Source organism: Pocillopora verrucosa, chromosome 1, assembly GCF_036669915.1.
Source record: "Pocillopora verrucosa isolate sample1 chromosome 1, ASM3666991v2, whole genome shotgun sequence".
Taxonomy (NCBI): domain Eukaryota; kingdom Metazoa; phylum Cnidaria; class Anthozoa; order Scleractinia; family Pocilloporidae; genus Pocillopora; species Pocillopora verrucosa.
This window is the reverse complement of record NC_089312.1, coordinates 24,490,926-24,561,789: the sequence shown is the minus strand read 5'-3', so window position 1 is coordinate 24,561,789 and position 70,864 is coordinate 24,490,926. Positions and strand designations below refer to the sequence as shown.

Below are 70,864 nucleotides of genomic sequence, written 5' to 3'. Positions count from 1 at the left end.
CCTGTGTAGTCACATATGATCAGCTTTTAGACTATCTCGGCCTTTCGTACGACAGTTGAAAGATCAAGGCTTCACCATGTGCTGGCAGAGAAAAGACTGGGCAGAATAAATTTTCGCACTTGACATGCGTGTTGCAATTGCGTTCAACATGTCAACATGGCGGACCCACTGTTCGGTTTCAGTTCTGAGATTCCGGTACACTTTTAATTGTCATTTTTTTTTTACCGTAAAATTTTGTTGCCTATAATAGAGGAGTACGTAGTAATTTGAAGTCAGTATTGTACTTTACTAGGAATATATTTTCATTTTAAAGGCGTTTGAAGACGAAGCATTGTCTGAATTGGACCCATCGCTGACGAATCTCGCAGAAGGAGATGAATATGATCAACTAAACGACGACACATTTGGTGACGGAGCATTGGGTAAATTCTCTTGTTAAGCGTTTTAGTGTTAATTTTAAATGGAACTATTTAAAAAGTGACTTGAAAAGTGATTTCCAGATAGAACCACGTGGTAAATTAAATCCACTCAAAAGTGCAGTGCGTACGTTGAATTGAACAAAATTGTTTGTACTATACACTGTAATGAAATGAAATCCTGTTCTGATCAAGAGGCAGTTTTACGCTGTCTTTTTCCTTTTAAGTTTTCTTGCGTCATGGAAGAAACATTTAGTTATATTTTTAGCATATGTTGTTTTCGTTTGGGTTTTTAAAGGAGGTTCGTTTCAGGAAGCTCTCAGCATGGGCCTCCTGGCCATCGGAAACTTGCGTGCACAACTATCCTACGATTTAATTCTGTCTTTTAGTTAAATTCTGAAAGGAGATTCAATTTAGTTTTGAGTGAACGCTAGAGAAGGCAGTGAGACGCAACGAAGAGGCAACCATAATTGAATATTATCAACTGTCGTGGTTTGCATGGTTTTCAAGTCAGTTCATGATAAAATTGTATGAATCAAAATCTCACTCGGTAAAGATGCTACCTCACACTAAACCTAAATTTTAAATAACTCCTAGGATAATTTTACATCCTTTTTAGTGTTTTTAAAAAGCTAAAATGACTGGTACATGTAGCTATGTTGCCTGTTTTGCAGAAGATGATTGGGAATTTGGTCACAGAAAACTAGCAGGTTTGCCAGTAGAAGATGAAGCTTCAGAAAGAGCCCAATTTGATGAATGGCTTAAGAAAAAGGGGCTTGGATCAACAGGTGACGGTCCTGAGGCAAAGTTTGTAGGAAGAAACATAGAGGAAGATTTTGAGGATGAGCTGGATCGAGAGGAGGTAAGCTTGCATTTCTGGTTGAGGGTGGTAATACAGCTAGATGTTTGTATACACATGAACAACTTGCTTTTTGTTTTGCATATTTTCCTAGTTACATGTAAGAACTTTTCAAGCCCGTCTGATTTTTACTTTCCTTTTCTTGGATAGATTATATTTTGTATATTTTGAGTACGTTTTTTGTTATATTACCGTTTGTATTATTAATTTTTTTTATAATTTTTTATACAGCAGATTGCATTTTCTTGCAGAGCACATTTTTTTTGAACTAGCTTATTCTTCTTTGTTCAAGATCACAAAACGACAAAAAAAAAATTAACTTGGTTTGGTTTTTTTAACCAAGCAACAATCAGGAACTCAGCACATTTATGAGTATACAATATGCAATTCTCTTTCCACTACTACATCTAGCAACCACTAGCACAACAAGTGTTTGTTGACAGGTCAATTTTGTGCGTGCTAAGACAAAACATGTTTTTGAGGTCAACCAAAGATTTGCAAAACTTCACTGATAAGTAGCCAATCCTTATTAGGCAATTATTTGTTGAATTTGACAAATCATTTTTCCTTATTGCAACCTTTCAAATACATGTACAATACTTACAAAATACAAGAGTGGTTGATGTGATAATGTGCCAGTATGGTAGTGGCATAGTCTTCCAAGGTTTTTAAAGGCTAATATTAAATATAAACAAGCCCTCTGAGCCAAGCTGGCCAGATAAGCAATTTCCTGTGATTTTGTTACAATGATGTGCTGATAAGGAATACATTTTAAAACATCTGTAAACAGGAAATTCTTGAGCAGAACTTGACAAAACTGGTAGATGATGATGATGGTGACTCTATCCCTGTACCTAAAACTTCTTCCAAGTATAAGGTAACTTGTATCTATTTCTTTTAAACCACCTCTTGTTAATTTAATTTACATGATTCCTGACTCTATAGGCATATGGTACAGCTCAGAGGTACATGGCCCAGAATGCACCTGAAAAGCATGCTTAAAGTTTAAAACACACTCAAAAAATGCATGCACATTACACTGTAGCCAACTTCAGTGTAGTATCCAATAGTGCTCATTGCTCTGCTTACATCATTGTTGTATTCACTTAAATTGATGCTGCTACTTTTATTAGATTTTTAGTCTCTAGCATCAATAATGCAGCATTCACTCTGTGTGTGTGTGGTAAGAAGGATGTGGCAGGTTACTAAACTGTATGGTAACCATACTTATAATATTTTCTTATTATCATCCTGGAATGCAAACCATGCTCTTGTAATTTGACTAAGTGTCTTTTCAATTGTAGCTTTTATGGTAATTTTACTCTTTTCTGTGGCAGTTAGAGGAGAGTAGTGTTAAAGTGAGTAAATCCAATACTTAAACAAAATAGCCTTAAGATTGTTTTCTTTTTGTACAGGACATCAAGTACCCATCAGGCACGAATCCAGCTTGGGATGGCACATCACCTCTCTCAAGTCCAACTTCAACTACTTCCTTACATGATCTGGTAAACTTTTAAGTCTTGAGCAGTTGTTTGTGAGCAATGAAGATATTATAATTACAAAGTCTCATTCATAGTGAAAACATAATTTATGGATTCCATTACCAAATACATACAAGTATCTTGCGACTAAATTAAACCCATTTTTATTCTGAATAGTGTCCAATGTGTCGACACTTGAATCTTTAATTTGTTGGTTCTATTTTTTTTTAAGATCTCTCCATCTTCAAATATTTGGGGATCACCTAAACTTGACAAGGAAAACACCAACAAAGGACCAGTTAATACTCAGTCACCATTGACAGAGCTGCTTAAGGCAGAGGGCAAAAAGAAACATGTGCAGAGAAGGCCTTTTTCACCAGCCTTTGAGGTATGTGCAAAGCCTGTAGAAAACATGAATTTTTTTAAAATCAATAATCCTTTCTTGTAGCATGAAAAGTTTGGCCTTAATGTCAATAGTCCCCATTTTACAACAAGGTTTCACAAGTATTTACTTCCAAGTTTTACAAGTAGTAACCATTTCATGGCCTACATGAAAAGTGGCCAAATAATGATTGTGAAAAAACATTTGCGCAGTAATGTTGTAAGTAGAAGTGTTAATTAGTTTGTAGATTTTACTTGTAACATGTTAAACCAAGGATCCATAATAGTTTTTTCAGAGACACATGATTTGTTATATGAACATGTACATGTGCTACTTAGTATTGTGCTGATCCTCAGCTTTCATTGCCTTAATAGGATGACTCGATTGTCCAGGCTGTGCCTCGCCAAACTCTTGTACCACCAAGTCGTTTCACAACAAAGCCTCATCCAGTTAATGCTATCAAATTAGAAGATCTGGAAAAGGAACTCACAACAGGTCGTGAAGGTGCCCCTCAGCAAGTTCCAGACGCAGTTTGGCAAACACCTCATAATTCCATGATAGGACGACCACCTCCTGGCATTCCTAGGCCAATGATGACACCCCCAGGTTTCTCTTCTCCAGCACCAAGGATGGTTAGTTTATAATACTTTGTCGAATTTCTACCTGAACAAAATATATGGCCTTTTGCAGTTAATGATTCTGTATTTAAAAATTGAAAAAAATTTATTGAGGGAGAAGATGCCCTTTGGACATCCAAAACAAAGCAACTTCACTTGAATGAACATTTAGATGCCACAGCACAATTTACTTTCCAGCTAGGTGTTTTTTTGTATCATGTGACTGCCTTCTACTGTTGGTCTATCACACTAACATATGGTCTAGCCCAAAAGTGTCCTTTACTACTGCAAAAGGACACTTTGTTGGGCTAGAGCAATCTGTCTTCCAAAGTACGTTTTATACCCAGTTACCATCTTGCCTGAAAATTGCAAGATAATGTGGAACCATGAATTATACATTGTAGTGCAGAGAAAGCATGGTATTGCACTTTTCTAAACATATATTGAGGGAGAAAAATGTGTGTGGGTTTCTAGATAATCTCCTCAGGTTCCTTACTGTAGCACTGAGGCTAGTCTGTTAGTCTTGCTAAGGATGATGCCAGGTATCCATGTGGCACATGGCATTTTGTAGAACTCAGTTTGGTGATCTTAGAATTTTCTGGTCACTAAAGAGAATTTTGTGGCTCATAAACAGATTTCTCAGTTCAGACCTCAGCACATAATGAAGAGGCCATTAAAGAGAATACTTTCAGGTTACTGCACAAAATTCTGAGGCTACTATATAGTTAGACCTCTTAAGCTAGTCCACAGGATTCTCTGGCCACCACATTCCCAAGCTGCATGTGCTATTCACAATTTTCTGGCTACTAAGTTTAATTCTCATGCTACTGCACAGAATTTTCACGTTACCACATAAAATTATTAGGCTTTTAGGAAGAATTTTGTGGCTACAACTGTACTTCACCAAATTTTTTGGCTACAACACAAAGTTCTCTGGCTAGAACTTGCAATTATCAGGCTTTGTAGTACTATGCAGAATTCTCAGGGTTGAACACAGAATTCTTGGGTTACTACTCTGAATTTTCTGACCAATTTTCAATTGTGTTCATGAGCTGTTATTTTGTGCACCCTTATATAGTAAATTTTCCCCCATTACTTTTCATTATTTTCTTGCTACCTCATTTCTTAGCAAAAACTAAAGTCGTGTTACTTAGCACTTCTATGGGTACACTATTCTGAGGCTATTAATACTGCTGTGCAGTAGACTAAGGCATTGGAAAAACTTGAGAATAATGCATCTTATCATGTTTACAGAGTACCCCACGGATGCCTCCCCAGATGTTCCAACAAAGACCTAGTCCATCAAAGCATCCAATGCCAAGTATGTCTGGAATGACTGGAATGCCTAGAATGCCTGGCATGCCCAGTATGCCTGGTATGCCAGGCGCAAGCCCTCACTTGATGAGGACACCAAGAACACCACATTATCCAAGACATCCATTTCCCATAGTCCACTCAGATCCTGGTAAGTTCTATTGCAGTAAGCTACAGTAAATGAGCCACGTTGATTAAATACCGTAGCACTTTTTATGAACTTTTGTGGGTACAAGATGTACATGTACTATATGCAGTATCCTTACAGTTTGTTTTGTCTTCAGCCCAAACTGTATGTGCTACCTGGTATAGACAGTCAAAAAGGTTGCATTTTGCATTTAAGGTCACCTGATGATGAGGGGAGGTATGATGAATTTCCCAATGAGTCCACATCACCAAAGGTTCAGTAGCCCTCAGTTTCCAAACAGAAGATTTCAGGACCCAAGACAGAACTATCAAAGGCACCAGTATGATGGCAGAATGTCAAATGATAATCGCTCACCCAGACAGCAGGACAGAGGGGAACACCAGTTTACTGATTTAGAGAAGAAAATTCACAGTATTTTGACAGCAGCTGAAAGCGGCCCAAACCGATTTGATCCCTACGCTGGTCTAATGACAAGACGAGAGAAAGAGTGGTTGATCAAGATTCAGCTTCTTCAGCTCACTAGCAATGAACCAGAACTAGATGATTACTATTTTCAGGTTAGATATGTGTCATGATTGAGTTAAACCTTTTTACTTCAGTGTAAACCAAATGACTATAGGTTCAGTGCATCAGTCGCCTTGAATTATCAAGCAATTAGGGTTCGGCACGTGTTTTTTGTTATGCTGGAATCAATGAACAATGGGGTTACTGAGGTACCTTTTTAGGAATACAAGGTGTTTCGTAGAGGCTGAGGTGTGACAACCTTGAATGTCTTAAGTTGGTCCCAACTTGATAGCGAATATTTGGGAATTTAAAAATTTTAAAGAAACAAATCTAAAAGTACGGTTGTAGCGATATATTTTTAAAACAATTTTTAACCACCTTTAAGTGAAGAGAACCTGTTACTTGAACAAGTCCCTCTGAAGAGGTGCTTGACAATTACGTGTCCCAATTCAACATATATATACAGTAGTTACATATAGCATACTATTTATAACTTTATATACTGTAGTTCTTGTTCCTGGTTAAGAATTGGTCACAGACGTGTACATGTATGAAGTTGTACAATCCAACTGTGGCATGTGAAAAATGATTTGTTTTGCTGTTTCTGCTGGATCATCTCTAGACATACACCAGACGGAAGGCTGCAAAGGAACGAGCAAAGCAAAGTGAGGGTGTACAGCATGATGTTGAAGATAACAGGGCAAGTAGAGCGCCAAGAAATATGGCCTTACCTCAGTTTGAACGAGAGAAAAAGAGCTACACCCCATGTAAGTACTTTTTTTTTTCCTAAAGCTACAGGGATAAGGCAGAATAACTTAATTTTATCATACAGATACTCTACTTGCGTATTGAGAAAATGGAGTCAAGGCTAAGTGGTGAAGTCGTTGGACCCAAGATGCAAATAAACTTTCCGTTCGTGTTTTGTTTGTTTGTTCAGAAAAGCAACCGCTACAACAGATAAGTTAGTCGTTTTACAATATTTTTCCCGGGAAGTTTACCTGTAAGCCTCTGCTCAAGCCAGTTTATCGGGCTCGTACCCAACAAATCGAACGTGGCGCATTCATGAAGTGGGTAGTTAGATTTCTGCCTTTTTTATTTATCTTTTTTCCATTTTTGTAGTGGACTTTCAAGGTTCTTTAGGGAAGGTTTCTTCATCATCTGTGCAGCATCCAAGACAAATGGTGGATCTAATGCACCTCAGTAAAGCATATGAACAGGTTAGGACCATACCCTTCCAACTGAGGAAGGTTCCCAGAATGAATAGAAAAACTAGTGTGTTTTGAAATTATTCCACTATTGTCGGATTTACTCGTTGTTTTGGGAAAAGTTAGCCTCGTACCCTCATGCCCTCATGCCTTCGTGCATTCAATAATTAACTGAGACCAAAGAGAAGCATTTTACCTTGAAACTTTTAAATTGCATTTATTAGCAATTCAACTCGTTACTTGAGTTAAGAGTGTGTTGTGTGTCGTTGTATGTATCAGTTTTCCTCTCACAAAGTATGATTTTCCTCTGGATTTTTGGATTTCTTTTCATCTGCTCACCTTAATGAATTTTTACTTGATGATGATGTAGTTTCATGCGCTTTTGCCTATGGTCGACACTTAACGCTTGTAAATGCTCTTGTTGACGACATTCACGTGTTAAATGCGCTTTTGCCCACCGTCGACACTCAATGCTAGTAGATGCCCTTGTTGACGACATTCACTTGTCGCTGTTCTTGAAGGCTTTCGTTTCAACCATTTAATACTGTAATTGGAGCGTATTCATAATGCCTACCGTTGGAAATCTATTTCAAAAGTCTCCGTTTGCTTAGCATTTTCAGCGTTTTAAAGAATGTGATCAGCGAAAACGCGTCAAGAAGTATGCAGTTTCGAAAGAAGTAGCACTGGTGAGGACAAAGCTCAAGACTGTCAAAAACTTTTTTCGAGAGATTTTTGAGCTTTCTCTAATCGGGTTCCTATGAACAATGCTTAGTATTGATACATGTAACTTATGCACCAAAGATTAATGGAACTAAAAAAATTTCATTCAACCAGGAAAAGCAAGGAAGTTCAGCTCCTTTGAAGGACACGAAGCGACGCAGCCAGCTCTTACTTAATATTGAAAAGGTTTTTATTTTGTCTTATTTTCCACTTTCGAAGTACACGTTTTATCTACACTTTGTCTCATTCAGTTATCTTTGTAGCCCATGTTACTCCTGTGAGTGATTTTTTCCTTCTCTGTTTCTAGAGTTATGATTACCTTTTGAACATTGAAAGCTTAGAAAAAAGGTTAATTCATGTGGAAGAAAAAGAAAGGTAATAGCATTTTAGGTGTTCTGTTCAGTTTTAAGTAATAATGTGGTGTACAAAATGGTGAATTAGCATCCTGCAGGATTCCAAACTTAAATTTTTTTTCAAATCGCCATTCGGCGACCTAAACTCGTGAATTGGTTTCCGTTAATAAATTTAAACGCGCGCCTCTTCCCCCCACACCCCCCCCCCCCAAAAAAAACAAAAAAAACAAAAAAAAACATACAATCAAACAAACTAACAACAAAAAACTAACAAAACGAAAACAATAAAAAAAAAGTGAAGAGAAAAGAAAAGAAAACCAAAGTGCTCTGTGAGCAAACTCGTGAATTGACAGATGACTATGTGTTTTAAACATGTATCATTTTTGTCTCTGGTTGCTTTGTACTTTTTATTTTTTGACGTTGTTTGGCTCCTTACTGTGTTGAAATGCTGTCACATTTTTTCTGATGTTGTTCTATCCTTTTTTCAGGAATGAACTCTATGAAGCCAGGCAAAGCAATGTGAAGAAGCTGTTCGATCTCTTAAACCTTTCTACGGAAGGTTCCTCAAAGTATGTTACGATATGTAGTCTATGCACCTGTTAGCTATTCTCAAAAATACATGTACAGCCTTTGTCCTGAATTTTTCCCTCTCCTTGCTTATAAAGTGTTGCAGCATTTGCATGTGGCTGAAATACCATTAAGATTCATGAACACAAGCAAGTAAAAAGTTAATCTTTGCCACATAGCTTTGATGTTAAACTTTTAAGAAACATAATGCTTACGTTATTTTGCCTCCACTACTTAATTTGGCACACAAAGTGATGATATCTGGGTGCGAAGGCTGGCCAATTAATGACCTCAAATTACAAACTACAGTCCCATAACGTTCCCCGCGCCTCGCACCCATCTCCAGCCCTCCGATACGTGACGGCGAAATAGCAATTTATGCTAATTAGAAGTAACACAAATTGCATTTTACAATATGTGGATCTAATTATGAATTGAGTTAATTGATTTTGCTTTCCATGTTTCCCTCAGGGATGATGACGAACTCTTTGTGCAGTTCATATCAGTCCATAAAGGAAAACGTCTTCTCAGTAGAGCTCTACCCTTATTTAGCACGGTGAGGCGTGAGGTCGCGGTTTTTGGCCCGCTGTAGCTCTGTTCTCTGTTAATTCTTTTGATAATCTTTGCCCAAACTCCTTGTGTGGTTTTCATGACAGGTTCAAATGGAAGCTGTGTTGATGGCAATTGCTAGGAATATTTTGGCACTAATAAAAAGAGACAACACTGAACCGGTGAGTAAAGAATCAGCTAATCAACTATTACAAAATGTCAACTTCAAAAGATTAAATTAAGTCAGTGGTCAGTGGTCTTAAGGAGATTTGAGATTGGCGGCTGCTTTGGTACCGAATCTATCCCTAGAAACACCGTCATTCTCTTGCATAGAGGAAGAATTGAATTCTTCAATTGAATAATTGGCAGTTCGGAATGGAACACCCGCTTGAGCTTTGGTGGAGGGTGGTTGTTAGTGAAAGAGCGCATATCATCTCCTTTCCCTAAAATTATATTAATGGTTAGGAACTTTGAGTATGATCGCTTTCACATTTTCTCGTTTTAATACCTGCAGAGCTTGCAACATTTAATGGTTCCTCTTAATCGAGCTTCTGAACTGGCAACTCCTACAGTGGTAATTCAGTGTCTTAAGGACATAGTGTCTACACCTGGTATCTCCGTCTCACAAGGGTCATCACTTAGTGCAGTTCTTCTCAATCAGGTCAGTGTGAAAGTGACATACCGTGTATCATCGTAATAGTTTATTTTGTATCGCTGCCTTGTTTGGTCAGTTGGTAGAGCGTCGGATTGGGTTCGTTCCTTCGACCTTAACAATGCTTAGGTCTTAAAAAAACGTAGTAGAATGTGTTGCCTTGGCAATTTACTTGCAAATTGTTAGACTTTGTTGTGTTGTCGTATATTGATAATAAATCGTTGCCCCGTAGCCAGCATCTTCACTGCTATGGTTGGTTGTAGATATTAAAGAACCTTGACACCTCCACAATGTATAGTTGGACACGGCACTGTTGGTGTTGTGGTCTGGTCTTTGTCCGTGTCCAATAAGGTTCTTAAATAAATACTTGTAACGATCTAGTAAGCAAACTAACAAAGGTACATGTAAGTGAACAGCTCGGGCAGCGTTAACGTTTGGGGGTCAGGCTCAAGAGCAAGTTGCCGCAAACTTGTTTGTTATAAGGTCCCGAACTTTATTAATGTAGAAACTTCACCCATGTTACTATGTGCTTCTTTCTGCGGAATGTATCACTTGAAACCAGGAACTATTGCATGATAGTTGTCATTATAAAAGTGATATGCAACCAATCTTCGAACAAACGATTTTATTTGTGGCGATAATTTTGGTGAAGAGGATATCAAGCTGGCGTCACCTGTTTGTTTTCAGTTTGGCGTAGGACTTCTGAGCATACTGCTAGGGAGAGCAATTGTGATTTCGAACAGTCTCACTGAATCAGATGATGAGATGCGGAAATCTTGGTACAGTACAATATTTTCTATTTTATTCATTCAACTTGCTCTTAGAGATACTAAGAGACATGTCCAGACAAAGCATTGTATCTTTGTAAAATTTAATTTCTCCGAAACCGATTTATTAATTATGGTAAAATATGAAGTGTAGGGAAACTCACATAATCTGAAGCTCTGTGAAGTGTGCATCAGTGATACTTGCTTTATGAGTGGACACTAAATTAACTTGCTGAGTTTTCCAATTCTCAAATACATGAAACTTACTTACTTTAATTTTTGTTTGGAAGGTATTCATCAAACTTGGGGTTTCCTCTGAATCTAGGAAAAATACCAAGGTTTCGCTTTATCATGGCATAGCAAGAGATAAACAGTCGGTTTTGGAAAAGCAAGAAATATTTTATCGTTATTTCAAACAAATTCACTTTTAATATGTAGTTCCTTGATTTTTTGGTAAGGTTGAACATTGTTTCTCAAGTTGCAAGCAAGTTTCAGGACATACCAGTAAAACAGCTGGGAAGAAACCTTGAAGCCGCCGACAGATTAGTCGCGCTATTGTCAACCTGTACTGATGTACAGACTAAAGCTTTATTACAGGAACACTTAAGGTCTGGTACAAAACATTAATTCATTTTTTGAGTGAATTTTTGGTACATGTATTCCATGTGGTGTAGTTTTTCACAAGGCTGTGCTTCAGCATTACGGTGCCATAGGCAACTAGCTTAAGGCACTCGGCAGCTCTTTTTAAGGCTCAGCCTTGTTTTGCATCCAAAAAAGTTTGTTACTGATGGTAGTGCCAATTTTGTTGCTTTTTTCTAACTGATGTCTGTGTTTTCCCTTAGATTGGCGGCTTCAGCTTAGTCAGAAATCTCAGCTTAGGATGTGACACTGCTGTTTTGGAATAGACAGCAAATAAACTCAAGCTAATTGAATTGAGAATGGTTTTTCGCGCGAGCTGTGACTCGCCATATTATGCTTTTTGTTTGTTATTATTGTATAAACTTTGCTCTGTGAAATGTTGTAAATACTGTATCACCTATTCTAGCCAAATTTCTATGTAAAAGGAAGTATACACTCCCTAAAAGTATAAGTGGGTTATCATGACAAAGAAGTTATCCGCTTAAGCAAATTATTAATGTAACTGTTGTCGGACTACGGAACGCACCAAGGTAAAAAGTTACCCCTGTGGGTAGTGTCAAGATTTCAGCAACGTTTGACAATATTCATTATTTTGATAGTACAATGCTGTACTAGGACACACTGGGGGAGGGATTTTTTTTTTGGGGGGGGGGGGTGAGGAATACTTACCTTTTGTCAACTTTTAACTGATGTCTGAGAAGAATCATCAGGGTTATACTTCATGAACAACTCCATTAAATAACCCCATCCATAATTTTCAGTTCCTTAATGAAAAAGTTCTGTGGGCAACAAAACTGAAAAGCTGCGTATTTCCTTTGCAGTCTTTCGTTTTGACCATTTAGAAACAAGAACACCGTAAATTTGGTAGTGAAAAAAAAGGAAAGAGGAAAGAAACAATAACCGACAGTCTTTTGACCCCGATGAAATTAGACTTGTTTTTTCATATTCAGGAAATTGTTGTGCAGAAATCAATAGGACCATACCTTTTACTCTGACGCACTATTTTTGATACCCTATCTGTTTTGTATTGTGGTTGGCTGCAGATATTATGCCACATATGCAATGCTGGCCACTTGTTGTTTTTGACTCAAACCCCTAAAAACATGGCTCAGATGGTCGAGTTTCGCTAAAATTTATGGTTTAGTGGAAACGTGGAGGTATAATATTTTCCGTATCTCCTATCGATTTTCATTACATTTATTTGGAGGTAAAGTTACTGTATTGGCAAAATAGCCAACCGTGATCGATATATGCTTACTGATATTGAAAAGAAAAGATGCATATGAATCAGTTGTGGTAGTGAGAAATATGAGAGTCAGAGAGCCATTAAGGGATGCACGTTGGTAATTTTTTCCCTAGGACAGATTTCTTCATTACTATCTCATTGAAACAATCATTTTTTTATTGTGAAAAATTCCCTGGATGTACGAGCTCAAATTTAATTACTTGGCGTGAGTGGAAGCAGTTACCTGTTGGAGATTATGTAGAAGTCATTTATGAGGTCCTTCTAGAAGATGCAAGGAAATTTCGCCAATTTTCGACGAAGGCCTGAACGGCAATTAGATAAGGCTGGGTTGGGAGGGTTATTACATCATTTTTTTGCGTGCTGCATGCTTGCTTTCTTGTTAAATGTGCGTGTTGTGATTAATGCAAGTGAATTTCTCTGTGAAGTGGAAATCGTCGATTTATCCATAGTTATTAAATTACACTAATTATTAAAATTTATAAAAACCCGAAGTGTACTCGGAGTCTATGCACCAATGAATTACTGGGATGAACATGTTTACTTAAATATGACACCTACACATTGAAAAAGAAAACATTGTAAATAAACTATTAACGTGAATGGTTTGTGTATTTCTGGCAATTAAGTGAAACTGGTAAATCGATCCAGTCGCACAATCATGCACACTGGATCATTTTCTAAGAAGATGAAACTGATATTTGCTTCTGGTGTTAGTAGTTCTTCAGAAACTCGGGCTTTTAGTTTGACACAGTAAACCTGGAATTACAGTAGTTCAATGGTCTGTAGGCCAGATACTCTATGTTGACTTGATAAAGTACATTGATGGAAAAGGTTTAAAAAAATTTATAGTTGAGTTATTGTTTGAAACGACAACACCTAGTCAACAGAAATAATCGGTAGGCGACATGTACCTGAGGCAGTTGTTACGAAGCCAGACTATACCAAAAGAGATCTTTGCTCTTTTATTCATCTAACAAACAATTACAAACTCAAAGCGAAAAACAACATGAATGTTGTTTTTTCAACACGTTCAGAAAGCTTGTCATTCGTACACTTGTTCTGTAGGTATTTTCTTTACTTGTAGCGATGGCGATTCTTCTTAAAGCATTTAGCGGCACGTACATTGCACTCGCACAAGTGGAAGCGGCATTTTGAGGTTCTGAAGCAAAAGGAGAGAATTTAATTAACATACCGGTGTCTAATATTTTTAAGAGAAGTTTTTGCAAGAAATTTTAGATCAGAGGACCTATTCCAATAGCTGTTTCAAGTTCTATTGTGCCACATCTAATGAAATTTCTGAAATATGCTAGTAAGTTCAGACATATGCTAGCGAATTATCTTTAAAAAAAAAAAAAAAACGAAACTGGAAAAAGAAAACCGAGTAGAATAAAAACAGTGCAACTGAATATTGACCTATAAAAAAGCAAAAGCACACAAAACAAAAACAGCTGAATTACATAGCAAAGGCGTTAACTCAAAGCATCGGGTTACGTAAGTCAGTTTCTTTGACTTACCGCATTCGGTAGGGTGATTCAGTTTTGTTGAGTAGTGGATAAGATGGTAGAGCATTGTTCAGAAAAAGGAAGATGTCAAAAATTGCCAAAACAGCCGTGAATGTTAAGTTATTAGGTTCCATGGGTCCATTTCCATTCCTTTTCGGTTTTGTTGACTATTCCACCGAAATATTTAAATGAATTAATTTCAACATTGGATTTAATCCTATGGTGTACAAAATGGAATGAATGGAGTGTTTTTCTCTCCTTTCAACTTCTTAATTTAATCATCACGCATCACGCAGAGTACTAGGAAAATCAGTAATGATGATCTAAAGAAAGCTTTGTTAGATCACCTGTCCAAATCATCCACGGGTTTGCCTTACCCACCAATTAAATATGAAAGCGATCTTCACTACTGCTCAAGTAGTGTTCATTACTGCGAATATCGCTTCCATATTCACGTCTTTATTCACAGCTCACATATAAGACTTTCACCTAATTTTTTCTCAGAGGGCACGGTAACGAATCTTGCAATCTGATTGGTTAAGGTTGTTAGCGCGGTCCGTATTTTCCTCTCTGCCCACGGGCACGGTAAGTTAAAACGCTTTCGTGAATCGCCGAGTACATCCTTATCTTTGTTGCCATTTTTCATAAATATATCTCGCTTTTCCGGCTGGGCAGTGTTTTTCAGCAAAGACGTTGGTTACTACCTCAAGCTGATAAATAACTTATTATTAATCCTCTTTTTTCTTTCTCTCAAATCACTTTAGTTGACAGAAAAATATTGGTTTCGAAATGAATTTGTATAAGCAATAGTATCAGTAAATTGGTTGACAAGCGGCCTAAAAAACCGTCTGCAATTAATTCAATCCTTCATAAAAAGTACCAAGAAAGTTAAAACGTGAGGTATTTGGTTCCAATTGAATTAATCGATGGAACTTTCATTCATTTAATGTCTGAATTCTCTCAAACAATTTGCTCGTAGTGAAAGGGCGAGCTTCGTTTTCAGTTCTACTATAAATACCCTTTCGGTGAGTCTTTCCGATTTGTACCGTAAATTGCACAACAAAAACTGAAGGAATTCATCGAGGAAAAAGCTGCATTAAATCCCCTTGTGTCTAGTTAAATTGTCTCATTCGAATTTAGTTTTTGTGAAGGAAAGACCAGATTTACGCACGCCATTACAAAAAACAAACGAGCAAACTCTCAGAGCGTTCCCTTCGGTGGAACTTCCTAAGATTTGCTGGACCGTTAAGTATATTTGTGCTCTTCCTAGTGCCTGTTGATTAAAAAAAATTCACGAGACCAAATCTGAGATAGACAAGGAAAACACAAAACTGCAAATAGTAGGAAAATTCCAATGTAACCTCTATTTTTTTCGGATTTTAAATGATCGGTACGACAAACTTCACAATCTGTGAAAATCTTGAGACATTTTGCAGAATCAAATTGAAGAAAATCAAAGGCAAAGCCAAGTTATCCCTGCTCTCGTGGAGCCTTAGCTTCTTAACGAAAATCTTTTTGATAATATTTACTAGCAAACAATGGTCCGAACCTTCCTCATCGCCCTTTTGATGGCTTTTAGTGACCTAGAAAAGCGAAAACATAAAAACTTTCTAGGAAAACGATACACTCCCGCGCGCCAATATTGAACAAAAACCCTAGGGAGCCTCCTTAAGCAAGTAACTAAAACAATCAAACAGATTACCGACATGATGCATGGTTGAGTGTGGCCAAAAACAGTATCTGGCTATCACGACTGCAACTCTCTAAATTTGGGAGGGAATGGCGTAAACTATGTAACCTTATAGTTTATTAACTAAAGAACATGACAACTTTAGAAATGGCCTTGAATGATTAGCAAAATGACCTCAGATTCCATCATGAATCTGTAAACCCGATGGTCTGGATCAGCTAACCATATTTAACATTTAGCTTTGGTTTTTATAAAACAATCATATTTAAGCGAATCAATTTATCGACGAAATATGAGGCCTCAGCAATATTTTTCCCTCTTTTCTCGTTTCGCTCTTTCTTTCTTAGAGCGTTTCTTTTTCCGATTAATCAGAAGACTGAAGGTTGCTTCATTATTTGTTTGATTTTGGTTTTTTGCGTGACTCCACTTTCCGGCCGAAATATGTAAAATATCGATCACCATGGATGTAAAGTTGGATGGATGAATAATGAGTTTCTTAAATCATTCTAGTTATACGCAATCTTTTTCAATAATTCAATTCTGGTGGAGAGGGAAAGTTTTAGTCCAAGTATATGGACATCACCAAGGCTTAAACTTGAGGAATCAGGGGGAAAAAATGGAAAAACCTGCCTCTCCAGAACGATAATGGTTTGTTGAACTTCGAATTCATGTCAGTGGATTTGTTTGTTTAGGATGGAGGGAACTGCTGAAACAGCGGCAAAATGTTATAGAATCCCATAAGGAATCCAACTAGGGCCCATCATTCAGTGACTGTATGTGATTTTGACCCTCTCCAATCCCAAAATCCAAGCTACAAAGGTAGGGGTTTAAAAATTTTCATCGTTTGGGAGCAAATGTTTCCTACTCCATTACTCGTACCATTTTTGAGAGATACAGGCTAATCCATGTTTATCGTGAACTCTGGCCACAAATCAAAGCTGAATTGATATAAATGGTATTAAACGTTTCTCTTTCGCCAAAATGAGAAACAGTGATCTTTAATTGAACATCTTCGCCCTTGAAATGCGCCCTAGGTCGCTTGGAAGCTAAGGCCGTGGGCCAGGGCTGTGCTTGTAGCAAAAACGTGTTAAAAATGACATCTTCCTCGGTCACTGCATACGTCTCTGTAATATTGTTTTTATTGTTCGAAAACCTAGCTTACTTCTTTGCGCTGCGGTTAAATGTGTGCCACAAAACAAAATGTGGAATTGATGAAGATATTCCTAAACACCAACTTGCTTTTAACTATTTCGCAGATAAAAATTCAACAGTGAACAAAAAAGAAAGCAAAATAAAAAAGCTAACAGAAATAACGATACAACTTATCTTCCCTGAAGAAAGCTGACACCTGTGTATCCCTGCTGTGCATCCCTGCTGTGTTTGACGAGGCGATATTTTTGACCAAGTGGCATTTGTGACAAAAGGAAATGGTCTCACCAGATACATTGAATTGAACTGAAAGGCCGGCCAATGACAGCTAAGTCGCTTTTCTTTCAGGTGTTTTTCCAAATGAATAAATTTGTAATTTTGCATTGAAGATCGTTTACTTGCTTCTGTTTTCGGTAGTTTCATTTACCAAGCTGTGTAAAATCTCACTCTGAGAAAAAGCTTCCATATTGCGATGTCCGACGAATAAAAACTACTTCGGGTAATATCAATAAGTTAAGATTCAATTTGGACACAAGTAGGAAATCTAAGAAAGGAAAAAAAATAAAGAAACAGTATCTACACTTGATATCCAAATGGACAAATTCCAAAACTTCTTTTCAGGAATACTTTAACTTCATTTCACGGTAATGTTAATCTGACTCTTTGGTAGCCCCAGACTTTGAGTTCACGGTTGGGTAGATGTTTTTTACAGTATGATGAAAATGATTTCCATCACATCAGCGGATTCTTCGAAAGCTTGAGTTTTCTGAGCTTACCTCAGACGTTCCCTTTCCTTTGTCGTGCCGGGCATCGCTTTCATCTCGCCCCAACATCTCTCGAATTATCTACTCTTGAAGGCTTAGAATAATAAGACGAAATTGTAGGTAAACTAGATGAAACTTACTAATATTTCTTAACTCTTGTAAAAGTGGAAAGGAAATTAATAGATTCTTGAGGCAAAGTTTTTTTTAATATTCTGTCGTCTGATTTGTTCTGTGTCGTAGAGAACCTATGAAATAAATAAGCTCTTGATGAACATAACTGAGTTAAAAACAAAGCGAATGAAAGGAAAAATGTAGTAAAATCAAAATGCAATCAAAGTCGAATGAAAAGGCAAAGCAACCGTACCAACCCTTTTTGTAACGAGTTTATTCCTGTGTACGCCTTCAAATAAAGGAAAAAGTTTATTTGTTCCCACGTTTAACTTATTAACACCAATTGGTCAATTTCCCATGTCCCCCAAATCCACACACCGTGACTATTTTCAACTGCCATAATGTGACATCAAGGGATGGTTTACCTGCTGACCTTCAGTGACTATTTACCCGTTCGCCATGCAGGGACACTATTCATCTTTTTTTAGCTGAACTATACCGTGCTGATAATTCATTACATGAAAAAAGAAACCTAATAACGATGAAGACAGAGACGACAATAATTATGATTGATGAAGACGATGCAGTACGACAAAGAAGTTGACGACCCACCGATAAGCTTTTTTTTCTTGATGTCTGATTTATGACGAACGCTTTACAGAACGTTCTGTTATCGTAAAAAAATAAAAGGACATGTCCTGTTGGTAGGAACAGATCTTTATAAAGTCAGAGATAATTGACCTATATTGATACTTTTTAGTCATGACCACATTGGTTTGAGTTTTTACAAACTATAGTTGATCTCTGATGGATACCTCCTACAAAGACTGATAGCTCATGATAAGTTTTCCGTGTTATTACTTCTAGGGACTCATCAAAGCTTCTGACATTGGTGACACAAAGACCTTTTGTTAAGGCCCGGCACGCCTTCTTCTGAGGGCACAATACGCTTGGTGTGTAGTCTACGAGACAGCTCCACTTTCCCCCTTTTCTCTCGTGGAAAATTAAAAAGCATATAGTAAAGAGTGTCATGGGCAGTACTGAAACGTTTCATTCACTTCAAGCATTAATATATGTGGTACGTAGATCCAAAGTTGTTTCTGCGAAATACCGTTGTCTGCAGTATTTTCCTCCAAAAGAAGGCCAAATGAAGTTGAGATAACCGAACGAAGAGCGTTTTTGGAATTTGGTTAAAATCTTAGTGGTTATTGGTTTTAATCGGCAAAACTATGTCAGAAGTGTGGTGTGGAGAACCCTCACGGAAGTAATGGTCTGCGATATGTACCTGTGGCAAAAGCTCTCAAGCAAAGCTGGCCCACTCATAGTGAGGCTATATTCAATTTGCAATGGCAACTTTTATTTCGTGTTTTATCTTGTGCTTAATTAAAGGAAGACCCTTAAAAGGAAACAACAATTTATTGTAGTTCCCTCAGTAACATCAGAGGGTTTGTCATTCTAGCACTTGTCCCGAGAGTACTTTTTGTATTTCTCGTTAAAGTCACTCCTCTTGAAGCATTCGGTGGCAACTGCATCGCATTCGCACAAGGCAGAGCGGCATTCTCCGTTAATGAGGTAATAAGAGGCAGGTTCTGAGGGAAAATGAAATAATTTATGAGGTATAGGGTCTGTTGTTTAAAGTGAAAAGCAACGCAACTTGGACTAAATGTTATAGATCAGTGTGTAAGATATAGATAAGAAGCTGGTTTACAAGGTTAAAGAAATTACTTTTTAAAACGCGGATCCTCTACTGAAGGAGACGAAATTTCCGAAATGTGGAAGTGCGTTTCGTATAAATAAAGGCTATGTGGGAAAACAAGCATTGCACTATTAAAGTATAGACAACAAACAACACGAAGCAAAAACAAATTAAAGTGAAACAGAGTAAAATCAAGAAACTATCAAAAAAGAAACGAAAAAAAAAACAAAACAAAACTAGTGAAAACCTTTTTGTACCAGTTAGATAGATCGGAAAACTTACTGCATTTAGTGGGTTTATCCTTTTCTGTTGTGTAGGGCATAACATACACTCCTGCCTCGAATGGACAGATTTCCGACTTTTGAATGTCATGGTAACAGTTGTCATGGTGGAAGCAGCACCTATGAATAGATTGACTTGATTATTCAGTTGCTGCTCTCTACATGAAATAGTGCTCATTGTTTTTCAAGAGATAGTTAAATGAATCATTTCCATTTTTCCGAAAATGACAATAAGTACTTTTCCTAGCAGAGTATTGTTAAGGGAAAAAATGTAAACTTTACCTTTGTTAGTTGTTGTAAAATATCAAAACAACAGCAAATGATGAAAAAAAGATTTAATAGCACCCACTACTATTTCTCATTTTTCTTTCTTCAATATATTGACGAAATTTTTAAATAATGCAATTTAAGTAAATCCAGGAGTGTACGAAAGGGAACGTGGAGTAACGTGTGTCTGCGTAAGAGAATGGGATTGGTTGTGGCGATTGGGGCGAGTTTAAGGCTTGGCAGCTCAGGACGGAATTGGGGGAGAGGCTTTTTGCTGAATAACGAACCTTTCGCAAACAAGGTTTTCTTATCCTCGGCTACAAGGGGTATACTTTTCCGGTCTCTTTAATTACTTAGCATTAGTGGAGAGCCTGCACGATACTAAAAAAAGTCAATCAGTATTGATGATATGAAAAAAAGTTTGATGATCACCTGTCCAAATCATCCACAGGGTCTCCTTTCCCACCAAAACCACAGTAGCAACCATAACCGTTATATCTCCATGGTTTTTTTGTGAATGGTGTTCCAAAGCATCTTTCCAAAGTCGGTAAGGGCCCTCTTTGACGCATTCTCATCTTCAAAATCTGCATAGCAATTTAGCAAGCATAGATGCATACATTAAAGTCGACTATAATCATGCAAGTGATAATTTAGGGTAAACTGTACAGGAATTCGTGCTTCTAGAAGAAAAACTGATGCCTACACTTTACTGATTTCATAAACTTAAAGTTCAACTCTTTCAAAATAAGATGTAACATTCTGTCGTGATCCTTTTCTAAGCGAAGCTCGACTGGAACATAAGTCATCTTGTAATGGCCAAAGTTCAAGCTAGAAGTTAAATTTGTCAATGAAACACTCACAAAATGCTTGACCAAGACCAAAATCAACATACCTATATTTTAATTTAGGAAAGAGATGGCTTTAACATCAAACCTCTGAGTCTATTTCCACGACACGAGTAGGGATTAAGATATTTACTGGAGAGCATGAAATAGTTTGCTATGGCGCAAAGTGACGAGATACGTACCCGCTTCAAGGCCAGTCTCTGAGACGGCTGTAGGTATGGCGAAGACGCCCAAAGCAGTCGAAATCAGCAAAATGATCGCAGAGTTCATTATGAATCTGTAAGACAATTTTTCTTTTAGTAACAGAATTTCTAACTAGAGAGAAAACTTATGAGAAACTTAGGGGGATTGCTTAGAAGCCAGGCAGAAACGAAAGGAACTCATTATACTCCAGCCGCCGAGCTACATAATTAGACCGATTACCAACGTGGTGCAAGACTGAGTGTGACCAAAAGTAGTGTCTGGCTGTCACGACTGCAACTTTCTAAATTTCGGCGGGAATGGTGTAATATATATATATATAACCTTATAGTTTATTAACTGAAGAATATGAGAACTTTAGATCTGGCCTTGAATGATGAGATACCTCTCTGTGTGGCCAGATTCTGAAATGAAATTTGGTGAAGCGGTTGCCCCTCTCACCAGAGCAATCGACACCAGTAAAATGACTTTACATTCCATAGTGAATTTGTAAACCCGACGGTCTGGATCAGCCAACCATATACAACACTTAGGTTTGGTTTATAAGAAACAATCATATTTAAGCGAAACAATTTATCGGCGAAATCTGAGACTTTATTAATTTGTTTGGTCTTTTTTCGTTTCACACTTTTTCCCCCTAGATTTCGATTCTTAAAGAGTCTTTCTTCTGATTAGCCAGAGGATTGAAGATTGCTTCTTCATTTGCTTGATTTGGTTTTTTTTTTTTTTTTTTTTTTTGCGAGACTCAACTACCGGCCGAAAAATGCAAAATAACAATCACCATGGATGTACAGTGGATGGGTGGATAACGAGTTTTCTCAAATCATTCTAGTTCTACGCAATCTTGAAACTATTCAATAATTCAATTTTGGTGGAGAGGGAACGTTTTAGCCCAAGTATCTGTATATTGCCAAGGCTAAAACTTGAGGAATCAGGAGCAAACATGGAAAAACCTGACTCTCCAGAACGATTCCGGTTTGTTGAACTTCATGTCAGAGGATTTGTTTGTTTAGGATGGAGAGAAATACAGAAACAGTGGCAAAATGTCAGAGAACCTCATAGGGAGTCCAACTAGCACCCGTCACTCAGTAACTGTCTTTTTGACTCTCTCCAATCTCAAAGTCCAAGCTACAAAGGTAGAGGCCAATCAATGTTTATCGTGAACTGGCCACAAATCAAAGCTGAATTGATGTACATGTACATGATTTTAAACGTTTTCCTTTGGCCAAAATGAAGCTATTTATAGCACTTCCGAGGTTGCGCGGCATTGATATGATTTAAGAACATTGATATGATTTAAGAACTAAGCCGTGGGCCAGGGCTGTGCTTGTAGCAGAAACATGTAAAAATGACATTTTCCTCGGTCACTGCATGAGTCCCTGCAACATTGTTTTTATCGTTCGAAAAGAAAGCTTACTTCTTTGCGCTGCGGTTTAATGTGTGCCACAAAACGAAATGTGGAATTGATGAAGATATTCCTAAACACCAACTTGCTTTTAACTATTTCGCAGATAGAAAATCAACAGTGAACAAAAAAGAAAGCAAAATTTAAAGCTAACAGAAATAACGATGCAACTTATCTTCCCTTAAGAAAGCTGGCACCTGTGTATCCCTGCTGTGTATCCCTGCTGTGTTTAACGAGGCGATATTTTTGACTAAGAGATATTTGGAAGAGAAGGAAATAGTCTCACCAGATACATTGAATTGAGCTGAAAGGCCGGCCAATGACAGCTAAGTCGTTTTTCTCTCAGGTTTTTTTTTCCAAATGAATAAATTTGTAATTTTGCATTGATGATCGTTTGATTGAAGAAACAGTCTCTACACTTGGTAGCCAAATTGGCAAATTCCAAAACTGCTTGTCGGGAATACTATAATTGGTTTTGTAATCTTAATCTGATTCTTTGGTATTCCCAGACTTCGAGTTCACAGTTGTGTAACTAAACTCTAGGGAAAGGTTGGAGGGTCGTTGAACTGATATCCACATATGAATTAACGAACGTACAATCCAATATGATTTATTCCACTAGCAGTGTTCGATAACGTCAAACGATCGTCCTCTCCGTACGCCTAAGAATAGTTGGAACTTGACGCAGTGAAATTCGCAGAATAGTGACTACTTCAAAAACATTCGATTCGCAACACAACAACGTGATACTGTCACAAAGCACAAGGTTCAGAAATATGATCCGAAAATGTCACTAAGATCTAATTTTAGATAATACCTGGCCCGACAGCAGTTACAGGTTGGGTAAACGTTTTTTACAGTATGGTGAAAATGATTTCAATTACACCAGCGGATTCTTCGAAAGCTTCAGTTTTCTGAGCTAACCTCAGACGTCCGCTCTTCCTTGTCGTGCCGGGCATCGCTTTCATTTCGCCCCAACATCTCTCGAATTATTTACTCTAGAAGGCTTGGAATAATAAGACGAAATTGTAGGAAAATTAGCTGAAACTTACTAATATTTCTTACCTCTTGTAAAAATGGAAAGGAAAAGAATAGATTCTCGAGGTAAAGTGTTTAGATTATTCTGTCGTCTGATTTGTTCTGTGTCGCAGAGAACCTATGAAGTAAATAAGCTCTTGATGAACATAATTGAGTTAAAACAAAGCAAACGAAACGAAAAATCACATGAAATTAAAATGCAATCAAAGTCGAATGAAAAGACATGCAACCGTACCAACTCTTTCGTAGCGAGTGTACACCTTCAGACAACGGAAAAAGTTTATTTGTTCCCACGTTTAATTTTTTAACTAGTAAAATAAAAATGAAGTCTCTTAACACCGATTGGTCAATTTTCCATTTCCTCTAAATCCACACACTATGACTATTTTCAACTGCCATAATGTGACATCATGGGTTGGTTTTACCTGTTGACCTTCATTGGCTATTTATCCGTTCGCAATTCGGAGACACTATTCATTTTTGTTTGAGATGAACTACACCGTGCTGATAATTCGTTACATGAAATAAGAAACCTAACACCGATAAAGACGGATATGACAATAATTATGACTGATGAAGACGATGCTACGACGACAAAGAAGATGACGACCCATGCCACCGATAAGCATTTCATTATTGATGTCAAATTTATGACGAACGCTTTAAGGAATGTTATGCTATCCTATACAAAAAAGAACGACATGTCCTGTTAGTATGAACAGATCGTCATAATGTCAGAGATAATTGACCTATATTGATACTTTTTAGTCGCTACCACATTGGTCTAAGTTTTCACAAATTAAAGTTGATCTGATGGATTACTCCTACAAAGACTGATAGCTATTGATGCATTTCCGTGTTATTACTTCTAGGGACTCGTCAAAGCTTCTGACATTGGTGACACAAAGGCCTTTTGTTAAGGCCCGGAACGCTTTTTTCTTAGGGTACAATACGCTTGGTGTGTGGTCTACGAGACAATTCCACTTTCCCCCTTTTCTCTCGTGGAAAATTAATAAGCATATCTTAAAGAGTGTCATTGGCAGTACTGAAACGTTTCACTCGATTCAAGTATTAATTTATTTAGTACGTAGAATCACGTTGTTTCTACGAAATACCGTTGTCTGCAATATTTTCTTCCAAAAGAAGGCCAAAGTTGAGATAACCGAAAAAGAGCGTTTTTGGAATTTGGTTAAAATCTTAGTGGTTATTGGTTTTAATCGGCCAAACTATGTTAGAATGCGGTATGAGAACCTTCAAGGAAGTAATGGGTCTGCGATATGTACCTGTGGCAAACGTTCTCAAAGAACGCCAGCCCAATCAAAGTGAGGCTATAATCAATTCGCAATGGCAACTTTTCTTTCGTGTTTTATCTTGCGGTTGATTAAAGAAATACTTTGACAGAGAAACAATAATTTATTGTAGTTCCTCCAGTAACATCGGATGGATTGTCATTCTAGCACTTGCTCTGGGGGTATTTTCTGTACTTCTCGCGCGGAATCCAAAGGTCTGAGGTTCAATTCCTCATGGGGAATCAGAATTCTTTCTTTGTCCCACGCTCTTGACAAGACGAAAAAAACAGAGCTCATCATCTCTCTTACTTTATATATGTCTACTTTAATTTAGGAAAGTGATGACTTAAAAATTTAAACCTCTGAGTCCATTTCCACAACACGAGTAGGGAACAAGACGTTTATTAGAGAGCATGAAATATATAGTTCGCTATGACGCCCAAAGCAGTCCAAATAAGCAAAATGATCGTAGAGTTCATTATGAATCTGTAAGCCAATGATGTGGATCAGCCTACTTCTTCTTTTAGTGACAGAAATTTCTAACAAGAGAGAAAAATTATGAGAAACTTAAAAGCATTACTAACAAGCCAGGAAGAAACGAAAAGAACTCATAATCTCCAGCCGCGCCGAGCTACAAAGCGAAAATTTTGGGAGGCCTGCGTTTCAGCTCTTTTAGAGGAGGTCAATGTATTGGTCATTGCATAACAACATCAGCAGTTTAGCCCAACACATGTTCTGAAACTTGTGCCGGCTCTTTTTGACAATACAGTTCTTGCGCTTGCACCTTTCTTTAAGGCCCCTACCAAACTTCTGCGTTTTCGTTTGAAAACGTAACCTTTTTTATGCGTTTTCGCCGGTCATCCACTCTAAAACACCTGAAAACGTTGATGAAAACGGAGAGTTTTAAAATGGAGCGTTTTGACAACGGATCGTTTTTAAAACGCTCCGTTTTAGGGTTGACAAGTGAAAAGGGTGACGAAGAAATTTGCAGATGGGATCAGCTCCAATCCTAAACGTAACATCTGTCCATGATGGCAGATAACCTTGTGTTGTTGTACTTGCTGTATTCGAGCTTTGTTCATGTCATCAGCTTAACATCGCCTTGTACAATGTGAAAGCGTACTTAAGACGAAGCTGGACAGGGATCATAAAAAGATTAGTCTTATTATCAGTTTCAGGTCCCACTCGTTTCACCATTTTCGGCCGTGTTGTGTGGACAAGTGAAGATGCTGTCAAATATGAGTACGAGGACTTTTAAAATTGAAAGAATGTGTTTAGGACCTAAAATTGCGGAATTTTGACTTTCAATGTAAATCTGAAGAATTCGAACCTAAGCCGGCAATGGGGCCGCGTTGTTGTGGTTCACATAATGAAGCATTTTCGATAAATTTGTCCTTTTTCAAACTCTTATTGAAAAATATCTCACATGATACTGTGAAGCTTGATGAATTCGATTTTGAGTTTTTCAAGTAGCAGGTTTTGTTGAGCGGCAGGTCTGGGGTACAGAGCCCATTTCGCGGCTGAAAGGTCTACGTAAAGATCTTCGCAGGCCTTGCGAGATTAAGGACTTCAACGAGTCCCTTTTGAGAGAAAATGAATATAAGGTCGAAATGGTGGCTTTTGAAAGGAAGATCCTCGTTGCCGTAGGTCTTGTGGTAGGCCGCGGGCTCTGGCTCGGCTCTCTCTACACCCTGTTGAAAACAAAAAATTAATGAGTTACCGCGCTTTTGCGTTAACTTTTGTTTTTACCACTCAATTTAACACATATATCTTCGCATCACGGCGTACTCCTCTCTATGAATGTCACAAAACATTTAAGAAACTAGAGATAGTCCTTTTAATAAAAATTTTACTGAAAGCTTCCTTAAAGATAGCTTTGAGCTTAATTATGAGAACGCCCAACGGCAAACGAATAATTTTTCGTTCGAGCTTCTTTTTTCTACCTTAGTTAATAAATACCTTTTTACCTAATTATGTCCTTAGGGTCAGTTGTTATCTTTACATTTTCCTCCGACACTGCATACGTCCCTGAAATATTGTTTTTATCGCTCGAAAACAAAGCGTACTTCTTTGCGCAGCAGTTTAATGTCATCTCTGTGTGTTGAAACTTGCTTTTAACAATTTGCAGATAAAAATTCAACAGTGAACAAAAAGGAATGTAAAATGAAAAAGCTAACAGAAATAACGATGCAATTTATCTTCCCTGAAGAAAGCTGGTACCTGTGTATCCCTGCTGTTTACCCCGCTGTTTACCCTGCTGTGTTAAACGAGGCGATATTTTTGACCAAGTGACATTTGTGAGAGAAGGAAATGGTCTCACCAGATAAATTAAACTGAACTGAAAGGCCGGCCAATGACTGATAAGTCGTTTTTCTTTCAGGTGTCTTTTTCCAAATGAATAAATTTGTAATTTAGCATTGAGGATCGTTTATTTGCTTTTGTTTTCGGCGGTTTCTTTATCAAGCCATGTGAAATCGAACTCGGGGAAAAAGCTTCTATATTGCAATGTCCGACAAATGAAAACTACTGCGGGTAATATCAATAGGTTTAGATGGAATTTGGACTCAAGTAAGAAATCTAAGAGAGGAAATATAAATAGAAACAGTATCTACACTTGCAAGCCAAATGGGAAAATTCCAAAACTTCTTTTCAGGAAAACTTCAATTTCACTTTTAATCTTAATCTGACTCTTTGGTACTCTGGTACTCCCAGACTTCGAGTTCACGGTTGAGTAGACTCTTTTTTACAGTATGATGATTTCGATTACATCAGCGGATTCTTCGAAAGCTTCAGTTTTCTGAGCTTACCTAAGACGTTTCCTCTCCTTTTTTGTACCAGTTATATCACTCATTTCGCCCCAACATCTCGAATTGTCTACTCTTGAAGGCTTAGAATAATAAGAAGACATTGTAAGTAAACCAGATGAAACTTACTGATATTTTGTTACCTCTTGTAAAAGTGTAAAGGAAATTAATAGATTCTTGAGGCAAAGTTTTCTTATTTATTCTGTCGTCTGATTTGTTCTGTGTCATAGAGAACCTATGAAATAAAATGAAAGGAAAAACGAAAAAAAATCAAAATTCAATCAAAGTTAAATGAAAAGGCAAAGCAATCGTACCAACCCTTTTTGTAACGAGTGTATTCCTGTGTACACCTTCAAATAATGGAAAAAAAGTTTATTTTTTCCCACGTTAAACTTATTAACACCAATTAGTCAATTTTCCATGTCCTCCAAATCCACACACTATAACTATTTTCAAGTGCCATAATGTGACATCAAGAGGTAGTTTTACTTGTTGACCTTCGATGGCTATTAACCCGTTCGCCATTCAGGGACACTATCCTTTTTTTTTATATGAACTACACCGTGCTGATAATTCATTACATGGAAAAAGAAACCTAATAACGATGAAGACGGAGACGACAATAATCAGGATTGATGAAGACGATGCAATGCGCGACAAAGATGATGACGACCCACCGATAAGCATTCCTTTTTGCAATTGATATCTGATTTATGACGAATGCTTTAAGGAACGTTCTGTTATCCTAAACAAAATAGAAAGACATGGCCTTTTGGTAAGAACAGATCGTTATGATGTCAGAGATAATTGACCTATATTGATACTTTTTAGTCGCGACCACATTGATACTTTTTAGTCGCAACCACATTGATTTGAGTTTTTTTCGAATTAAAGTTAATCTCTGATGGATAACTTCTACAAAGACTGATTGCACATGATGCATTTTCCGTGTTATTACTTCTAGGGACTCGTCAAAGCTTCCGACATCAGCGACACAAAGGCCTTTCGTTAAGTCCCGGCATAATACGCTGGGTGTGTGATCTACGAGACAACTTCACTTTCCCCTTTTCTCTCGTGGAAAATTAATAAGCATATCTTAAAGAGTGTCATTGGTAATACTGAAACGTTCCATTCGCTTCAAACATTGATATATGTAGTACGTAGAACCGTAGTTGTATCTGCGAAATACCGTTGTCTACAATATTTTTCTCCAGAAGAAGGCCAACTGAAGTTGAGATAACTGAAGAAGAGCGTTTTCGGAAATTGGTTAAAATATTTGTGGTTATTGGTTTTAATCGATAAAACTATGTTAGAAGTAAGTAATGGTCTGCGATATGTACCTGTGGCAAAAGCCCTCAAAGAACACCGGCCCAATCAAAGTGAGGCTACATTCAATTTGCAATGGCAACGTTTATTTCGCGTTTTTTTCTTGTGCTTAATTAAGAAAGACCCTGACAAGGAAACAACAATTTATTATAGTTCCTCCAGTAACATCAGAGGGTTTGTCATTCTAGCACTTGCTCCGAGGATATTTGTACTTCTTGTTAAACTTACTGTTCTTGAAGCATTCGGTGGCAATTGCATTGCATTCGCACAAGGCAGAGCGGCATTAACAACATCAGTAATTAGAGGCAGGTTCTGAAGGAAAATGAAATAATTAGGGCCTGTTGTATAAAGTGAAAAGCAACGCAACTTGAGTTAAATGTTATAGCACAGTGTGTAAGAAATAGATAAGAAGCTGGTTCACAGGGTAAAAGAAATGACCTCGTGAAACACAGATCCTCTACTGAAGGAGACTAAATTTCCGAAAAGCGGAAGTACGTTTCATATAAATGAAGGCTATGTGGGAAACAAGCACTGAACTATTAACGTATAGACAACAAACAACACGAAGCAAAAACAAATTAAAGTGAAACAATAAAATCAAGAAACAAATTAACCATAAAAAAGAAACAAAATCACTATTCTTTTCTTCATGTTATCACTACTCTTTTCTTCATGTTATCACTATTCTTTTCTTCATGTTATCACTACTCTTTTCTTCATGTTATCACTATTCTTTTCTTCATGTTATCACTATTCTTTTCTTCATGTTATCACTACTCTTTTCTTCATGTTATCACTATTCTTTTCTTCATGTTATCACTATTCTTTTCTTCATGTTATCACTACTCTTTTCTTCATGTTATCACTACTCTTTTCAACATGTTATCACTATTCTTTTCTTCATGTTATCACTATTCTATTTGCTCTGTGACTGAAAAGTCCCTTTAGATAGTAAAAAAAAAGTGGGCGTGTGATTATCGGTGTTTTTTAAGTTTATTAGTCTATGTTGTCAGCAACAAATCACATTAATTTAAGCTCAAAGACTATCAAACACCTATAGGCGTGACTTCATCACAAATCTAACGCCTCTCTAAATAGGGAAACGATTGGGAATGAGTTATTTTCAAAGTGGCTTCATAAAAACAGCTAGAAGAAATATTGTTAAGAATTGAAAAGCATATCAAAGATTGTAAGGACGATAATCTGTTTATTTTGAAATATTTACAAACGATTATTTGCAATTTAGAATATTACATAGAATATTAGATGAATAAACCTCTTCAGACAGCTGGTATGTTGGCTGATAATGTCTACGGCTGAGATATTATGTGTATAATCAGCTGAGGAGTGAAGCTTCGAGGGTAAGTGTGAAATTTTGACGACAATCTCTCAGCTGCAGACTTTATCAGCCAACATAGCAGCAAGCTAGAAGAAGTTTTATTTGTTTCATAACATTACCATTAAATTTTGCATCACGCATTGAGAGCAAAATTTTATTGACTTTGATTATAGTACTCCCGCGGCTGCGCGGCATTGATATGATTTAAAAAGCACAGAAGCTCACCGTCACCCATCTCACATCGTGAGCGACAGAGATCTTCATTTGAACATTGTTGCCCGTGAAATGAGCCCTGGGTCGCTTGGACCCAGGCTGTGAAGAAGGCCATGGGCTAGGGCTGTGCTTGTAGCAAAAACCTGTTAAAAATGACATTTTCCTCGGTCGGCACTGCATGCGTCCCTGTAATATTGTCTTAATCGCTCGAAAATAAAGCTCACTTCATTGCGCGGTGATTTACTGTCATCTCTGCGTGTCTTAGAACAAAATGTGGAATTGATGAAGGTATTTCTAAATACCAACTTGCTTTTAACTATTTCGCAGACAAAAATTCAACAGTGAACATAAATAACGATGCAACTTATCTTCCCTGAAAAAAGCTGGCACCTGTATATCCCTGCTGTGTTTAACGAGGCGATATTTTTGACCAAGTGACATTTGTGACAGAAGGAAAAATTTAAGAGTCTTACCATATACATTGGGTTGAACGCCCAATGACGGTCTTTTTTCTTTCACTTGTTTTTTTCCAAATGAATAAATTTGTAATTTTGCATTGAGGATCGTTTACTTGCTTTTATTTTTGGCGGTTTCATTTATCAAGCAATGTGAGATCGTGCTCGGAGAAAAATAGCCTACGTGTAGCCGTACCCTCCCCCTCGCCTAGGTGAAACGGAGGCATCGCTTCCATTTCACTTTGGGGGAAAAGGTACGGCTATACGTAAGCTAAGAGAAAAAGCTCCTATATTGCAATGTCCGACAAATAAAAACTACTGCGGGTTATATGTACACGGGCAAAAATGGAAAAACCTGCATCTCCGCACCGATTCGGGTTTGCTGAACTTGAAGATTGGTTTGTTTAGAATGGAAGGAACAACGAAAACAGTGGCAAAATGTTAGAGAATTCCATTAGGAATCAAACTAGCACCTATCATTCAGTAACTGCCCTTTTGACTCTCTCCAATCTCGAAATCCAAGCTACAAAGGTAGAGGTTTAAAAATTTTCATCGTTCGGCAACAAATGTTTCCTACGCCATTACCCATACCATTCCTCGGAGAGATACAGGCTAATCCATGTTTATCGTGAACTCCGACAACAAATCAAAGCCGAATTGAAGTACATGTACATGATATTAAACGTTTCCCTTTCGTCAAAAAGAAAAATAGTGATCTTTATTTGAACATTGTCGCCCGTAAATGCACCTTAGGTCGCTTAAAGCTAAGGCCGTGGGCCAGGGCTGTGCTTGTAGCAAAAATGTGTTAAAAATGACATTTTCCTCGGTCACTGCATACGTCCCTGTAACATTGTTTTTATCGCTCGAAAACAAAGCTTACTTCTTTGCGCTGCGGTTAATGTCATTTCTGTGTGTCACAAAACAAAACGTGGAATTGATGAAGATATTCCTCAATACCGACTTGCTTTTAACTATTTCGCAGATAAAAATTCAACAGAGAACAAAAGAGAAAGCAAAATGAAAAAGCTAACAGAAATAACCATGCAACTTATCTTCCCTGAAGAAAGCTGGCACCTGTGTATCCCTGCTGTGTTTAACGAGGCGATATTTTTGACCAAGAGACATTTGTGAGAGAAGGAAATGGTCTCACAGAATACATTTATTATTTATACATCTACACTTGGTAGCCAAATTGGCAAATTCCAAAACTGCTTGACGGGAATACTTTAATTTCATTTGTAATCTTAATCTGATTCTTTGGTATTCCCAGACTTCGAGTTCACGGTTGTGTAACTAAACTCTAGGCGTCGCAAAGGTTCGAGGGTCGTTGAACTAATATCAACATATTAATTAACGAACGTACAATCCAATATGATTTATTCCGTTAGCGGTGTTCGATAGCGTCAAACGATCGTCCTCTCCGTACGCCTAAGAAAAGTTGGAACTTGACGCAGTGAAATTGGCAGAATAGTGACGACTTTAAAAACGTTCGATTCGCAACACAACAACGCGATACTGTTACAAAGCATAGGGTTCAGAAATATGATCCGAAAATATCACTAAGATCTAATTTTAGATGATACCTAGCCCGACAGCAGTTACAGGTTGGGTAGACCTTTTTTACAGTACGGTGAAACATGAAAATGATTTCAATTACACCAGCGGATTCTTGGAAAGCTTCAGTTTTCTGAGCTTACCTCAGACGTCCCCTTTTCCTTGTCGTGCCGGACATCGCTTTCATTTCGCCCCAATATTTCTCGAATTATTTACTCTAGAAGGCTTGGAATAGTAAGACGAAATTGTAGGTAAATTAGCTGAAACTTAGTAATATTTCTTACCTCTTGTAAAATTGGAAAGGAAAAGTATAGATTCTCGAGGTAAAGTGTTTTAGATTATTCTGTCGTCTGATTTGTTCTGTGTCGCAGAGAACCTATGAAATAAATAAGCTCTTGATGAACATAACTGAGTTAAAACAAACCTAATGAAACGAAAAATCAAATAAGATCATAATGCAATCAAAGTCGAATGAAAAGACAAGCAATCGTACCAACTCTTTCGTAGCGAGTGTACGCCTTAAAATAATGGAAAAAGTTTATTTGTTCCCACGTTTAACTTGTTAACTAGTAAAAAAAATGAAGTCGCTTAACACCAATTGGTCAATTTCCCAAGTCCTCTAAATCCACACACTATGACTATTTTCAACTGCCATTATGTGACATTAAGGGTTGGTTTTACCTGTTGACCTTCATTGGCTATTTATCTGTTCGCCATTCGGGGACACTATTCAATTTTTTGAGATGATCTACACCGTGCTGATAATTCATTATGTGAAAAGAGAAACCTAACACCGATAAAGACGGAGATGACAATAATTATGACTGATGAAGACGATATTACGACGACAGAGATGATGACGACCCATGCCACCGATAAGCATTTCATTATTGATGTCAAATTTATGACGAACGCTTTAAGGAACGTTCTGTTATCCTACACAAAAAAGAATGACATGTCTTGTTGGTAGGGAACAGATCGTCATAACGTCCGAGATAATTGACCTATATTGATACTTTTTAGTCGCGACCACATTGGTTTAAGTTTTTACAAATTGTAGTTGATCTGATGGATACCTCCTACAAAGACTGTAGCTCATGATGCATTTCCGTGTTATTACTTCTAGGGACTCGTCAAAGCTTTAACACTGGTGACACAAAGGCTTTTTGTTAGGGCCCGGCACGCCTTCTTCTAGGGGCACAATACGCTTGGTGTGTGGTTTACGAGACAATTCCACTTTCCCCTTTTTCTCTCGTGGAAAATTAATAAGCATATCTTAAAGAGTGTCATGGGCAGTACTGAAACGTTTCATTCACTTCAAGCATTAATATATTTAGTGCATGGAACCGTAGTTGTTTCTGCGAAATACCGTTGTGTGCAATATTTTCTTCCAAAAGAAGGCCAACAGAAGTTGAGATAACCGAAAAAGAGCGTTTTTGGAATTTGGTTAAAAGCTTAGTGGTTGTTGGTTTTAATCGGTAAAACTATGTTAGAATGTGGTATAAGAACCCTCACGGAAGTAATGGGTCTGTGATATGTACCTGTGGCAAAAGCCCTCAAAGAACGCCGGCCCAATCAAAGTGAGGAAATCAGCAAAATGATCGCAGAGTTATTATTATCATTATGAATCTGTAAGACAATGATGTGGATCAGCCTAATTCTTCTTTTAGAAACAGAAATTTCTAACAAGAGAGAAAACTTATGAGAAACTTAAAAGCATTACAAGCTAGGAAGAAACGAAAAGAACTCATAATACTCCAGGCGCGCGCCAAGCTACAAAACGATGATTTTGGAATGACTGCGTTTTAGCTTAGAGGAGGTAAATGTATAGGTCGTTGCATAGCGACATCAGCAGTTTAGCCCAACAAATATTCTGAAACTTGTGCCGGCTCTTTTTGACAATAAAGGTCTTGCGCTTGCACCTTTCTTTAAGGCCTCTACCAAACTTCCGCGTTTTCGTTTGAAAACGCAAACTTTTTCATGCGTTTTCACCGGTCATCCACTCTAAAACACCCGAAAACGTTGATGAAAACGGAGAGTTTTAAAAGTGGAGCGTTTTGACAACGCATCCTTTTTAAAACGCTCCGTTTTAGGGCTGACAAGTGAAAAGGGCGACGAAGAAATTTACAGATGGGATCGGCTCCAATCCTAAACGTAACATCTGTCCAAGATGGCAGATAACCTTGTGTTGTTGTACTTGCTGTTTTCGCGATTTGTTCATGTCTTCAGCTTAACATCGCCTTGTACAATGTGAAAGCGTACTTAAGACGAAGCCGGACAGGGGTCATGAAAAGATTGGTCTTATTATCAATTTTAGGTCCCACTCGTTTCATCGTCTTCGGCCGTGTAGTGTGGCCGACAAGTGAAGATGCTGTCAAATATGAGTATGAGGACTTTTAAAATTGAAAGAATGTGTTCAGGGCCTAAAATCGCGAATTTTGACTTTCAATGTAAATTTGTAGAATTCAAATTTAAACCGGCAATGGGGCTGCGTTATTGTAGTTCACATAATGAAGCATTTTCAATAAATTCGTCCTATTTCAAACTCTTATTGAAAAATATTTCAAATGATACGGTAAAGCTTGATGGATTTGATTTTGAGTCTGTCAAGTAGCAGGTTTTGTTTAGCGGCAGGTCTGGGGCCCTAAGCCCACTTCACAGCCCTAAAGAGTAAACCTTTTTCCCTTTACCATAGTAACGAGAACAACTTGCCGAACGCCAGAAACTGAAACCAATGAGTATTGCTTATATAAAGAGAACTGTATATTATCACCTGTCCAAATCATCCACGGGTTTGCCTTTCCCACCAATTCCACACCAGCAGCCATAACCAATGGGATTTCTTTTAGTAACGCGCAAAATCATCATCGCATTTGCACTTTCCTCATCTTTTAAAAAACACAGATTAAAAATAACTTTGAGATGGGAATAGAGTTAAGTTAAAGAGATTTTCCCATAAATCAGGTGATCACATACAAACCTTAGATGCCTTGGCATTCGGCAAAGCAACGACTCCTAAAGCAATTGACATCAGAAAAGGGATTTTAGATATCGTAATGACCCTGCAACGTAATATTTTAATATTTCAGACTGGAAAAAATGTTTTGTTTGTGTGGTTTCATTAGGAATATTTTAGTGCATGGATAGAGCGTCGTATAGCCATGTGGGAGGTTAAGGGTTCGATCCTCCAACCTTAACAATACTTAGGTCGTAAAAAAAAACGCAATAGAATGTGCTGCCTTTGCAATTTACTTGCAAATTGTTAGACATTGATGTGTTGTCGTTTAAGGACGATAAATCGTAACCCCGTAGCCTGTATCTTCACTGCTTTGTTTGGTTGCGGATATTATGGTACTTTGGAACCTCCTTAATGTATAGTTGGACACGGCACTGCCAGTGTTCGTGTCCAATAAGGTTCAGATCTGCTTTTAACTAAGAAATTCTACCACACTTAAATAAATGCTGGTAACGATCTAGCAAGCAAACCAACAAAGGTAAATGTAAGTGAACAGAGCGGTATTTTGGGGTTCAGGCTCAAGGGCAAGTTGCTGGAAACTTATTAGTCATGAGAGCCCGAACTTAATCATTGTAGAAATATCACCTATGTTACCATGTGGTTCTCTCTTCGGGATATATTACTTTGAACCAGGAACTGTTACATGATAACTTTATATAAAAGTGATATGCAACCAATATGCAACCAACCAAAAGAGGATATCAAACTGGCGTCACTGGATATTGTACTGATATTGAAATGAGGAGATGCATGTCATTCGCTTGTGGTAGTGAGAAGTATCAAATAAGAGTGTTGGAGAGCCATTAAGGGATGTGCGTTGGTAATTTTTTTCCTTTGACAACTTTCTTTATTACTAACTTGCCGAAACACTCAACTTTTTTATTGTAAAAAATTCCCTGGATATACGCGCTGATATTTCATTACTTGGCGTGAGTACATGCAGTTAGCTGTTGGAGGTTATGTAGAAGCCATTTACGAGGTCGTTCCAGAAGATGCATGGGAATTTCTCTGATATTCGACAAAGGCCTGAACGGCAATTAGATAAGGCTTGGTTGAGAGGGGTTATGACATTATTTTTTGGCGTGTTGCATGCTTGCTTTCTTGTGGAGGAAGACTTTTAGGAAATGTGCGTGTTGTGATTAATGCAAGTGAATTTCTCTGTGAAGTGGAATCGTCGATTTTTCTATAGTTATTAAATTTACATCCATTTTGAAATCGCCCAAATGCAGAACTTGGTCACTTCAAATATTTTATTGATGCAGTACTGAGCCGGTTTTTAAATAAAAAGAGGAATCGGAAACGCTTTTACATCTCATTTTGTACGCAAAACAGAAAGACTGTGACGTCATGTCTCAAAAACTCAGTCAAGCGTATCAAAGTAAAAAAACTTTCATTCAAGAAATTCGAAAAGTCCTTAATAACTCAGAAAAAGAGTGAAGCGTTAAGGTTCAATCCTCGTCATCTGACTCAATAATGTAAGCCCTTCGTTTCTTCTACGGTTGGGGTGGAGAATTCTGGCTGTCTTTGGAGAAGAAATTGAAGTTGCAGGCTGTGTAATTCTGCAATGGAACGGGAGCAGTACAACTAAAGGCTTCTATGCAGTACTGAGACTGCAATGGAAAACGTGGTGAAAATCCTGAAAATTCAGCTGGCTGAAAACCAGGATTGGAGCCCATGGCCTAATGCATTTGGCCTTGTTGTTGGACGTATTAAATAGGAACCAGAGGTGTTCGTTTATGTTGGACTGCAATCTCTTGATTTGAGGCTTCATTTGCAGTGTTTTGGCGGGAGATTTTGTTTGCTTGATTTTCATTTGACACATCTTTATATCCACTGATAATGTAAGACAGTTCTTTCCTGTGATTCTCTTCTATTTCATCGTAGTCGTCTAACGAAGATGGCACGTGCATGGCCAGTTATTTCAGAGATGACACTGTGCGGTTGACCAGGCTTCCTCAGTTTTGACACCAATGTTTTCCTCATGCTGTGGTTCGTCAGCCTCTTATTCGTCCTGAGACAGGAGGCCATGGATTTCATTACATTGCCGATGGTGTTTTGTCCCATTCGAACTTTGGTATACCAAACATCTGCTGATTTACGACGATTTATAATGCTCAGATAGAGTGGCCCTGTGTTCTTCATTCCTTCGGGTCATTTAGACAACCAAAGCTTGAATAGCCGCACTGGAACACTTTTTCCGCCATCGGTGCAGAATATTGCTTGTGGTATTGTTCTTCGCCTGATGGTGAGACCACCGCTCCGTTTTTTGGTGGGACCTTCCCGGAACTTAACAACTTTAGTTCCATCTTGTTGCTGCCTTATGATTACGTCTTCCACGTGTGCGTCGTAGGGTTCTTGGCGACCACGAAATCCCAGTCGTTCCGCCAAATTTTTGAAGTTGACATTGGTCAAGACCTTTCCATTAAAATCACCCAACTGACCTTTTTCCCACAGGGCTGACCCTTCTTCAGGTGTGATTGGCTGAGCTTTGTTGGGTCTCTTTCCCTTTCCTTGTTGACGCAGGGAAATTGCTTTCGCACTGAGGATTTCTTGTGAGGAGTGAAACTCGCTCGATCGCACAATGCTCAATGGATAGTTCTTCTCCTTTAAATACCGTCCAATGGCACTCAGCGTGATTTTAAGAGATTCTGGCGCGTAATCATCTCCGTCCTTTTTTTTCACTTCGGCATAAAACTTACTCAGGACCTTGTCAAGTTCTTCAGGCGCCTTTGCTTCGATGGAGACATATTCAAGATGGCGGCATTGACTCCAGCTTCTTAAAACATTCATCTTAAGCTCATTCATTTCATCGCTTGAAATGATAGGAAATCTTGAAACATCCAACTCTTTAGGTGGCTGTTGATTTTCTTCGTTTGTTGCTGACTCAGTGGACTTGGGATCGCGCGGATTTTGATCTTGAGAAGGTAGAAAATCGTCAAAATATTCACCAAAATGTACACGAAAAGTGGGAAAATCCCTGGAATGTTGGTCCTCAACCTGAAGGATCTCATTGTGGGGTGGGGGGTGGGGGGGGGGGGGGGGGAAATAAGAATTATAGAAACAAAAGTTGCAAAATTTGCATGATACTCTTTGTCTTTCATTTTTCTGCAATTTTATTGGTTACTTTTAAACAAGCCTTGAAATCTGATTGGTTGTTTTGTTTTAAGTGTAACTTTATCATTGGCTGGACAAAAGATGCGATTTAGAGCAAAAAATGCTGCTATTCGTGAATAAATAGAGCCAATTAGATTACAGGGACCACCATTGATTTCAAAATGGATGTAATAATTAAAATTACTGGGATGAACATGTTTACTTAAATGTGACACGTACACGTTGAAAAAGAAAACATTGTAAATAAACTATTTACGTGAATGGTTTGTGTATTTCTAGCAATGAAGTGAACCTGGTAAATTGATTCGGTCGCACAATCATGCACACTGGATCATTTTCTAAGAAGATAAAACTGATATTTACTTCTGGTGTTAGTAGTTCTTCAGAAACTCTGGCTTTGAGTTTGACGCAGTAAATCGGGATTTAAGATAGTTCAGTGTTCTGTGGGCCAGTTACTCTATGTTGATTTGGTAAAGCACATTGATGGAAAAGGTATAAAATAATATACGGCTAGGTTATTTTTCCGAAACGACATCACCAAATCAACAGAAATAATCGGTAGGCGACATGTATCTGCGGCAGTTTCTACGAAGCCAGACTATACCAAAAGAGATCTTTGCTCTTTTATTCATCTAACAAACAATTACAAACTCAAAGCGAAAACAGTTGTTTTGTTTCTTCGTCACTTTTAGAAGGCTTGTCGTTCCTACACTTGTTCTGTGGGTATTCTTTATACTTCTTTTGATAGGGATTCTTCTCAAAGCATTTAGCGGCAGCTGCATCGCACTTGCACAAGCGAAAGCGGCACTCTTTCCAAAACCAGTAATGAGATGGAGGTTCTGAAGTAAAATGAGAGAATTTAGTTAACATTTTTACAACTGAGGAACTATTCCAATAACTGTTTCAAGTTCCCCTAATGTGCCACAGCTAACGAAATTTCTGTGCTCGTAAGTTCAGGTATATGGTAACGAATTATCTGAAAAAAAAAGAAACTGGAAAACGAAAACTGAGTACAACTGAACATTAATTTATAAAAAAGCAAAAGCACGCACACAATAAAACCAGCTGAACTACATAACAGACGTTTGTACCTTTATGCACAGGATTACGTAAGTCATTTTCTTTGACTTACCGCATTCGGCAGGGTGATTCCGTTTTGTTGAGTAGGGGAGAGCATAAACTCCTTTCTCGAAAGGGCAAACCTTCGACCGTATAATGTCGTCATAGCATTTGTCGTGAACTTGGCAACACCTGAAAATAGATTTATCCACTTTTTAATCTTTCTAATGTTGTTCTTGGTGTCTACATTTGGGAGGGGGGGGGGGGGTAACAGTTCTTGTCTAACAGGATAGTATGCTTCATTATCATCTTCTGACAACTTTATGAGCGTATACTCCTTTTAAAATGATAGAACATGATAGGTTAATAGATTACAAGGGTCCATTTCCATTCCTTTGGGTTTTGTCGACTATTCCACCCAACTATTTAAATGAAGTAATTTCACCTCTGGATTTAATCCTGTGGTGACAAAATAGAGCAGACAGTATGTTTTTCTCTCTCCTCAACTTTTCAATGTAATCATCACGCAGGGTACTAGGAAAATCAGTAATGCTGATCTAAAGAAAGCTTTGTTAGATTACCTGTCCAAATCATCCACGGGTTTGCCTTCCCCACCGATTCCACACCAGCAGCCATAACCATTGAAATCAAGGGGATTTCTTTTAGCAACGCGAAGAACCATCAGTCCGAAGGAAATAACACCCTTCTTAGTCGCGTTCGCACTTCCCTCATCTGCTAAGCAATTAGTAAGTATAATCTTACTCTCAAAACATTATTTTCATGGGTGAATAGTTGTAATTATGCTTTGTGTCTCTAGAGGAAACACAGCTGGTCTGCTCTTGGTTTCACAGTTTAAACCTTGAATTTTTGCTGACATAAGACGTCTTAAATATGAAAGCGATCTCCGCAGTAATGAACACAACTTGAGCAGGAGTGAAAATATGGCCTGAAAGAAATTCATGGCTGTACGAGATGTGACCCCCTGGCCTGTACGACACCGGTGCAGTGCTGTACCAACTAAGCTAACAAGCCAACCGGGAGCTGGTTACTATGTTGGTTCCAATTAAACCCGTGAAGTGATGAATAAATGACTGTGAATATATGAAAATCACGTATGTGAACTGCGGATAAATACGTAAATGTTAAAGCGATCTTATTTTCACTGCTGCTCGAGTAGTGTTCATTACTACGAATATCGCTTTCATATTCACGTCTTTATCCGCAGTTCATATATAAGATTTTCATTTATTTTTTCTCAGAGGGCACGGTAACGAATCCTACAATCTGATTGGTCAATACGCGGTCCGTATTTTCCTATCTCCGCCCACGGGCAACGGTTACCTTTTCGTGAGTCGCCGAGTACATCCCTACCTTCTAATCTTAAGTGATGAGATACCTACCGCCTTTGTGGCCAGATTCTGCGATGAGATTTGGTGAAGCGAATACGCCTCCTAGAGCAGTCAGCATCAACAAAATGACTTTAGATTCCATCGTGAATCTGTAAACCCAATAGTATGAATTAGCCAACGGCAAAATTAGGTTTGGTTTATGTGAAACAATCATATTTAAGCAAATCAATTTGTCGCCGAAATCTGAGGCTTCAGTAATTTTTTTTCATCTTTTCTCGTTTCGCTCTTTTTCTTCTAGATTTGTTAGAGCATCTTTTTTCCGATTAGCCAAAAGATCGAAGATTGCTTCTTTCTTTGTTTGATATTGGCTTTTTGCGACTCCACTTCGCGGCCGAAATATGCAAAATAACAATCACCGTTGTCTACGATGTACGTTGGATGGATGAGTAGATGAACAGTTGGATGAATGGATGACGAGTTTTTTCAATCATTCTAGATACATTGAATTGAACTGAATGGCGGGCCCATGACAGCTCAGTCGGTTTTCTCTCAGGTGTTTTTTTCCAAATGAATAAATTTGTAATTTTGAACTGAAGATAGGATAGTGACTGCGTTAAAAACGTTCGATTCGCAACACAACAACGCGATACTGTCACAAAGCACAAGGTTCGGAAATATGATCCGAAAATGTCACTAAGATCATATTTTAGATAACACCTAACCCAAAAGCAGTTACAGGTTCCTGAGCTTATCTCATATGTCCCCTCTCCCTTGTCACGCTGGACATCGCTCTCATTTCGCCCCAACATCTCTCGAATTATTTACTCTAGAAGGCTTGGAAAAATAAGACGAAATTGTAGGTTAACTAGATGAAACTTACTAATATTTCTTACCTCTTGTAAATTGGAAAGGAAATGAATAAATTCTCGAAGCAAAGTTTTTGAGATTATTCTGTCATCTGATTTGTTCTGAGAACCTATGAAGTAAATAAACTCTTGATGAACATAATTGAGTTAAAACAAACCAAATGATACGAAAAATCAAATAAAAATAAAATGCAAGCAAAGTCAAATGAAAAGACAAGCAGTCGTACCAACTCTTTCGTAGCGAGTGTACGCCTTCAAATAATGGAAAAAGTTTATTTTCTCCCACGTTTAATTTTTTAACTGGTAAAAAAAAAATTAAGTCTCTTAACACCCATTGGTCAATTTTCCATGTCCTTTAAATCCACACACTATGACCATTTTCAACTGCCATAATGTGACATCAGGGGGTGGTTTTACCTGTTGAACTTCACTGGCTATTTATCCGATCACCATTCGGGGACACTATTCATTTTTTTTTTACATGAACTACACCGTGCTGATAATTCATTACACGAAAAAAGAAACCGATAAAGACGGAGATGACAATAATTATGATTGATGAAGACGATGCTACGACGACAAAGATGATGACGACCCACCGATAAGCATTTCATTATTGATGTCTAACTTATGACGAACGCTTTAAGGAATGTTTATTTGTCCTACACAAAAAAAAAAGGACATGTTGGTAAGAACAGATCATCATAACGTCAGAGATAATTGACCTATATTGATGGTTTTTAGTCGCGACCACATTGGTTTAAGTTTTTACCAATTAAAGTTGATCTAATGGATAACTCCTACAAAGACTGATAGCTATTGATGCATTTCGGTGTTATTACTTCTAGGGACTCGTCAAATCTTCCAAAATTGGTGACAAAAGGGCCTTTTGTTAAGGTCCGGTACGCTTTCTTCTGAGGGCGCAATACGCTTGGTGTCTGGTCTACGAGACAACTCCACTTTCCCCCTTTTCTCTCGTGGAAAATTAATAAGCATATCTTAAAGAGTGTCATGGGCAGTACTGAAACGTTCCATTCGCTTCAAGCATTTATACATTAAGTACGTAGAACCGTGTGGTTGTTTCTGCGAAATACCGTGGTCTGCAATATTTTCTTCTAAAAGAAGGCCAACTGAAGTTGAGATAACCGAAAAAAGAGAATTTAGAATTTGTTTAAAATTTTAGTGGTTATCGGTTTTAATCAGCAACACTGTGTTAGAATGCAGTATGGAGAACTCTCATAGAAGTAATGGGTCTGTGATATGTACCTGTGGAAAAGCCCTTAAAGAACGCCGGCCCAATCAAAGTGAGGCTATATTCAATTTGTAATGGCAACCTTTATTTCTTGTTTAATATTGTGTTTGATTATAGAAATACCTTGACAGAGAAACGACAGAGTGTTTGTCATCCCAGCACTTGCTCTGGGGGTATTTTCTGTACTTCTCGCGCGGAATCCAAAGGTCTGGGGTTCGATTCCTCATAGGGACTCAGATTTTTTTCTTCGCCCCAAGCTCGTGACAAGACGAAAAAAACATCTTTCTCTATTTTTTTACCGAGCTCAAAACTCACCATCTCTCTTACTTTATATATGTCTATTTTAATTAAGGAGAGAGATGACTGAAACATTAAAACGTCTGAGTCCATTTCCATAACACGAGAAGGGAACAAGATGTTTATTAGAGAGCATGAAATAGTTCGCTATGACGCAAAGAGATGAGATGCGCACCCGCTTTAAGGCCAGTTTCTGAGATGGCTGTCGGTATGGCGAAGACGCCCAAAGCAGTCCAAATCAGCAAAATGATCGCGGAGTTCATTATGAATCTGTAAGACAATGACATTCTTCTTTTATTAACAGAAATTTCTAACAAGAGAGAAAACTCAGTTATGAGAAACTTAAAAGTATGCTCATAGTACTCCAGCCGCTGAGCTACAAAACGATAATTTTGGAATGATTGTGTTTTCGCTCTAGAGGAGGTCAATATATAGGTCATTGCATATCGACATGAGCAGTTTAGCCCGACACTTGTGCCGGCTCTTTTTGACAATGCCAACTGAGGACAGTAATCATGAATGCTTTCTGCAATGCGAGTCACAATCATGATGAGTTTTAAAAAAAAAACACCTTATAAGACGGCCAACTGTTGTTTTTTTCAGAGAATAAGGAAATTCGACAACAGTTTTGGCGCTTGCACCTTTCTTTAAGGCTCCTACCAAACTTCTGCGTTTTCGTTTGAAAACACAAAACTTTTTCATGCGTTTTCGCCGGTCATCCACTCTAAAACACCCGAAAACGTTGATGAAAACGGAGACTTTCGAAAAGAGTTTTAAAATTGGAGCGTTTTGAAAACGCATCGTTTTTAAAACGCTCCGTTTTAGGTTGACAAGTGAAAAGGGTGACGAAGAAATTTGCTGATGTGATCGGTTCCAATCCTAAACGTAGCATCTGGCCAAGATGGCAGATAACCTTGTGATGTTGTACTTGCTGTTTCGAGCTATGTTCATGTCTTCAGCTGTGAAAGCGTACTTAAGACGAAGCCGGACAGGGATCATGAAAAGATTGGTCTCATTATCAATTATCTTTTTCAATAGATTCATCCTTCTTCAAATATTTCACAAGATACGTTGGAGCCTGCATGGTGAGTTTGGGTTTTGTTGAGTGGTAGGTCTGGGGCCCTAAGCCCACTTCACAGCCCTAGGGCCAATTGCCTGAGGCATAAAGATCATTTCAAGGTTGACATGTCCACGTAAAAATCTTCGAAGGCCTTGCAAGATTATGGACTTCAAAGAGTCCCTTTTGAGACAAAATGAATGTAAGGTTGGAATGGTGGCTTTTGAAAGGAAGATCTTCGTTGCAATTTTCCTAATGGTTAGAACATATTATAATGATATCAAAGAAAATTCATGTAAAATGCTAAATTTTTTAGATCATGTGATATCGTAAAAATGATTACTTTTTTTTTATCGCCGCGAATAAACTTCGGATGTAGATCACGAAGCTCAGGGTCTCAGAGGGGTAACGGCTTTTATTCCACTAATGGTTAAAGTTCTGGCCAATTCATGGTTGAGGTGAGGGATAATATCTTATGAATGACATTTACTGATAATTTGTCAATTTTTACGCTTTACGGGTCAAATAAATTTTCTATCCGTTTTACAGCTATCAGTTAAGTCCATTGAAACCTTTGAAGTTTGAACTGCATACTGCTCGTCTTCTCCCGATTACCATTAATTTTTTTATAATTCACCTATGACTTTTTCAACATCTAACAGCTCAAGGTACGTAATTTCATCGGTCTCTGGGCTACGAAGCATTTCCTTTTTTCTCACGCGGGAACGTAGAGAGCCTACTTCAAAGAGTATCTCCGGGAGCACTTTAAAGTTCCAGATTGTGTTATAGAGCGATAAAATTCATGGCCTTTTGGCGAAATTCTTATCTTTGCAATGTTTGTCTTCTAAGAATGCCTTTTTTACGACCGAAATTGACATATCCAAAAAGCAAGAGCATATTTGGAAGTTCATTTGAATGGCAGCTTACAGCTTATTGGTTTTAATTCGCCAAAAAATGTCATCAGCGTTAGGACATGCAACTTTGCCTACACAGATGTAAGGGTTCTGCGAATATATTTGTGGTGAGCTATTTATTGCAAAGACAGATAAAATCAAACAAAGACTATGTGCAAATTGCAATGGATACTTTTATTTTGTATTATCTCTTGTGCTTAAAGAAATAGCCTATGGAGGAAACTTATTATTTTGGTGCATGTCATTCCTTCGACAACTTAAACGGTTTGTCATTCTTGCACTTGGTGTGTGGGTATCTTCCCTTCTTATTTGATAGCGACTTATTTTAAAACATTTTGTGGCCACTGCATCACACTCGCACAAGCGATAGCGACATTTTCCCCAAAACCAGTAATAAGAAGCAGGTTCTAGAGTAAGATAAGAAAATAAAGTTAAACCCTGTTTAATCTTCAGAGAGGTCTGCTGATGCGAATTTTAATATCCACTGTCAAATTGAATTTCCAAACTGCGAATTTTTCTGTCACAACATTACGGACAGGTAAACCTCTGAAGTTTGGCAGGGCAAGTCCAGACGTACTTCAGAAAATTTAAACTACTTAATTTATCCTTTCCAGTAAAACGGAATAACCGAGATTTTATGGAGGAAAGATCTTCGTTACGCGAAAGGAAAAACTATTGTAGCGCAAAGAAAACCCAAAAATGCGAACAACACGCATATGGAAAGTATAGAGACCAGTCAAATGATCGTCGCTATTAACTTGTTTTTCACAACTGGGCTGGTTGTGATATGTAAAGTAATCAGCCAAAAAAAACATTTTGCATTCAGTTAGCGTTGTCAAACTTAACTCAAATTAAAGAACCCGCAAAATGCCCCCGCAAACAAGTCGAAACACTTCAGCTAAATGTAAACATACAATCACAAAGCATTCAAAGTGAATATATAATTATTTTTTGGTGGATGGAAGGTCATTTTTAAACGTACTGCATCGTGAGGGATGATTTCGTTTTGTTGAGTAGGGCATAACATATAGACTCCTTTCCTGAATGGGCAATTTTTCGACCGCTTAAGCTTGTCATAGCATTTGTCAGGATTCAGGCAACAGCTTAAGATAAACACGATTAACTTATCTCTTTAACTTCATTTACAACAGAGCTTTTCTTCTCTACAAATGCCAGTATGAAAATACAAGGTCACCACTAAACAAAAATTCGCTGAAGGGGACCTGAGTATTATATGAGTAATCCAAAGAAGTCCATAACTACATCGAAAAACACCCCTCGTCTTCAAAAACAGCCCGCATAATTGTTTGAGGCATAAAACGTCCACCTATATTGCAGCGAAATGAGTCCTGGCTTTGAACAGTTGAACTGTTTACCATGTCAAACATTCAGTTAATCAATAAACAAAAAAAAAATAAAGCCAAAGGAAATATCACCTCTCAGGTCATATTTGCACTTTCCTCGTCTTTTAAAAAACACATATTATACATACCTTTGAGATAGGAACAGAGTTAAGTTGAAAAGATTTACCCATAAATCAGCTGATCATATACATACCTTGGATGGACGGACGGATATCGATGTGGCATTCGGCAAAGCAATGACTCCAAAAGGAATTGACATCAGAAAAGAGATTTGAGATACCATAGTAAAAAAACACAGTAGAATGTGCTGCCTTTGCAATTTACTTGCAAATTGTTAGACATTGGTGTGTTGTCGTATATGAACGATAAATCGTAACCCCCTAGCCTGTATCTTCACTGCTCTGATTGGTTGCGGATATTATGGAACCTTGGAACCTCCTCAATGTATAGTTGGACACGGCACTGTCGGTGTTGTGGTCTGGTGTTTGTTTGTGTCCACTGAATAAGGTTCAGATCTGCTTTTCACTGACAAAGTCTACCATACTTAAATAAATACTTGTAACGATCTAGCAAGCAAACTAACAAAGGTACATGTAAGTGAACAGCGCGGGCGGTGTTTTGGGGGTCTTCTGTATCTTCTCACAAGAGAAGATGCATGTCATTCACTTGCGGTAGTGAGAAATATCAAATATGAGAGTCAGAGAGCCATTAAGGGATGCACGTTAATAATTTGTTTCTTATGACAGGTTTCTTTATTACTAAATTGTCGAAACAATCAATTTTTTATTATAAAAAATTCCCTGGATGTACGCGCTGAAATCTCATTACTTGGTGTGAGTGCAAGCAGTTACGTGTTGGAGATTATGTAGAAGTCGTTTATGAGGTCGTTCCAGAAGATGCAAGGGAATTTCTCTAATATTCGACGAAGGCCTGAACGGCAATTAGATGGGGCTTGGTTGGGAGGGGTTATGACATTATTTTTTGCGTGCTGTATGCTTGCTTTCTTGTGGAGGAAGAGCTGTAGGAAATGTGCGTGTTGGGATTAATGCAAGTGAATTTTATCTGTGAAGTGAAAATCGTCGATTTTTCTATAGTTATTAAATTACACCAATTACTAAAAGTTATAAAACCCGAAGTGTACATGGAGTCTATGCACCAATGAACATGTTTACTTAGATATGACACCTACACATTGAAAAAGAAAACATTATAAATAAACTATTAACGTGAATGGTTTGTGTATTTCTGGCAATTAAGTGAAACTGGAAAATTGATCCAGTCGCACAATCATGCACACTGGATCATTTTGTGATAAGATGAAACTGATATTCGTTTCTGGTGTTAGTAGTTCTTCAGAAACTTGGGCTTTAAGTTTGTCGCAATAAACCGGGATTTAAGATAGTTCAATGTTCTGTAGGCCAGATACTATATGTTGACTTGTTAAGTGCATTGATAGAAAAGGTTCAAAATGATAAACGGTTGAGTTATTTTTTCGAAACGACATCACCAAATCAACAGAAATAATCGGTGGGTGACATGTACCTGCGGCAGTTGCTACGAAGCCAGACTATACCAAAAGAGATCTTTGCTCTTTTATTCATCTAACGAACAATTACAAACTCAAATGAAAAACAACGGTTGTGTTGTTTCTTCATCAATTCTAGAAGGCTTGTCATTCTTGAATTTGTCCTGTGGGTATTTTTTATACTTCTTGTTATAGCGATTCTTCTGAAAGCATTTAGCGGCAGCTGCATCGCACTCGCACAAGCGAAAGCGGCATTCTCCTTTAAACCAGTAATGAGATGCAGGTTCTGAGGTAAAATGAATTTATGTTAAAATACTGTTGTATACTATTTTTAAAGAACTTCTTCCAGAAATTTTACAACAGAGGCCTGATTCCAATAACTGTTTCAAGTTCCCCTACTGTACCACAGTTAACGAAATTTCTGAAATGTACTCGTAAGTTCAGGTATATGATAACGAATAATCTCTAAAAAAAGGAAACTAGAAAACGAAAACTGAGTACAACTGAACATTAACCTATAAAAAAGCAAAAGCACACACAAAAAAACAAGCTAAACTACCTAGCAAAGACGTTTTTATCTTTATGCACAGGATTACGTAAGTCATTTTATTTTGACTTACCGCATTCGGCAGGGTGATTCGGTTTTGTTGAGTAGGGGAGAGCATAAACTCCTTTCTCGAAAGGGCAAACCTTCGACCGTATAATGTCGTCATAGCATTTGTCGTGAAATCATCCAACTGACCTTTTCCCCACAGGGCTGGCCCTTCTTCAGGTGTGATTGGCTGAGTTTTGTTGGGTCTCTTTCCCTTTCCTTGTTGACGCAGGGAAATTGCTTTCGCATTGAGGATTTCTTGTGAGGAGTGAAACTCCCTCGATCACACAATGCTCAATGGGTAGTTATTCTCCTTTAAATACCGTTCAATGGCACTCAGCGTGATTTTAAGGGATTCTGGCTCGTAATTATCTCCATCCTTTTTTTTTCGCTTCGGCGTAAAACTTACTGAGGACCTTGTCAAGCTCTTCAGGCGCCATTGTTTCGATGGAGACATATTCAAGATGGCGGCATTGACACCAGCTTCTTAAAAAATTCATCCATTGTTTTGTGGAGCGGCACGTATTTTTATTCGAAGGGACAGACTTAAGCTCATTCATTTCATCGTTTGAAATGATAGGAAATCTTGAAACATCCAACTCTTTAGGTGGCTCTTGATTTTCTTCGTTTGTAACTGATTCAGTGGACTCGGGATCGCGCGGATTTTGAGCTCGAGAAGGTAGAAAATCGTCAAAATATTCACCAAAATGTACACGAAAAGTGGGAAAATCCCTGGAATGTTGGTCTTCAGCCTGAAGGATCTCATTGTCATCATTCAAAAACTGGAAGTAATTAAATTCATCCATTTTGGGGGGGGGGGGGGGGAAATAAGAGTTTTGAAACAAAAGTTGCAAAATTTGCGTCATGATACTCTTTGTCTTTCATTTTCCTGCAATTTTATTGGTTAATTTAAACAAGCCTTGAAATCTGATTGGTTGTTTTATCTTAAGTGTAACTTTATCATCGGCTGGACAGAAGATGCGATTTAGAGCAAAAAATGCTGCTATTCGTGAATAAATAGAGCCAATTAGATTACAAGGACCACCAGTGGTTCCAAAATGGATGTAGTAAAATTTATAAAACCTGAAGTGTACATGGAGTGTATATGCACCAATGAATTACTGGGATGAACATGTTTACTTAAATATGACACGTACACGTTGAAAAAGAAAACATTGTAAATAAACTATTTACGTGAATGGTTTGTGTATTTCAAACAAGGAAGTGAAACTGGTAAATTGATTTGGTCGCACAGTCATGCGCACTGGATCATTTTCTAAGAAGATGAAACTGATATTTGCTTCTGGTGTTAGTAGTTCTTCAGAAACTCTGGCTTTAAGTTTGACGCAGTAAACCGGGATTTAAGATGGTTCAATGTTCTGTAGGCCAGATACTCTATGTCGATTTGGTAAAGTACATCGATGGAAAAGGTTTAAAATAATATACGGTTGGGTTATTTTTTCGAAACGACATCACCAAATCAACAAAAATAATCGGTAGGCGACATGTACCTGTGGCAGTTTCTACGAAGCCAGACTATACTAAAAGAGATCTTTGCTCTTTTATTCATCTAGCAAACAATTACAAACTCAAAGCGAAAATAGTTGTGTTGTTTCTTCGTCACTTTTAGAAGGCTTGCCGTTCCTACACTTGTTCTGTGGGTATTTTCTATACTTCTTGTGATAGCGACTCTTCTTAAAGCATTTAGCGGCAGCTGCATCGCACTTGCACAAGCGAAAGCGGCATTTTTTCCAAAACCAGTAATGAGATGGAGGTTCTGAAGTAAAACGAGAGAATTTAGTTAAAATTTTTACAACAGAGGACCTATTCAAATAACTGTTTCAAGTTCCCCTAATGTACCACAGCCAACGAAATTTCTAAAATGTGCTCGTAAGTTCAGGTATATGGTAACGAATTATCTTAAAAAAAAGAAGAAACTGGAAAACGAAAACTGAGTACAACTGAACATTAACCTATAAAAAAGCAAAAGCACACACACAATAAAACCAGCTAAACTACATAACAGACGTTTTTACCTTTATGCGCAGGATTACGTAAGTCATTTTCTTTGACTTACCGCATTCGGCAGGTTGATTCCGTTTTGTTGAGTAGGGGAGAACATAAACTCCTTTCTCGAAAGGGCAAACCTTCGACCGCATAATGTCGCCATAGCATTTGTCGTGAACTTGGCAACACCTGAAAATAGATTTATCCACTTTTTAATCTTTTTAATGTTGTTCTTGGTGTCTACATTTGGGGGGGGGGGGGGGTAACAGTTCTTGTCTAACAGAATAGTATGCTTCATTATCATCTTCTGACAACTTTATGAGCGTATACTCCTTTTAAAATGATAGAGCATGATAGGTTAATATATTACAAGGGTCCATTTCCATTCCTTTGGGTTTTGTCGACTATTCCACCCAACTATTTAAATGAAGTAATTTCACCACTGGATTTGATCCTGTGGTGTACAAAGTGGAGCGGACAGTATGTTTTTCTCTCTCCTCAACTTTTCAATGTAATCATCACGCAGGGTACTAGGAAAATCAGTAATGCTGATCTAAAGAAAGCTTTGTTAGATTACCTGTCCAAATCATCCACGGGTTTGCCTTCCCCACCAAGTCCACAGTAGCAGCCATAACCATTGAAATCAAGGGGATTTCTTTTAGTAACGCGCAAAATCATCAGGCCGAAGGAAATAACACCCTTCTTAGTCGCGTTCGCACTTCCCTCATCTGCTAAGCAATTAGTAAGTATAATCTCACTCTCAAAACATTATTTTCCTGGGTGACTAGTTGTAATTGTGCTTTTTGTCTCTAGAGGAAACACAGCTGGTCTGCTCTTGGTTTCACGCGCTAAAACGTTGAATTTTTGCTGACATAAGACGTCTTGAATATGAAAGCGATCTTCGCAGTAATGAGCACTACTTGAGCAGTAGTGAAAATATGGCCTGAAAAAATTCATGGCTATACGAGATGTGACCCCCTGACCTGTACGATACCGGTGCAGTGCTCTACCAACTGAGCTAACAAGCCAACTGGGAGCTGGTTACTATGTTGGTTCCAAATAAACCCGTAAAGTGATGAATAAATGACTGTGAATATATGAAAATCACGTATGTGAACTGCGGATAAATACGTAAATGTTAGAGCGATCTTATTTTCACTGCTGCTCAAGTAGTGTTCATTACTACGAATATCGCTTTCATATTCACGTCTTTATCCGCAGTTCACATATAAGATTTTCATTTATTTTTTTCTCAGAGGGCACGGCAAAGAATCCTACAATCTGATTGGTTCAATACACGGTCCGTATTTTCCTATCTCCGCCCACGGGCAACGGTTACGCTTTCGTGAGTCGCCGAGTACATCCCTACCTTCTAATCTTGAATGATGAGATACCTACCTTTGTGGCCAGTTTCTGCGATGAAATTTGGTGAAGCGATTGCGCCTCCCAGAGCAGTCAGCATCAACAAAATGACTTTAGATTCCATAGTGAATCTGTAAACCCAATAGTATGAATTAGCCAACGACAAAATTAGGTTTGGTTTATATGAAACAGTCATATTTAGGCGAATCAATTTATCGCCGAAATCTGAGGCTTCAGTAATTTTTTTTCATCTTTTCTCGTTTTGCTCTTCTTTTTCTAGATTTGTTAAAGCGTCTTTTTCCGATTAGCCAGAAGATTGAAGATTGCTTCTTTATTTGTTTGATATTGGCTTTTTGCGACAAAATAACAATCACCGTTGCCTTCGATGCACGTTGGATGGATGAGTGGATGAACAGTTGGATGAATGGGTGATGAGTTTTTTCAATCATTCTAGATACATTTAATTGAACTGAAAGGCCGGCCAATGACAGCTAAGTCGTTTTTCTCTCAGGTGTTTTTTGCCAAATGAATAAATTTGTAATTTTGAACTGAAGATCGTTTACTTGCTTTTGTTTTCAGCGGTTTCATTTATCAAGCCGTGTGAAATCGTACTCGGAGAAAAATTAAAGCTCCTTTATAACAATGTCCGACAAATAAAAACTACTGCGGGTAATATCAAAAAGTACAGATTGAATTTGGACTGAAAAAAGGAAATCTAAAAAAAGTAAATCTGAAAAAGGAAAAAAAGAAACAGTCTCTACACTTGGTAGCCAAATTGGCAAATTCCAAAACTGCTTGTCGGGAATACTTTAATTTCATTTGTACTCTTAACCTGACTCTTTGGTATTCCCAGACTTCGAGTTCACGGTTATGTAACTAAATTCCAGGCGTCGCAAAGGTTCGAGGGTCGTTGAACTGATATCAACATATGAATTAACGAACGTACGATCCAATATGATTTATTCCACTAGCAGTGTTCGATAACGTCTAACGATCTTCCTCTCCGTACGCCTAAGAATAGTTGATGCAGTGAAATTCACAGGATAGTGACTACTTTAAAAACGTTCGATTCTCAACACAACAACGCGATACTGTCACAAAGCACAAGGTTCAGAAATATGATCCGAAAATGTCACTAAGATCGTGTTTTAGATAATACCCAACCCAAAAGCAGTTACAAGTTGGGTAGGTCTTTTTTACAGCATGGTGAAAATGATTTCAATTACACCAGCGGATCCTTCGAAAGCTTCAGTTTCCTGAGCTTATCTCATACGTCCCCTCTCCCTTGTCATGCCGGACATCGCTCTCATTTCGCCCCAACATCTCTCGAATTATTTACCCTAGAAGGCTTGGAAAAATAAGACGTAATTGTAGGTTAACTAGATGAAACTTACTAATATTTCTTACCTCTTGTAAATTGGAAAGGAAATGAATAAATTCTCGAAGCAAAGTTTTTTAGATTATTCTGTCGTCTGATTTGTTCTGAGAACCTATGAAGTAAATAAACTCTTGATGAACATACTTGAGTTAAAACAAACCAAATGATACGAAAAATCAAATAAAAATACAATGCAAGCAAAGTCAAATGAAAAGACAAGCAGTCGTACCAACTCTTTCGTAGCGAGTGTACGCCTTCAAATAATGGAAAAAGTTTATTTTCTCACACTTCTAATTTATTAACTGGTTAAAAAAAATGAAGTCTCTTAACACTCATTGGTCAATTTTCCATGTCCTCTAAATCCACACACTATGACCATTTTCAACTGCCATAATGTGACATCAGGGGGTGGTTTTACCTGTTGAACTTCACTGGCTATTTATCCGATCACCATTCGGGGACACTATTCATTTTTTTTTAGATGAACTACACCGTGCTGATAATTCATTACACGAAAAAAGAAACCGATAAAGACGGAGATGACAATAATTATGATTGATGAAGACGATGCTACGACGACAAAGATGATGACGACCCACCGATGAGCATTTCATTATTGATGTCTAACTTATGACGAACGCTTTAAGGAATGTTTCTTTGTCCTACACAAAAAAAAGGACATGTTGGTAAGAACAGATCATCATAACGTCAGAGATAATTGACCTATATTGATGGTTTTTAGTCGCCACAACATTGGTTTAAGTTTTTACCAATTAAAGTTGATCTAATGGATAACTCTTACAAAGACTGATAGCTATTGATGCATTTCCGTGTTATTATCTCTAGGGACTCGTCAAATCTTCCAAAATTGGTAACAAAAGGGCCTTTTGTTAAGGTCCGGTACGCTTTCTTCTGAGGGCGCAATACGCTTGGTGTCTGGTCTACGAGACAACTCCACTTTCCCCCTTTTCTCTCGTGGAAAATTAATAAGCATATCTTAAAGAGCGTCATGGGCAGTACTGAAACGTTCCATTCGCTTCAAGCATTTATACATTAAGTACGTAGAACCGTAGTTGTTTCTGCGAAATACCGTTGTCTGCAATATTTTCTTCTAAAAGAAGGCCAACTGAAGTTGAGATGACCGAAAAAAGAGAGTTTAGAATTTGTTTAAAATTTTAGTGGTTATCGGTTTTAATCAGCAACACTGTGTTAGAATGCGGTATGGAGAACTCTCATAGAAGTAATGGGTCTGTGATATGTACCTGTGGAAAAAGCCCTTAAAGAACGCCGGCCCAATCAAAGTGAGGCTATATTCAATTTGTAATGGCAACCTTTATTTCGTGTTTAATATTGTGCTTGATTAAAGAAATACCTTAACAGAGAAACGACAGAGTGTTTGTCATCCCAGCACTTGCTCTGAGGGTATTTTCTGTACTTCTCGCGCGGAATCCAAAGGTCTGGGGTTCAATTCCTCACAGGGACTCAGAATTTTTTCTTCGCCCCAAGCTCGTGACAAGACGAAAAAAACATCTTTCTCTATTTTTTTACCGAGCTCAAAACTCACCATCTCTCATATGTCTATTTTAATTTAGGAAAGAAATGACTTCAACATTAAAACGTCTGAGTCCATTTCCATAACACGAGAAGGGAACAAGATGTTTATTAGAGAGCATGAAATAGTTCGTTATGACGCAAAGTGATGAGTTACGTACCCGCTTTAAGGCCAGTTGCTGAGATGGCTGTCGGTATGGCGAAGACGCCCAAAGTAGTCCAAATCAGCAAAATGATCGCGGAGTTCATTATGAATCTGTAAGACAATGATGTGGAACAGCCCAATTCTTCATTTATTAACAGAGTGTTTGTCATCCCAGCACTTGCTCTGAGGGTATTTTCTATACTTCTCGCGCGGAATCCAAAGGTCTGGGGTTCAATTCCTCACAGGGACTCAGAATTTTTTCTTCGCCCCAAGCTCGTGACAAGACGAAAAAAACATCTTTCTCTATTTTTTTACCGAGCTCAAAACTCACCATCTCTCATATGTCTATTTTAATTTAGGAAAGAGATGACTTAAACATTAAAACGTCTGAGTCCATTTCCATAACACGAGAAGGGAACAAGATGTTTATTAGAGAGCATGAAATAGTTCGTTATGACGCAAAGTGATGAGTTACGTACCCGCTTTAAGGCCAGTTGCTGAGATGGCTGTCGGTATGGCGAAGACGCCCAAAGCAGTCCAAATCAGCAAAATGATCGCGGAGTTCATTATGAACCTGTAAGACAATGATGTGGAACAGCCCAATTCTTCATTTATTAACAGAAATTTCTAACAAGAGGGAAAACTTATGAGAAACTTAAAAGCATTGCTTACAAGCCAGGAAGAAACGAAAATAACTCATAGTACTCCAGCCGCCGAACTACAAAACGATAATTTTGGAATGATTGTGTTTTCGCTCTAGAGGAGGTCAATATAAAGTTCATTGCATAGCGACATCAGCAGTTTAGCCCGACACTTGTGCCGGCTCTTTTTGACAATGCCAACTGAGGACAGTGATCATGAATGCTTTCTGCAATCATGATGAATCTAAAAAAAAAACACCCTATAACACGGCTAATTTTTGTTTTTTTAGAGAATAAAAAAATTCGACAACAGTTTTAGCACTTGCATCTTTCTTTAAGGCTCCTACTAAACTTCTGCGTTTTCGTTTCAAAACACAAACTCTTTCATATGTTTTCGCCGGTCATCCACTCTAAAAAAACACGAAAATGTTGATGAAAACGGAGACTTTCGAAAAGAGTTTTAAAATTGGAGCGTTTGAAAACGCATCGTTTTTAAAACGCTCCGTTATAGGGTTGACAAGTGAAAAGGTTGACGAAGAAATTTGCGGATGTGATCGGTTCCAACCCTAAACGTAGCATCTGGCCAAGGTGGCAGATAACCTTGTGATATTGTACTTGCTGTTTCGAGCTTTGATCATGTCTTCAGCTGAACATCGCTTTACACAATGTGAAAGCGTACTTAAGACGAAGCTGGACAGGGATCATGAAAAGATTGGTCTCATTATCAATTATCTTTTTCAATAGATTCCTCCTTCTTCAAATATTTCACATGATACGGTGGAGCCTGCATGATGCCTTCATCTGAGAAGAGGAAAATGATATTTGTTTCTGGTGTTAGTGGTTCTTCAGAAACTCGGGCTTTTAGTTTGACACAGTAAAGCGGAATTTAAGATAGTTCAATTTTCTGTAGGCTAGATACTCTATGTTGACTTGATAAAGCAAATTGATGGAAAAGGTTCAAAATAATACGCGGTTGGGTTATTTTTTCGAAATTACATCACCAAATCAACAGAAATAATCGGTAGGACACAGGTACCTGTGGCAGTTTCTACGGAGCCAGACTATACCAAAAGGGATCTTTGCTCTTTTATTCATCTAACAAACAATTACAAACTCAAAGCGAAAACAGTTGTTTTGTTTCTTCGTCACTTTTAGAAGGCTTGTCGTTCCTACACTTGTTCTGTGGGTATTTTCTATACTTCTCGTCATAGGGACTCTTCTTAAAGCATTTAGCGGCAGCTGCATCGCACTTGCACAAGCGAAAGCGGCATTCTCCTTTAAGCCAGTAATGAGATACAGGTTCTGAAGTGAAATGAATTTATGTTAAAATGCTGTTGTCTACTACTTTTAAAAGAAGTTTTTCCAGAAATTTTACAACAGAGGACCCATTCCAATAACTGTTTCAAGTTCCCCTATTGTACCACAGCTAACGAAATTTCTGAAATGTGCTCGTAGGTTCAGGTTTATGCTAACGAATCATCTTACAAAAAAAAAAAAAGAAACTGGAAAACGAAAACTGATTCGAATAAAAAACAGTACAACTGGACATTAACCTATAAAAAAGCAAAAGCAGATGCAAATAAAACAGCTAAACTACACAACAAACACGTTTTTACCGTTATGCACAGGATTACGTAAGTCATTCTCTTTGACTTACCGCATTCGGCAGGGTGATTCGGTTTTGTTGAGTAGGGGAGAGCATAAACTCCTTTCTCGAAAGGGCAAACCTTCGACCGTACAATGTCGTCATAGCATTTGTCGTGAACTAGACAACACCTGAAAATAGATTTATCCACTTTTTGAAGTTGTTCTAGGTGTCTACCAATCACTGAGGTTAACAGCGCTTGTTTAGCAGGAAAGTACGCTTCATTACCATCTTCTGACAATTTAATAAGCGTATACTCCTTTTAAGATGGTAGAGCATGATAAGTTGGTGGATTCCAAGGGTCTATTTCAATTCCTTTTCGGTTTTGTCGACTATTCCACAGAAATATTTAAATGAAATAAGACTGTATGTTTTTCTCTCTTTTCAACTTTTTAACTTAATCATTACGCAGGATACTAGGAAAATCAGTAATACTAATCTAGGGAAAGCTTTGTTAGATCACCTGTCCAAATCATCCACGGGTTTGCCCTCCCCACCAATTCCACACCAGCAGCCATAACCATTGAAATCAAGGGGATCTCTTTTGGTAACGCGCAAAACCATCCAGCCGAAGGAAACAACATCTCTCCTAGTCGCGTTCGCACTTCCCACATCTGCTAAGCAATTGGTAAGTATAATCTCACTCTTCAAAACATTATTTTCATGGGTGATTAGTTGCAATTATGCTTTTTGTCTCTAGAGGAAACACAGCTGGTCTGCTCTCTATTGGTTTCACACGCTAAAACGTTAAATTTTTTGACGTAAGACGTCTTAAATATGAAAGCGATCGTCGCAGTAATGAGCACTAATTGAGTAGTAGTGAAAATAAGGCCTGAAAGAAATTCAGGCCTATGCGAGATGTGAGCCCCTGACCTCTGCGATACCGGTGCAGTGCTCTACCAACTGAGCTAACAAGCCAACTGGGAGCTAGTTACTATGTTGGTTCCAAATAAACCCGTGAAGTGATAAATAAATGACTGTGAATATATAAAAACCATGTATGTGAACTGCGGATAAAGACGTAAATGTTAGAGCGATCTTATTTTCACTATAATGCTCAAAAAGTGTTGATTACTGCGAATATCGCTTTCATATTCACGTCTTTATCCGCAGTTCACTTATAAGATTTTCATTTATTTTTTTCTCAGAGGGCACGATAACGAACCCTGCTATCTGATTGGTTCTTTGCGCGGTCCGTGTTTTCCTATCCCCGCCCACGGGCAACAGCAGCGTTTTCGTGAGTCGTCGAGTACATCCCGACCTTAGTTGAGCAAAAACCATGTGGAGCCCCCTTAAGCAAGTAACTAAAACAATCAGACTGATTATCGACATGGTGCACGACTGAATGTGTCCAAAAACGGTATCTGGGTATCACGACTGCAACTCTCTAAATTTGGGCGAGAATGGCGTAATAATAAACTATGTAACCTTATAGTTTATTAACTAAAGAACATGATAACTTTAGATCTGATCTTGAATGATGAGATACCTACCTGTGTGGCCAGATTCTGCAATGAAATTTGGTGAAGCGATTGTGCTTCCCACAGCAATCAGCATCAGCAAAATGACTTTAGATTCCATCGTGATCTGTAAACCCAACAATATGGATTAGCCAACGGCAACACTTAGGTTTGGTTTAGGTGAAACAATCATATTTAAGCGAATCAATTTATCGCCGAAATCTGAGGCTTCAGCAATTTTTTTTCGTCTTTTCTCGTTTCGCTTTTTTTTTTCTAGATTTGTTAAAGGGCATGTAAACCCGAAAAACGTTCATTTTCTTTTCACATAGATGTTTAGTAAATATAGCCTCCTTTTTCAGATTAGCCAAAAGATTGCTTCTTTGTTTGTTTGATATTGGCTATTTGCGTGACTCCACTTTGCGGCCGAAATATGCAAAATAACAATCACCGTTGCCTACAATGCACGTTGGATGGATGAGTGGACGAACAGTTGGATGAATGAATGAATACACAGTTGGATGAACGGATAACAATAACGAGTTTTTTCAATCATTCTAGTTCCACGCAATCTTCGAATTATTCAATAATCCAATTTTGGTGAAAAGGGAACGTTTTAGTCCAAGTATATGTACACGAGCAAACATGGAAAAACCTGCATCTCCACAGCGATTCCGGTTTGTTCAACTTTATGTTAGAGGATTGTTTGTTTAGGATGGAGTGGACAGAATGTTAAAGAATTCCATAAGGAATCAAACTAGCACCTATCATTCAGTAACTGTCCTTTTGACTCTCTCCAATCTCGAAATCCAAGCTACAAAGGTAGAGGTTTGAAAATTTTCATCGTTCGACAATAAATTTTTTCACGCCATTACCCATACCATTCGCCAGAGATATACAGGCTAATCCATGTTTATCTTGAACTCCGTCCACAAATCAAAGCTGAATTGATGCACATGCACATGTACATGATTTTAGACGTTTCACTTTCGCCAAAAAGAGAAACAGGGGTCTTTATTTGAACGATGTTGCACGTGAAATGCGCCCAGGGTCGCTTGGAAGCTAAGACAGTGAGCCAGGGCTGTGCTTGTAGCAAAAACGTGTAAAAAATTACATTTTCTACGGTCTCTGCATACGTCCCTGTAACATTGTTTTTATCGCTCGAAAACAAAGCTTTCTTCTTTGCGCAGCGGTTTAGTAGCATTTCTGTGTGTCTCAGAACAAAATGTGGAATTGATGAAGGTATTCCTAAACACCAACTTACTTTTAACTATTTCGCAGATAAAAAAATTCAACAGTGAACAAAAAAGAAAACAAAATGAAATATATATATATATCTAGACGTATAAGAAGTGTAATAATTTTTGAAAGTGTAAACGGACGATAAGAACATACAAGGAGAAGAAATAATTAGAAGCTAATTTAAAAACAAATAAAAATTAAAAATTAAAAACAATTAAAAACCTAATTAAAAACCTTTGCACGAATTGAGTGCGACTGCACATTGAGAGCAGGTCTCAGTTCTTGAATAAAAAACATTTCATAAAGTAGGAAGTCAAATTTGTTCGTGGGCTTCTTTAAAACACTTAAATTCTCCGTTAGATCCCCTGAGGCCAATAAATGCTTGTCACGAAGATATTTGCCAATATCAAACGAGGCGATATTTTTGACCAAGTGACATTTGTGACAGAAGGAAATGGTCTCACCAGATACACTGAATTGAACTGAAAGGCCGACCAATGACAGCTAAGTCGTTTTCCTTTCAGGTGTTTTTCCAATGAATAAATTTGTAATTTTGCATCGAACATCGTTTACTTGCTTTTGTTTTCGGCGGTTTCATTTATCAAACCGTGTAGAATCGTACTCGGAGAAAAAGCTCCTATATAACAATGACCGACAAAAAGGAAACTACTGCGGGTAATATCAATAAGTTTAGGTTGAATTTGGACTAAAGTAAGAAATCTAAAAGAGAAAAAAAAGAATCAGTCTCTACACTTGATAGCCAAATTGGCAAATTCCAAAACTGCTTGTCGGAAATACTTTATTTTCATTTGTAATCTTAATCTGACTCTTTGGTATTCCCAGACTTCGAGTTCACGGTTGTGTAGCTAAATTCTAAGTCGCAAAGGTTGGAGGGTCGTTGAACTGATATCCATATATCAATTAACAAAAGTAAAATCCAATATGATTTATTCCATTAGCAGTGTTAGATAATGTCAAGTGATCGTCCTCTCCGTACGCCTAAGAATAGTTGGAACTTGACGCAGTGAAATTCGCAGAATAGTGACGACTTTAAAAACGTTCGATTCGCAACACAACAACGCGATACTGTCACAAAGCACAAGGTTCAGAAATATGATCCGAAAATGTCTCTAAGATCTAATTTTAAATAATACCTGGCCCGACAGACAGGTTGGGTAAACATTTGTTACAGAATGGTGAAAATGATTTCAATTACACCAGCGGATACTTCGAAAGCTTCAGTTTCCTGAGCTTACCTCAGACGTCCCCTCTCCCTTGTCATGCCGTGCATCGCTTTCATTTCGCCCCAACATTTCTCGAATTATTTACTCTAGAAGGCTTGGAATGATAAGACGAAATTGTAGGAAAATTAGCTGAAACTTACTAATATTTCTTACCTCTTGTTAAAATGGAAAGGAAATGATTAGATTCTCTAGGCAAAGTTTTTTAGATTATTCTGTCGTCTGATTTGTTCTGTGTCGCAGAGAACCTATGAAATAAATAAGCTCTTGATGAACATAATTGAGTTAAAACAAACCAAATGAAACCAAAAATCAAATAAAAATAAAATGCAATCACAGTCGAATGAAAAGACAAGCAATGGTACCAACTCTTTCGTAGCGAGTGTACGCCTTCAAATAATTGAAAAATTTTATTTGTTCCCACGTTTAATTCATTAACTAATTTTAAAAAAATGAAGTCTCTTAGCGCCAATTGGTCAATTTTCCATGTCCTCCAAATCCACACACTATGACTATTTTCAACTGCCATAATGTGACATTAAGAGATGGTTTTACCTGTTGAACTTTATTGGCTATTTACCCGTTCGCCATTCAAGGACACTATTCATTTTTTTCTGAGATGAACTACACCGTGCTGATAATTCATTACATGAAAAAAGAAACCTAATAACGATGAGAGAAAATTTATGAGAAACTTGAAAGCATTGATTACAAGCCGAGCTCAAAACTCACCATCTCTCTTACTTTATATATGTCAATTTTAATTTAGGAAAGAGATGACTTAAACATTAAAATGTCTGAGTCCATTTCCATAACACGAGAAGGGAACAAGATGTTTATTAGAGAGCATGAAATAGTTCGCTATGACGCAAAGTGATGAGATGCGCACCCGCTTTAAGGCCAGTTGCTGAGATGGCTGTCGGTATGGCGAAGACGCCCAAAGCAGTCCAAATCAGCAAAATGATCGCGGAGTTCATTATGAATCTGTAAGACAATGATGTGGACCAGCCCAATTCTTCTTTTATTAACAGAAATTTCTAACAGGAGGGAAAACTTATGAGAAACTTAAAAGCATTGCTTACAAGCAAGGAAGAAACGAAAAGAACTCATAGTACTCCAGCCGCCGAACTACAAAACGATAATTTTGGAATGATTGTGTTTTCGCTCTAGAGGAGGTCAATATATAGGTGATTGCATAGCGACATGAGCAGTTTAGCCCGACACTTGTGCCGGCTCTTTTTGACAATGTCAACTGAGGACACTAATCATGAATGCTTTCTGCAATGCGAGTTACAATCATGATGAGTCTGAAAAAATAAAAAAACCTTATAAGACGGCTAACTGTTGTCTTTTTAGAGAGTAGAAAAATTCGACAACAGTTTTAGCGCTTGCACCTTTCTTTAAGGCCCCTACCAAACTTCTGCGTTTTCGTTTGAAAACACAAACCTTTTCACGTGTTTTTGCCGGTCATCCACTCTAAAACACCCGAAAACGTTGATAAAAACGGAGACTTTCGAAAAGAGTTTTAAAAAAGGAGCGTTTTGAAAAGGCATCGTTTTTAAAAAGCTCCGTTTTAGAGTTGACAAGTGAAAAGGGTGACGAAGAAATTTGCAGATGTGATCGGTTCTAATCCTAAACGTAGCATCTGGCCGAGATGGCGGATAACCTTGTGATGTTGTACTTGCTGTTTTCGAGCTATGTTCATGTCTTCAGCTTAACATCGCCTTGTGCAATGTGAAAGCGTACGTACGACGAAGTCGGACAGGAATCATGAAAAGATTGGTTTCATTATCAATTTCAGGTCCAACTCGTTTCATCGTTTCATCGTTTCATCATGGCCACGACCTACGACAACATATTCTCTATGATAGAAAAAGAAGCCCGAAAGAAAAATTGTTCATTTGCCATCGGACGGTCTCATATAGTTAAGCTCAAAGCTATCTTTAAGGAAGCTTTCGGTAAAGTTTTTATTAAAAGGATTATCTTTAATTTCTAAAATGTTTTGTGACATAAATAGAGAGGAGTACGCCGTGATGCGAAGATATAAGTGTTAAGTTGAGTGGTAGAAACAAAAGTTAAAGCAAAAGTGCAGTAACTCATAATTTTTTTGTTTTCAACGGGGTGTAGATAGAGCCGGGCCACAGCCAAAGATTGCTTTGAGCTTAACTATATGAGACCGTCCAATGGCAAATGAACAATTTTTCTGCTTCAAGCAGTTTAAATTTACTGAAGATGGTATAAATCTGCCGCTCGTATGATGATCGGAAATTTTGAAAAATCCCGCGTGTATTTTGAAGCTGTTTCCGCCATTGCTCCAAAGTAGTTATATACAGTCATTGTTCATAATTTAACAAAGCTTGCTGTAATCTAAGCTGATCCGCTTTTCTTGATACGTTAATCCTTTCCAGTAAAACGAAATTGCCGAGATTTTATGGAGGAAAGATCTTCGTTACGCGAAGGGAAAAGCTACTGCAGCGCAAGAAAAACCCAAAATGCGAACAACAAGCGAAAGGAAAGTATAGAGACCAGTCAAATGATTCATCACTATCAACTTGTTTTCTTCATGACTGGGCTGGTTGTGATATGTAAAGTAATCGGCCAAAAAATATTGCGACTTTAGGCGATTTAAGGCGACTTAAAGCGATTTTACTTGACTGAAGCGATAAAACCGAAGTTAGCAACAGTCTCTCCATAAACTTTAAAAATGTCTACAGAATCCCTTGCAATAAACACAACAATCTTTTCGGTTACTTTGGTATGCTCATAAGTCACCACAGTCTAAAATATCCAGATTTCAAATCAATTTAGCTAAAAATGTTCAGACAGAATCACCACAACAGTTATTGTTAAATTATACAGTCAAAGCTAGTGAATAAATAGCCAGGAAACCAATTTAGCAAAAATGTTCAGACAGAATTACCACAACAGTTATTGTAAAATTATACAGTCAAAGCTAGTAAATAAATAGCCAGGAAAACATCATGGGTTATATGCCCAACATCAAGCAAACCTATCATAAATATACACATAGTCCCATAAATTTTTTAGACACAATTTTGATGAAACTGTCCATAAATTTTCCACATAATTGATTAAAAATAACATGATTATTTACGTGTATTAAATATTTCACAAAGCTCCACAAATTATAAAAAATTGTTATCTTGGTAAACTTGTCTCCCATATTTTTGGCAGTTGCACTGTCAATTTTGGCATGAAAGTTTGGCAAGTCGCATGCCTTTCCAACAACATCCAAAATTGCACGGGTCCTTTTCAGTGACCCAACCAATTTGTTGTTCTCCTACCTCAGTTAGACAAAACACCCCAATACCATACTGAGAACCAAATGCTAAGGTCCTTTGTAAAACTGCTTCCTTTCCAGTCTCTCCAACTACTTTTCTAGCTGCAGAAAACTATGATTGGAGTGGATAGGGTCAATTGGGGGTGGAATCCTTATGATATTGCGTAACCGATAGCAACCTAAGGAAACTTAGGGCGACTTAAGGTGAGTTTAGGCAACTTTAGGCGACTTTAGCTGGGCGACTTAAGGCGAATTAAGGTCTCAGAGTAGGCCTAAGGCGACCTGAGTATTATATGAGTAATCCAAGAAAGAAGTCCGTAACTACATCGAAAAACACGGCTCGTCTTTATAAATAGCCCGCATAATTGTCTGAGGCAATAAAAGCGTCCACTAATATTTCAATGAAATGAATCATAGCTTTGAATAGTTAAACTGTTAATCATGTCAAACATTCAGTTAATCAAGGAAGAGCTTTTAAGAGTAGATAAACCAGAGTGTAAAGTACATAATCGAGTTAATTTTTTTAGCTCATTTTGGTGTGTGCAAAATGAAATGTAGAGTGAATTTTTTTTCACTTTGCCATAGTAACATGAACAACTTGCCGCACGCCAGAAACTGAAACCAATGAGCATTACTTATACAAAGAGAACTGTATATTTTCACCTGTCCAAATCATCCTCGGGTTTGCCTTTCCCACCAATTCCACACCAGCAGCCATAACCATTGAAATCAATGGGATTTCTTTTAATAACGCGCAAAATCATCAAGCCAAAGGAAATACCACCTCTCTTGGTCGCAATTGCACTTTCCTCATCTTTTAAAAAACACAGATTATACATAAATTTGAGATGGGAATAGAGTTAAGTTAAAGAGATTTGCTCATAAATCAGGTGATCACATACATACCTTGGATGCCGGATATCGAAGTGGTATTCGGCAAAGCAACGACTCCCAAAGCAATTGACATCATGATACCATGATGACACTGCAACGTAATATTAAAATTGCGTTTGTGAAGTTTCATTTATATGGGTATATTTGAAACAATCACAAATATGCCGGGCAGAGAGGAACAATAAGCCAAACGACTTAAGGAAAAATAAGCTGACAAAGATTCAAGGCTTGGAAAAGTCTCAGAAGTGGTACATATGAAATCGATCATAATTTTATGACCTCATATTTCAAGTGTCAAACTAATACTCAGAAATGGATAGCCAGTAAAGCAATTTCAAAAATTATATATAAGAGCGGAAACATTTTTTGGCTTCGTTTTCCAGTTACTGGTAGCACCCAAGGTGTAAGTTCTTTACCTAGCCATCTTATCTTAAATTCAATCCCCTTATTCTGCATTGAGCAAATCTACGATTTTAAGCTGAAAATTTTTTCTTTTGTGTTAAACAAAACATCAAACCATTCCTCGGCATCTTTGGCCCGAGAATTCCGAATTTTTAAAGTTGCATTTCGCCTCTCTCAGCGAATTTAATTGCTTGGTGGTGACAAATTATGAATAAACTCCTTGTCACGTTACTGCTTCAGAGAGAGAGGGAGGGAGAGACAGAGAGAGAGAGAGAGAGAGAGCGCAATGAGTGTGGGTCGCTACGTCAGATTTAGGAGAAATTCTCACCCAAGTAGGGAACCCAATTAAGACTAATTTTATTTGGGAGTCATTTAGACAAAGAGGAACACCTTTACGTTTAAACAAGTCCAGCAGGTGTTCCTCTTCCCAAAATAACTTGTAATCAATAAATTAACGAGGGCTTGAAAAGAGGGCTTGAAAAAAAAAAACTTTATCAAATGCTAAGAAAAATTTGATTACTGTTACTTCAAAGCTCGGATTTCAGTAGAGCTCCCATTTATCCTAAACTTAGCAGCAGATATTCTCTTATGACAAAGAATTACTGCGACAGTAATTAAGAAATGGATTAAAAGATTATATTTTTAGGTATTCGTGACAGCCTCGGTATAATGAGCAAGACTATTGGCATATTCATTTGTAGGGTGACATTCACAAATAGGGAGCTTGAGGAGGGATGAGGAGGCTCTAACCTTTATCATAGATTTCTTTTTCTGTTTTTTGTCTTCTCCCAGTTATTCTATGTGACAGAGGAATTTAAGGAATTATCACGTAACCAATTCGAAACAAGCTAACAGCTGAAAGGTTAAAGAGATAGAAAAGCTAAGTATAGGAACATACCTAACTAAAGAAACTTACTGCCTGCGAACTGCTGCGTTCTTCTTCAAAAGGTGAAAAAGTTTTCACTCATTAGATTATTCCCCCAATTAACTTTTAATGATTACTTGATTACCAAATTATCAACTAGGAGGAATCTTGAAATTTACTTTTCTAGTCTTCTTTTGATTTTCACTTGTTTATGACAATTTTCTCTGATTGTTCAGTTAACCAGGTTGAAAGGTATTTGAAGGGCAGCACTTGACAGCCAAAAAAATTTGTGAAAAGGGTCTTCCCTTGAACAGGTCCGCTTCTCGATCATCAGTCACCTTTTTTCATCATGCACCTGACAAATGGCTCATTCATCGAACGTCAAAATAAATCTTCCTAGAGGCTGCAGCGTACGTGTTTGTCTCAGATAAAACTGCCTTTTTAGCATTAATGCAATTGGTATCGCTAAATAAGAATACTACTTGTTTGTCATCAGGATGCAAAAAAGACAGGAATTGTACAGAAAGGTGACAATCAACTAATTTCGCTGAAAAATGAAAAGCAACAGGGCGACGGTAACTTCTTAACTTCTTTTGCTTGGTCATCAAGCTTTTGATTAAAGGCTTTTTCATTTCTTCGCTCAAGAGTTATTTAGCGTACTACCTTACTCTGAGAATCATTGGGAAAGTCCCTACCAAAACGTTCAAACAGTTGTATTTTTAATCGCCGATTAAGACCTCCTAACAATTTTCCCTAAAAAAAAAATTATTGTCATCTGTTAATAATTGACAAAATCAGAGAAATAGTACCAGCTAACTTTCTTATGCTCATCATAAATCACAGCGTTAGCATATTCAATGAATGCCATAACTAACCATGCATCTATTGATACATAAATATATTTGAACGCCACTTCCACATTTTAACCCTTTATTCAATTTTGTTGTACACAGTCATGAATAAGTTTGGAAACTGGAATCATTTAAGACCGCATCTTATTCTTCTTACGAAAGCGCAGTTCGCCACGTGAATCACAAATTTTGGGGTCATTCTCCGCGTATTCTGGATAATATTTGTTCCTCATGAAGCAATTGACGGCTTTAGTATTACACTTGCACAGTTCGTAACGACAGCGGCTTCTGACAGGCTCTGAAAGAATCAAAAAGTATTGATGACGGTAGCAATTACAATGCTTATTATAATGACGATGACATAACAAACAACGAAATATTTAATGAAGAATTGTAAACTTTTTCAAATTACATCTTCGGGCCTTTAATCTTTTCAATTTGCAATGGAAGCCGCAATCAACGCCTTTGTAATAAGTGCGCCATAAGAGTCTCGTTTTTGACGTTTGGCCATTTTGCAAAAAACGTTTCTGCTGAAGCCTGATAGTGAATTAGTGAATACATCATTATATATTTGTAAGATTGCTGCCTAGTCTCTTTCTCTTTCAAGTCACCATTCAATAGAGCTGGTTGGTTATATAATTAGCCATCCTGGTTAAGAGTTTTGAGCTTACCGCATTTGAAATTTTCTTTGCCTCCTTTCTTAGTCAATCTTACTGCGTAAGACATGTCAAACAGTGCTCCAAGTTTTCTGAAGGGGCAATACTTGGACTTCATATGTTTACTGAGGCAGATATTGCGGATGCGGCAACAACTGAAAAACAAAATAGATGGTTTCATGTCTTTCGGTGTGTCTTTCTACTGAGTGCTACAAAACCAAAACCGTGTCATGCATCATTGTTAGGATAAAAAGTTTCGAGAATTTGTTCGAAACGATGAAGCTTACCATAGAATCTCTATGGCTCATTGAAAGAGCATCGGTTAGCGGACTCGGAGGTCTGAAATTCGACTTTTCATGAGGACTCAGAATTTTTTGTCCCACGCCCGTGGCAAGACGAAATAACTTCTTTCTCTATTTCCTTAACGAGCTAAAGAATGTAACATCATTCTAATCATTAGAACGATGGTAAATTCTTTAGCTTGGTAGGGAAGTTTTATTCACACAATAAGTTCTATATAAGTTATGTGAAGTTCTGTTCATACAATAAAAGATGCCACAAAGGGCCAATGGTGAATCATATGACATACATTTAAGGGGTCATTAGAGTAGGTAAACATTGATAGCCATGGTGATTGGTTGAGAGAACGGCACGGATTGTAAGAACAATTGCAGGAGGAAGTAAAGCCAGACTATTGTACTCCTAAATTAGTCACGACCCTAAACTAAATATTGTTCCATCGACACCAAGTCCAAATATGCAAATAGAGTTTCAAACTGACCATAGTCAAACGGAATGAATCATATTTTTTCACACCGCGGAGATTTCAACTGACCAACCTCAGCCAAAAGCCCTTGCAGCAGGGTGAACGAGCAAACGGAAAGATAAAAAAAGAAACATATACGTTTGATAAAGAGAAGAAAAACCAAACAAAGTAATAAAAACAACATTGTATAATTCATTTACTTGTCCACTTTGTCCATGATGTGCAAATCTCCATATCGAGGACGTAATCCAAATCGAGGACGTTTCCCACGTCTAAGATGTTTTCCAACCCTAGTATATTTTCCACCCCTAGGACGTTTTCCACCTCCAGGACGTTTTCCACCTCCAGGACGTTTTCCAACCCTAGTATGTTTTCCACCCCTAGGACGTTTTCCACCTCTAGGACGTTTTTCACCTTTAGGACGTTTTCCACCATTAGGACGTTTTCCACCTCTAGGACCTTTTCCACCTTTAGGACGTTTTCCACCTCTAGGACGTTTTCCACCTTTAGGACGTTTATCACCTTTAGGACGTTTTCCACCTTTAGGACGTTTATCACCTTTTGGACGTTTTCCGCCTTTAGGACGTTTATCACCTCTAGGACGTTTTCCACCTTTAGGACGTTTATCACCTTTAGGACGTTTTCCAACTTTAGTATGTTTTCCACCCCTAGGACGTTTTCCACCTTTAGGACGTTTCCCACCTCTAGGACCTTTTCCTTTTCTCCTCTTGACTTGGTATAATATTTTATCGAGTAGAAAAAAGTGAAGAAAGCAAATAAGAATATTATGTATGTCACTTACTTGTGCAACTTACTCTGATGACTGGAAAAACCAATTCGCACCAAGTTTTGGCATTACGGAAAAGGATTCTTTCATAATTTTACAGCGCGTCAAAGAGCTTCAGGACTTAGCGGCAAATGAGCGAAATTGAAACTATCTTAACTGACCTTCAGCTCATGGTGTGTCCTTTGTTTGTGATCTCAAAATTCTACTTCATCTCAGTCTCAAGGTTTTATTAATTTGTTTTTTTTTGGTTTTTCAAAAAAGAAAAAAAAAACGTTTTTCATAGGAGAGGGGGGGGGGAGGTTGGGTAAAGATATAAGATTGCCAGTGGATATCTTGTTTCTAATCAATAGCAATATACGCTTCTCCAAAGTGGAGGACGAAATCAACAGTTTAAGGGGGTAATACAGGGGAAACTATATTATTCCGCTTAGTGTGAAAAAAACAGCATTCTTGTTGAAAATCTGTGCGATGACTGCATAAAGAACCCTTATGCAGCTCCAGGAAAAAAATAATTTGTGTTTTTGAATATTCAGTTGTTTTTATTTAGAGTTTTACTTTGAAGAGTTGTTTCCATGAAAAAAGATGAACAAAACTCAGCACACTTACACCGATTGTTTTTGGATGGGTCTGTCTTTGGGAAGTTAATAACGCTGGCTATAATTCATTAGATTTGTCATCGACGAATAATTAAATGACATGTATATGTATGGGACTTGGTTATTGGTTAGTGATACTTTTAAGTGTGTAAGAAATTCCTTTCGATCAGAATTGTAATTTCCTCACCTAAAACATCTGACGTTTCTTCCACTTCCTCACCAGACTCAGCTTCTAAGTCGTTGGTTTCGTTTTCATACTGTTCAAGATCTTTAAAAAGAGAATTTACAGTTATAGTAACAGCTACAGTAGAATGGGGATCCCTC

At 37.8% G+C, this 70,864-nt stretch overlaps 5 protein-coding genes and 1 pseudogene across 7 annotated transcripts in view; 1 reads left to right on the top strand and 5 right to left on the bottom strand.

The window, feature by feature from the left end:
* The first annotated feature begins 83 nt into the window (after positions 1–83).
* On the top strand, positions 84–13,019 carry LOC131774423 (protein PAT1 homolog 1). The gene is made up of 20 exons (XM_059090437.2): positions 84–195; positions 314–422; positions 1,091–1,278; positions 2,066–2,152; positions 2,691–2,780; positions 2,989–3,144; positions 3,513–3,770; positions 5,010–5,220; positions 5,413–5,774; positions 6,344–6,488; positions 6,841–6,938; positions 7,761–7,832; positions 7,954–8,021; positions 8,488–8,568; positions 9,038–9,122; positions 9,223–9,297; positions 9,630–9,776; positions 10,455–10,546; positions 10,993–11,142; positions 11,377–13,019. Exons 1-20 carry the CDS (start codon positions 157–159, stop codon positions 11,393–11,395), a joined length of 2,532 nt encoding a protein of 843 aa, XP_058946420.2. The 5' UTR covers positions 84–156; the 3' UTR covers positions 11,396–13,019.
* Positions 13,020–19,090: 6,071 nt separating this feature from the next.
* Positions 19,091–20,685, bottom strand: LOC131774401 (phospholipase A2 A2-actitoxin-Cgg2a-like). Its single transcript, XM_066162226.1, has 4 exons — positions 20,590–20,685; positions 20,312–20,463; positions 19,614–19,732; positions 19,091–19,224 (listed from the first exon to the last, which is right to left on the bottom strand). Exons 1-4 carry the CDS (start codon positions 20,683–20,685, stop codon positions 19,091–19,093), a joined length of 501 nt encoding a protein of 166 aa, XP_066018323.1.
* Positions 20,686–36,812: 16,127 nt separating this feature from the next.
* LOC131774402 (uncharacterized protein KIAA1958-like) lies at positions 36,813–38,154 on the bottom strand (annotated as a pseudogene).
* A 923-nt stretch (positions 38,155–39,077) lies between these two features.
* On the bottom strand, positions 39,078–42,005 carry LOC131774414 (phospholipase A2 A2-actitoxin-Cgg2a-like). 2 transcript variants are annotated; one of them, XM_066168564.1, is made up of 6 exons: positions 41,980–42,005; positions 41,780–41,862; positions 40,938–41,035; positions 40,119–40,272; positions 39,611–39,729; positions 39,078–39,317 (listed from the first exon to the last, which is right to left on the bottom strand). In XM_066168564.1, the coding sequence occupies exons 3-6, from the start codon at positions 41,026–41,028 to the stop codon at positions 39,130–39,132; spliced, it is 552 nt and encodes a 183-aa protein (XP_066024661.1). In that variant the 5' UTR covers positions 41,029–41,035; positions 41,780–41,862; positions 41,980–42,005; the 3' UTR covers positions 39,078–39,129. The 2 variants fall into 2 exon arrangements, with proteins under 2 accessions (XP_066024661.1, XP_058946409.2); XM_059090426.2 differs by having other exon boundaries at positions 40,119–40,269.
* An 8,220-nt stretch (positions 42,006–50,225) lies between these two features.
* On the bottom strand, positions 50,226–61,670 carry LOC131774415 (otoconin-90-like). Its single transcript, XM_066162225.1, has 11 exons — positions 61,579–61,670; positions 58,976–59,069; positions 57,946–58,099; positions 57,495–57,613; positions 56,953–57,139; positions 55,676–55,770; positions 53,530–53,584; positions 52,159–52,253; positions 51,338–51,491; positions 50,831–50,949; positions 50,226–50,530 (listed from the first exon to the last, which is right to left on the bottom strand). The coding sequence occupies exons 2-11, from the start codon at positions 59,061–59,063 to the stop codon at positions 50,343–50,345; spliced, it is 1,254 nt and encodes a 417-aa protein (XP_066018322.1). The 5' UTR covers positions 59,064–59,069; positions 61,579–61,670; the 3' UTR covers positions 50,226–50,342.
* Positions 61,671–67,842: 6,172 nt separating this feature from the next.
* Positions 67,843–70,864, bottom strand: part of LOC131774404 (uncharacterized protein DR_0269) — a 5,023-nt gene continuing 2,001 nt past the window's right edge. For both annotated transcript variants that reach the window (XM_066174470.1, XM_066174474.1), the window contains exons 4-7: positions 70,728–70,808; positions 69,358–69,889; positions 68,407–68,546; positions 67,843–68,033 (exon numbers count right to left, since the gene is read on the bottom strand). In XM_066174470.1, the coding sequence (XP_066030567.1) occupies positions 67,867–68,033; positions 68,407–68,546; positions 69,358–69,889; positions 70,728–70,808 (920 nt within the window). In that variant the 3' untranslated portion in view covers positions 67,843–67,866. The remainder of the gene's footprint in view (positions 68,034–68,406; positions 68,547–69,357; positions 69,890–70,727; positions 70,809–70,864) is intronic.

What these genes read in the sequence shown, in the direction of transcription:
- LOC131774423 (XM_059090437.2), top strand. Translation starts at nt 157, where the DNA reads ATGGCGGACCCACTGTTCGGTTTCAGTTCTGAGATTCCG. An exon ending in AAACTTCTTCCAAGTATAAG is followed by an intron (nt 2,153 to 2,690) that starts GTAACTTGTATC and finishes CTTTTTGTACAG; the next exon opens with GACATCAAGTACCCATCAGG. An exon ending in CATGTGGAAGAAAAAGAAAG is followed by an intron (nt 8,022 to 8,487) that starts GTAATAGCATTT and finishes TCCTTTTTTCAG; the next exon opens with GAATGAACTCTATGAAGCCA.
- LOC131774415 (XM_066162225.1), bottom strand. Translation starts at nt 59,063, where the DNA reads ATGGAATCTAAAGTCATTTTGCTGATGCTGATTGCTGTGGGAAGCACA. An exon ending in TCCTTTCCAATTTACAAGAG is followed by an intron (nt 52,254 to 53,529) that starts GTAAGAAATATT and finishes TTGGGTTTACAG; the next exon opens with ATTCACTATGGAATCTAAAG. An exon ending in CGCAGAAACTGGCCACAAAG is followed by an intron (nt 51,492 to 52,158) that starts GTAGGTATCTCA and finishes CTAATTGCTTAG; the next exon opens with CAGATGAGGGAAGTGCGAAC.
- LOC131774401 (XM_066162226.1), bottom strand. Translation starts at nt 20,685, where the DNA reads ATGACTTATGTTCCAGTCGAGCTTCGCTTAGAAAAGGATCACGACAGA. An exon ending in ACTTTAAGTTTATGAAATCA is followed by an intron (nt 20,464 to 20,589) that starts GTAAAGTGTAGG and finishes ATTGCTATGCAG; the next exon opens with ATTTTGAAGATGAGAATGCG. An exon ending in CCTGTGGATGATTTGGACAG is followed by an intron (nt 19,733 to 20,311) that starts GTGATCATCAAA and finishes ATCTATTCATAG; the next exon opens with GTGCTGCTTCCACCATGACA.
- LOC131774414 (XM_066168564.1), bottom strand. Translation starts at nt 41,028, where the DNA reads ATGGAATCTAAAGTCATTTTGTTGATGCTGACTGCTCTAGGAGGCGTA. An exon ending in CCCGTGGATGATTTGGACAG is followed by an intron (nt 39,730 to 40,118) that starts GTAATCTAACAA and finishes ATCTATTTTCAG; the next exon opens with GTGTTGCCAAGTTCACGACA. An exon ending in GAATCACCCTGCCGAATGCG is followed by an intron (nt 39,318 to 39,610) that starts GTAAGTCAAAGA and finishes ATTTTACTTCAG; the next exon opens with AACCTCCATCTCATTACTGG.